Source organism: Rosa chinensis, chromosome 6 (genome assembly GCF_002994745.2).
Source record: "Rosa chinensis cultivar Old Blush chromosome 6, RchiOBHm-V2, whole genome shotgun sequence".
Lineage (NCBI taxonomy): Eukaryota > Viridiplantae > Streptophyta > Magnoliopsida > Rosales > Rosaceae > Rosa > Rosa chinensis.
Genome location: NC_037093.1, coordinates 66,047,804 through 66,114,731, shown reverse-complemented (window position 1 = coordinate 66,114,731; position 66,928 = coordinate 66,047,804). Strand labels below are relative to the sequence as shown.

The window sequence follows — 66,928 nt, the reverse complement described above, 5'->3', positions numbered from 1 at the left end:
TGTGTGTGTAGGGGGCCTCTATGAGGCATAAGATTTGTGGTCTCAAATCCTAGGTGTCATGCTATGTAAGCAAATACAAATTTTATTTTCAATTCAACATAATATACTTGCCACATCATACTATTACAACACCAACTTTACCCTTTTGTATTTCATTTTAGATGTTAGGAAGTGAATCAATTAATGACATTAATGAATTTAATTAGGTGATGAAAAAAAATATCAGTTATTGATTATGTATTAATTTAAGGGATATGTCCGCAAATTCTTTGACCAATATTTTTCTTCTTTTAATTAAATTTTTTTCTATAATTTTTCTTTCCAAATAACATTAATTTATTGAGTTAAGTGTTTTTTTTTTTTTTGACAACAAACTATATTAAATAAGAACTAAGCAATAAAACAGAGCAAGATGCACAAACGCATCTATAACATAGAAAAACAATAAAGGATAACAAGATGCACAAACGCATCTAGAATGAAAGGTAACAAGGATGTGACTTGATGACTAACATCATCTCTGCACTGCATATGCCACGAGAGCAGAGTAAATATTATAATAACCGTAACCGTAGCCGTAACTGTAACCAGTGATATGATCACCTAGGAGAGGTAATTCACTCACTGGGAGTTCGAAAGTAACTGAGGGTGTCAAAAACTCAAAAATTAGCAAACGAACTCCCAAGAACCAGAACCAATACCAGATCAATATGAGCAGCTGTCTCAGATCCAAGATCCGAACTTGAAAGTGACCAGGGTCCCAAATACGGATCCAAAACCGACGTGAGACTAAAATCAAATCTGCCAAAGCAGACTTGACAAAAACCCTGGCCCGTTTGAATCTGATTTGGGCACCCAAGCACATGAGCACTCTGGCATCAACCCATCTCTGGACACCCGTGCGTCTGGGCACCCATTATGACCCACGTTGCTGTCCCACCGAGCCTCCCCATCGTGCTGCTAAGAAAGTCAAGCCGACACCGGATCGAGCAACCTATAGGCAGAGCCCCCAACCGTCAGGCACCACCTATTGCAATCGGGCACCACAAAATTGCCGCTGGGGAGCCGGACGCAAAATTGCCATCCACCGCTGAAGCACTGCAGCGGCACCCCAAAGTCATATCGCCCAAATCGAAGAGGATCCGACCTCAAATCCTTTTTCCATGATAGAACCAGGATCCCATGTTTGGTTTGGATCCACCAAATCATGTCGCCGCCTTCCACCACCATCATTGAAGCAGAATGCAGCCGCATCAGCAAGAGCAAAGCCTGCAGGGGTGAATTCCATCTACAAAAAGATGAGATTAGAGAGCAGCAACCCAAAGGTTGAAGAGGAGAGATTCTCGAGTCCAAAGGACTCGACAGCCAATGGCCACGAACGCCGATGTCGCAAGCCAAAGATATCGAACGACCAAACCCTAGGGAGGAGAGAGCGAGAGCTTTCATGTGGTGATGATGCTAATTATTCATTGAGTTAGGTGTTAAGAAATAGACATTAAATTTTCTTTCCAAATATTGATTAATTTCATCCAAAAAAATTAAATAAATAAATTGAATTTGAAAAATATGTATGTCCAAATTAAGAGGTAATATTCCATGTTAGTAGCAGCCATTAATTATCATCTATAATCTAACGATAAGGGAAAAAGTTAAAAACAAAAAAATAATAAACTCAAATCTAATATTTAAACCCTACCTACATAAAGAGAAAAAAAAATTAGAGATATATATATATATATATATATATATATATTCATATGAATATGTAACTTTCACATTATATTTTTAAAATTTGCAGGAACCCAATAAAGTTCATATACATGTGTTATGCAAATCTATTGATTAAATGTATGTGACTATGTGCAAATTTATTGACTGAATTGCATGAATTTTTTTTATTCTTGATTCAAGAAAAAAAGTTGTACGTTGTTTAAATCTAAGCACGAGTGTGATGAAAAGAAAAAATATAAAAAAAATATATTTTATTTTTTTAGAATAAAGCCAAAATAATTTAGAGCCATTATATTTTATAATGATAAAATTGTCTTTTTCTTAATAATTATATTAGATGATAAAATTTGACAAATAAGTAATGTATGTATGTGACATGACACGACGCGTAAGAAATCTTAGGCCTGATTTATACGGTGGTGCATTCGAGAATCAGACACCTGCCCCTCTATCAATCCCAGGAGAGTGTACCCTTAGTATCTCCATCAAGATTTTCATCCCCCACAAACACCAATCGTTGTGAAACAGCAACGTCGTCCCAACTCTGAAAAAGGGCCGGAGAGAAGATGAAGATGACGCGTGTGATTATCAGTACATGTTATGTCCATCAGTACCATTTCAACTCAGGTTTTCCTCCCACATGCATTATAGCCACGTTGAAGTTGTCGCCAAACGTCCCCAAAATGACCAAACAGATTCATAAACGCTATCCAAGTATCCAACGCTGTGCATGGCTTGGTACCAGTATTGTTCAGCATGTGAACTCGAGTATGAAAGCGATGGAGACCAACAGACGATGATGGATCGAGTACTGATGAATATATCCAATTCACGGCCAGTTCGGCCGGTCAGTTCTAGTTCCACCCCCCCTTGTGATATATATCGACATTGTTTATAGTTCCTCATTTAAACTGTGTTCACAAATGCAATTCCTTGATAATAATAGAATAACCAAAACAATTTTCTATTCAACTAATTACTGCTTTTAATAAAAATTAAAAAAAAAAACTAATTATTGCTAACTGGTGCTCGAGAATGACCTAATCAAAGTATAAAGGGGAATTACTGATGATCATCAGATTTCATGTCTTTTAGAAAACGAATGCAACTTTTGTGCAGAATTAACATCGCTACCACCCTACAAAAAAAAAAAACATCGCTACCAATCCAAGAAGAAGGTGAGCTCAAATACAAACCATGAATTTTTTTTTTGGATACAAGAAAAGAAAAACTATAACGAAAAGCCACGACCACAGCCTAGCTGATCTAAATGGAACGTTGGGGACACCTAAATGGAACGTTGGGGACACAAAAACGGGGAGACAAGAAAACCACACTACATGATTAATTCTATCATGACCAAGGTCAGCTAACTTGTCTGCAACAAAATTAGTTTCTCGAAAAATATGCCTAAACTGGATGAACTGAAACTGATCAGCCAAGAGAGGAATGTTCTGCACAAGCAACTTAATTCTCCAAGGAGTTGACATCTTATTGAACACACAGTCAATGAGAACTTTTGAGTCGCCTTCAACCCAAACATGAGTAAAATGATTCAAAAGAGCATAACTTAAACCATCTCGAAGAGCAGTTGCTTCAGCAACAAGGACCCCTGATTGACCAATTTTCTTTGAAGCAACAATGAGTGGATTACCATCTTCATTCCTAATCACAAAGCCAGTAGAAGCCACACCATTTCTGACATAACTATCAAAATTTAATTTAATGTTATGAGAATCAGGAGGTTGCCATTTAATGTGAAATGACTTATAAACTTTCTCTTTAGGAACATGAAGATTAGCCGGACAGTAACTCATTCCAAAACAAGCAGCCCCGTAAAAGGTTAGAATTGGGGAAGGAACTAGCTGCTGAAAGACTAATATGTTCCTTGTGTTCCAGATAGACCAAGTAATGAATAAATTTTGAGATATAAGATCAGAGGAAATATCAGGATTATTAAACAGATACTATAATCAATCAATAAAACCAGCATGCCAGAATAAAGGAGTATGAGAGTGAGAAGAAAGATTCCAAACCAGTAACGCAAAAAAAAATTGTAGGATTTTTGAGACTATATACAATTCAGAATTCCAAATAGATCATTTAATCCTTTATATTTATTAGTGATGTTCATCTAATTAGTCCATGGGGCAATGACTGTGATTTCTGTGAAAGGGAAATGAGAAATTCTTAGGTGGGGGTTTCTCCACCACATGGTTTTAGGGCCAACCAACCAGAAAAAAGAATTTTTTTTTCTTTTCTGAAACTGCCCCTGCTTCCTAAAATGTAATACCCAAAACACCCCCCCTATGTACAGTAATTGATCCGCCCCACCAAGTGGCTTTAGGGTTGCCCCATGCAAGATTCTCTCAAGGGAAAGATGCCTGTGTTTCTCTTTGCTGAGGTCTTTTGTGTCCTTAAAAATGATTGAGATTGCATGTGTACACAGATATGGCCTACAGTTCAGATCGTGCCCAATTTTAATAGGTCGATAGCCCATTTGGCTAGTACCTGACTACTGGTGGTTGGTGCAATTCCGGCCGGCATCATTATTTGTGTCAGTGAGATTCAAAACTGTAATTAAGGATATAATGATATATACTGATGCGTGCATGCTATTGATTTTTTATACGACCTTAATCCATAGTCCCTGACCCCACGTTGAGTCGCAATGGTTATTTTGTTTTCCGATATAGGATTTAGGATTTATACCTAACAGTCGCATAATTATTACGTCAATCATTAAAGGATGCATTGTCATGTTCATTCTATGGAATTATGACCCCTAATCAATCGGAATGGATTAGGCTGCAAGTAAATGCCCTTCGAACCCCACAATTGTTACTCAGAGCCACCAAGACACAACTCACACAAGGGACAAGCAATACTCATACTCCTGATGTTAAGGATTTCACTTCGCAGTGAAAAACACATGCAAGTGGCATGAGTGGTTAATTATTAATAATAATAATAAGATTTTTTTGTGATAAAATCTCATGCGTATCATTGCTTAAGGTGGTTGGGTTTTTATTTTATTTTTTTTTATGCGAGCTTAAGATGGTTGGTCAAGTATTGACAATATCGGTGTCTTATAACTTACACTCATTCATGAGGATTTCGTGCACAACAATTGATATAAAAGCCGAACATATGTGTCTCAACCCAATAGTCAAGAGAATGATTTAAGAGAAAATGTCATTTTACCTTAATTTGAGCTACACTAACCCTTTACCCCAGCAAATTATAAGTTTTCCCACTTACATTTCGCTCCCTAATAAGTTTTCCCACTTACATTTCGCTCCCTAATAACCAATTATGTTTTTTTTTCCTGTTTTTTATTTATTTTGGAACCATTTTGCCCTCTCTCCCTTTGTAACATAGAGTGAGTGGAAGAGAGAGAAGTCACCGGTCACCGATCGAACTTCGCCGGCAACATTGCTGGAGGTCGCCAGATGTCCCCAAAGAGGTTGTCAGAGATCTCATAGGTCACCAGAGACTATTATTACCCGTTAATAAATCTCAATAAACTTGTATTGCCCCCTAATAGAATTACTGGGGGAATAAAAGTTTGTTAGGTTTTATTGGGGGGCAACAAAAATTTATTGGGGGAATGGAGGACTAATCTTTATGAAATTAGATCAATAAAACTTTGATCGAAGAAGAAAATGAGGAGATTACATTAATTCAAAACCTTTTATTGCAGTTAATGGGTTGTTATTAGGGGGCAATAAAACTAATAAAATTTGGGCATTGGGAAGGGGGAGTAATCTCCCTAAATTAGAAAAATAAAACTTTGATTGAGGAAGAAGATGAGGAGATTACATCAATTCAAAACTTTTTATTAGGAGGCAATACAAGTTTATAGGGTTTTATTGGGGGACTAATCTCCCTAAAATTAAATAAATAAAACTTTGATTGAGGAAGACGATGAGGAGATTACATCAATTCAAAACCTTTTATTGGGAGAAATAAAAGTTTATAGGACTTTATTGGGGGCAATAAAACCAATAAAATATGGGCATTGGTAAGGGAGACTAATCTCCCTAAAATTAGACAAATAAAACCTTGATTGAGGAAGGAGATGAAGAGATTACATCAATTCAAAACCTTTTATTGCGGGCAATAACACCAATAAAATTTGGGCATTGGGAAGGGGGACTAATTTTCCTAAAATCAGACAAATAAAACTTTGATTGAAGAAGAAGATGAGGTGGATATGTTTAGTGGCATTTTTGTGGAAACTTGAAAAATTCAGCTCCAAACCCAGATTTTTTTTCCAACGCCAGAACTTTGCGGCGTCCTCATCGTCTCGTTAGGCCATGAATTTTGTCCCATTCTCTTATTCTTTGAACCCTCTTTCCAATCATATATATCTTGCACCATGTTATTCACCAAACACAACGAATCGAAGAAAAGAAGGTCTGACCCTTTTCCGGCATCATTTTCAAATTCCGGCCAACTACGACTAAATTGGAAAGGGAGACTGACTAGGCTTTGCTCGTCTTGCAATTCTTTATAAACCTTTCAAGTATCACATCTCAATTCAACCCGAAGACGAAGATCGGCCACCGAAATTTTGTTGTAGTGTGAGAGAGGGAGAGAGTTTAGTGGCAGTGCATAATTTTTGACTTTTCAGAGCCTAAAATAAACATCTTGCTCTTAGATTGAGTGAGTGAGAGTTAAGATCTCTTGCTAAATTAAGTGAGAGCAATTTCACCTTAATTTCAACATTGGGTCACGGCTCCATGATTTAAATATTGATACAATAAGGTGCAGTGTTTTATCGTATTTTGAGGTTGTATAACTTGATCCAAACCAAAGATATTTATTAACACCATGCTAGATCACCTTATAAACTCAAAATAATAAATAGTTAATTAACTAACCGGATCATGCAGAGAGGGGTCCGGGGAATCAAGGAGGACCAGCAGAATGATCCGATCCGGAAGATTGGAGACGATGAGCTGGATGCCACTACACTATTACATACGCCCTAGCCATGTATCCCCACCAATATTATTGATATATTATTTCGGGGGAGGATTCAGTGCACTTGCATCAACATAAATGGATGATTAGATTATATTAAATACACTCTTAGATTATTAATAAAAATATTAATTATAAATATCATGAGTTGAGATCATCTTATCAGTGTTGGGTCATTTGCACCGTCGGTGCATAGAATAATTTATTATTCTGTGTCAAAACCTCGATATTTTCCAAGATGGACGATGCAAATGCGTATTCTCTGTGATCGTTTTGCTGTGCTTCGATCTCAAAACACCGATGATGAATGATGTCGGAATATGTCAGATTTTCGTGTATTCATTTAACAAGAAGCGGAGTTGACTTGACCACATGTAGATCCTTCGTGGATTCGGAGCCAGTACCTGGTTGGTATGCCGATGTTATTCTACCAATGGAGTTAGTACTTTGTCGGATTTAGAGTCTCTATGATCGACATAACTATTTTTCCAATCTCATGGTGTATTGGAGAGTTTGTAGCTCTCTTATTGTCCTTTTGAACATTAGAAGATAAATTTAGGCCCGACAATTGAGCGGCGACGCAAACCGTGTGTGGGTGTTGGAATTCTTTTTTCTAGTGTGACCATTGTTCATTTTACTTGTAACAATTTCTTTGTATAAATGAATTACCTTCATTGGATAAAAAAAAATGCAAAATCTGTAAGGTTTAATTAATAAAATGCAGTATTATAAATAGCTACAGCCTACAGTACTGTGTTGTTCATGAATCACCAGCAAACTCTTTTCTGGCTCCCTCGATTAAGGAAGTTAATAGATTAATTATGGCGAGGTCGAAGTCAACAGAAAATGCTAGTGATTCCTGGAAGTAAATTATTAAGAGGCCGGTGGAGGTAGCCTTGTCAATCTTCATTACCTTTCTTAACTACCAAGTACCAACAAGGAAAGGTTGAAATTTTACAAATAAACGTCCATTTTTCAAAGCTAAAACAGATTTGGAATGGACAGTCTTGATTAGCTAGAACATTTCCGAATACCCTTCTATTAATTGGATTAGACAAGATATAAGTTTTGTCTACGATAGCCTCCATTTCTAGTAATATCGAGAAACCTTACAGCAAGACACTCAGAGCTCGTGATTGGCTTTGTGAATGATGTAACAAAACCATATCGGAGGCTATTGTAGGTCGTTAGAGATATCACACACATTACTCGTTCATTTGACAATACCACCTTCAAATATAATTTTTAAGAAGCAAATTTTGTTGCTGATGTATTGAACAATCTGGAGTATATCATTCATGAAGACAAAATATGGGAGAATATTGTTCCTTGTCAAGCGTGTAAAGCCCTTTTATTTGACTGTTCAAGATCGGGCTGCCCTATAGGCTTTTGTATATAATTGTTGTAGTACTTTTCTTATGAAAAAAACAAAAAAAAACCTTACAGCTAATGCATCAATGTGCTAAGGTCAATTATCAATATACTAGAATAGGCAATTATCAATTTACTATTTATTTAAATGGAAATTATTCTATGCACCGACAGTGCAAATGACCCAATACTTATAAGATGATCTCAACTCTTGATATTTATAATTAATATCTTTATTAATAACCTAAGAGTGTATTTAATATAATCTAACCATCCATTTATGTCGGTGCGCTGAATCCTCCCCATTATCTAAAATTGACAATTATTTTTAGTCAATCAATACAATCATAGAAGTCAATTTAGAAACTAATACACTAACTAAAAATTCATGACCATTTATTTGGAATAATTATATTAGAGTCATTAAGCATACCATGTGACAATGAGTTAAACAAAATTGGTCATGCCAACGAATTGCCCAACTGCATGAGGCCCATTAATTGATCAACCGATTTTTCATTGCTGCATTTAATTTTTTCACCCTTTTTTTCAAAGATTAGCATGCAAATCACCCGGGGGTGTATCTTCTTACCATCTTACATACCAAGAATTGAAGTGAATGAGCAGCTGTGTACTTGTTATTGCCTCAACCTTCTTTGAACTGCTGGAAAGTCGGATTCATGCACACACAAGTTTGAATATAAATGGAAAACTATTGTCCAATATGCCTGCTTGAAGTCCACAGATTTTTGAGAGAGTACCTTAACTAAACAATTTGTTCAAAATTTACCAAAATTCTAGGTAATTTGGTTCCAAAAAAAAGTGTTACGGTTGACATTTATTATATGATGTGAAAAATTGAGTTATAACTAAGCTAAATCAAGACTTCAACTACTAATAGCTAGCATTTCTCCACACGTGCTCCGCATATGCAAGTTTTTTTTTTTTTTTTTTCAAAAACGGTTATTGCAGAGAAGAATTTTTTTTTTTAAGAGTAATTATTGCAGAGAAGATAGTAAGAGAGAAAAGTGGGTTGTGATTTGTGAGTTATTTTCTTGTTTATTTTTTAATAAAAATATATTTAGTAAATGTCATAATTGTCTTTGTGACTAACGAACCTCTTCTCTTAATAATAACTAGTTTTGGTCGCATATGTTATGCATATGTAAAACATATTTTTTGTTTTAAATTTTCTTTTTGTAATATTTATGTCTTGGTAATTATTGAAGTGGGAGAAATATGGGGAGTTATCTGCAAATGATGGTAGCGGGAAGTTATCTGCATAATAGGGTAGTGGGAAGTTATCCACGTACAAAATTGGTTGGTGGGAACATATTTTTTTCTTTTAACAATTTATCAATCTTGCCCACATATGCTATAATATGTAAAACATATTTTTTGTTTTAAATTTTCTTTTTGAATACCCTTCAAATATTAGAAATTATTTAAAAATAATATATGACATGGGGGTCTTCATATCTTTTCACGTCCATTTTGATTAACAAAGCGGGTTCTCTTAAGGTCTCGTTTGATTTACGGAAACAAAATAAATTCTTTAGGAAATCTCATGGGAAAGGAAAATAAAATTCCCACTAGCTTTCATTTCCGCTGTTTGGAAACATTGGGAAAGCAACCGGAAAAGATATGTCTGTTTCAATTTTAGTGTTTGGTTTGTGTAAGGAAATGAAACTAAATTATACTAATATTTCATTTATATCCTCATATATAAAAACACAAATCATAAAAAAAAAAAACACAAATCATAAACTTTTCTAATAAAATTGTCAATAACAATTTTCAACAAGGATAATAACGTATTTTTATCATGTAATTAATACACATTTAATGCTGGGAAAGTGGGAGGAAAAATGAATCGTTTGAGGATGAGAGGATTCACTTTCCCCCATATTTTCCCTTCTTAAAAGAAAGTTATTCCTTCCCTTGTGCACACCAAACATAGGAAATGGCACATTTCATTTCCAAAGCCCTCAATTTTGTGAATCAAATAAGGCCTAATAATAACTAGACCAAAACACACACTCTGTGTGTGTGGGTTTAAGTTTCAAAAATAAAAATAAAAACAAAAACAAAATAATCATTGAAGAAAACGTGGGGAGTTCTTGAAGTTTTTTTTTCCCCCTCCCTCTTTTGCCGTGGAAGTGGGAAGTTATAGAAAGAGATTTTAGGAGGAAATAAATTAAAATTTTATTAGGTTATTTTGTTTATTACGATTATGTCTATTTATTAAAAGTTACTTTTAGATAATCTATGGGCTAAGAGCATCTTTTACAATGGTAGCCATTTTTTAGTCAAATTTTAGCTAAAGTAGCTAAAAAGTTATTTTGGCTAACAACTTTAGAAATACGTCTGTATCAGTGCTCTCTATTTTAGCTAATTTTGAATTTACATTATTTTTTAAAGGAATATTAAATAGTTTAAATGTATTTATAAATTACATAAAGTAACTCAAAATGAATGTTTTAAATTATAGAGAGCCTCATCTAGTTCTCTATATTTAGGAGCGAGATAACTAAAAGTTATAATAAAGAGTCACTTAGGAGGAGTCTAGTGCAGCTGCTAAAATAGATAAAAAGCTAAATATGTTCTCTAAAATAGCTAAGGAGTCAAAATAGAGAGTTTGCTAAAGATGCTCTAAGAATTTAGTCGTTTTTTCAGGTCCACTTTGACTAATAAAGCATATTCTCTTAATAATATAGATAATAATAATAATAATAATAATAATAATAATAATAATAAATAAATAAATAAATAAATTACAGAAAATTTTCAAATTTCATTAAAATATTAACTTCTCATACTACATTAACAATAATAAACGTATGGCCTATTCTGATTGTACAATGATTAAGACTATATGTACGTACCACTTGTGGGTACTACCACTAGGTTCTTGTCTGTCTATAAATGATAGCAGAAGGGTATGTAACGGCCTATTCTGACTTGTGATGAATATACTTTTTCGCCCCCGCGACATTACTCAAAAAAAAAAACGTATGGCCTAATAGACTAAATCTCTCAAAGTCCATACAATTTTTTTTTTTATGGTAATAGGTCAGCCATTTCATTATAATTCAGCAAGCAATACAATATTCTTTTTAACACCGAATCTAGTCATTCCATTTTTTTTATCATGACCAAATAGTTTTCCTCTTCGATTACTTGGTATTTTAAGTACAATCCACAAGGCTACCACAAAAATTAATGCACAAGATTAGAAATGGATTTGATACACAATAATGATGTAATTGTTGTTGGAAATGTTTATACCGAGTAACTGCTGTAAATTATTTCCTCTTTTACCGATGAATATGACATCACTTGCTGGCCTAACCCTATGAAACCATATACGCACCTGTGTAAATTATTTCCTCTTTTACCGATGAATATGACATCACTTGCTGGCCCAACCCTGAGAAACCATATACGGACCTGAGACACAAATCTTAGAGTGACACTTGTCAGTTTCTGCTGCACTAAGCTCTATATAAGGGTACCTCCTCTCGGAGTGTCTCACCAAAACATAGAAATCATCTCATTGGTTTCTCACTACAAAACTCTCACTCACTATTTCAGTCACTAGTTCTCACCCAGAATCACAGAGATGGTCGCAATTTTCACATACGCTTTCGTTTCTCTCTTAACCATAATCTTCTCGTACATTTTCATGAAGAAGAACAAGGGAGGAGAAGAAGAGCTCCATGCTCATGGTAATGAAAATAGAGCTCAGCTCCCTCCAGGCTCACTGGGTTGGCCTTATATCGGAGAGACTCTCCAGCTCTATTCTCAGGACCCAAACATTTTCTTCTCTGCCAGACAGAGAAGGTATGTTTTTGCTGCTAGCTTTCTCTTTCTGGTTTTTATCAATTCTGTCTAGTACGTTTATTATTCTAATATATATATGGCTCCCTATGGATTCAAAGGTATGGGAAAATTTTCAAGACCCATATACTTGGGTGTCCATGTGTGATGCTGGCCAGCCCGGAGGCTGCAAAGTTTGTGTTGGTCACTCAAGCTCACTTGTTCAAGCCCACCTATCCCAAAAGCAAAGAGGGTCTGATTGGTCCCTCCGCACTATTTTTCCACCAAGGAGATTACCATAACAGACTGAGGAAGCTTGTTCAGGGATCTCTCAACCTTGATGCTATTCGGAATTTGGTGCCCCATATCGATGCCACGGCTGCCTTTATGACCTCGGAGTCATGGGGCACCGGGAAGGTCATTAACACCTTCCATGAGATGCAGAAGGTGGGTAAATTGATGCTATAGACACAAGTTTGGATCGGAACAATTCGAAAAGTCTGGACTGTTTCTTTCACAAAACGGTCTGTATATTAAATTGCCAGACTGTCAATTAGAATATCTCATTAGGTGTTTACTTGGTACTTAAAATGCCTGGTGTTAAATTGATGTTTTCTCACCATATTATTAATTTGGTCATGGGTGATTAGATAAATTCTTAGTATGCATAACACATGCGTGCAAGTTGATGGCCTCACAGGTATGCTGTCAATTTGGACATCTAAGATAAAGTTGTAGTTTCATGTGTGACACCAAATTAGAATATGCAACGAAAATATTATCCCCCTTTCAAAAAAAAAAAATATATATATATATATATATATATTATTCAATTTAGTATATGTAAGTTATCTTCAAAAAGTCTATAGTAACACGGCAAATAAAAAGTTATAGCCTAATTTTTTTTTGTATATATATTTTGCTCATAATCATGTAACATAAAGTTTGGTTTGTCATTTCAGTTTTCTTTCGAAGTTGGAACACTAGCAATTTTTGGCCATTTGGAGACCCGCTACAAAGAAGAACTCAAAAAGAACTATATGGTAGTGGACAAGGGCTACAATTCATTCCCCATAAATATTCCTGGATCACCATATAAAAAGGCTTTGTTGGTGAGTTAATTTGAATTTACATTCCGTACGTAATGTTTTCTTGCTAAATATATTTTGTATTCTATCGTGACAGTGTGACACTTTAAATCAAGAATATGTAACAAGATGTCAAATATTCAACTTAATAGTTTTACAATATAACATGACAAATTATGTAACAAAAAGTCGTACAATTTTTCATAAGTTTTTCTCTCTCTCTCTATTCTTGACTGTGTTTTAGGCGAGGGAGAGGCTGAGACATATTTTGGGTGACATTATCCACGAGAGAAAGGAGAAGAGATTACCTGAAAAGGATCTCTTGGGTTGTTTGCTGAGCTCAATAAACGGAGGGGAAGTTTTGAGTGATGACCAAATCGCAGACAACATAATAGGTGTGCTCTTTGCTGCTCAAGACACCACAGCCAGTGTCATGACCTGGATTATCAAGTACCTCCACGACGAGCCCAAACTTCTAGAAGCTGTCAAGGTATATGTTGTATATGGACGTTGGCTCCATCACATCATATTTTCCATTGCTGGATAAGTTGAAAGCTCAACCTTGTTGTCTATATCTTCAAATTAGAGACATGAAAACTAAATATATCAACTTCAATTATTTTGATAATAACTACTTGCTTAATTTGCAGGCCGAACAAAATGCAATTCGCATATCAAATGAACAAGGCAATCAACCATTGAGTTGGGCACAGACTAAAATCATGCCAATTAGTTATAAGGTACATACTTACACATGCACTTTCGACCATATACATTTACCTATACGAAGGCTTTTTCTGCAGTGTGTGTTGACTTGTTGTTATTATTATTCTCAGGTTGTGTTGGAGAGTTTGCGAATGGCAAGCATTATATCATTCCTCTTTAGGGAGGCTGTGGTTGATGTGAAATACAAAGGTAATTAGAGGAGTATATTGTGTTGATTTTTCTTATTACATGATACTGTTGACTGACAGAACAATTCAGTTAAAACATGATGTTTTACTTTAAAATAAATAAATTTTTAAGTCAATAACAATATTAATCGTGTCGTAGTTTCAATTGTCACATCACAGTGTTTCCGTGTATTTTTGTAGTGTGGGGTTTTAATGATCAGATTCCCGGCTTTAGAGCATCTTTTAAATACGCAAGAATGCATTAATTTTGTCCAACAAGAAAAAAATGAGGTGTATGATTGGCCTAGGAAATTGTGGCTGCAGGTTACTTGATTCCAAAAGGTTGGAAAGTGATGCCTTTGTTCAGGAACATTCATCATAATCCTGAATTCTTCACCGACCCTCAGAAATTCGATCTTTCCAGATTCCAGGTATGGCCGGTACAGTGTTATCGTTTCTCTATCTTTATGGAGTTGCTGTCACGGCCAATAAAAGAGAGTCTGATAATTGAAACTATCTCTGATCTATGACTAGGTTGCACCAAAGCCAAATACATTTATGCCATTTGGCATTGGAGTCCATGCTTGTCCAGGAAATGAGCTTGCTAAGCTGGAATTACTGATCATGATCCACCATTTAGTCACCAAGTTCAGGTATATTATATACAAGTCCTAAAAACTATGTTTAGTTTGAGCTTAGAGCAATTCAATAAGAGAAATTAACTTGGCTATGTTTCTGTTTTGCAGGTGGGAAATTGAGGGATCCCAAAGCGGGATTGAGTATAGTCCATTTCCTGTGCCTCTGAAGGGACTTCCGGTCAAATTTTGGAGATTAGAATAGGGCTAAGGGGAGCCGTACCCTCCCCAAATTAACCTCATCTAGCTTCTTCTCACAGTCCATATTCTAGACCAAGGACCTTTCATTTGTATTCTCTCTGTTTGCTCCCATCCTAATATTGCTGGGAGTAGTTCGGTGCCCTTCTTTTTTCTTTTAACAAATTTTGATGATGCAATTATTTTTTGTCATTCTAGTGAGTGTACTCTATCAGCTGTCTCATTCTCGGTTCTCCTGATTTAATGTTAATTGCTCAGACCACAGATTTTATGAACTACTCACAGTTCAAATCGTCTGCAACCTGCATTTGCACCAAACTGACCTCGACAAGAACATATATCAAACTTATAAGCAGAAAATGGGAAACTATATCTGTAAATGTACTGAAAAGGAAGCTTTCTTTGCTTATATGTGAGAACATAATGTCTGCAGTATTACAACCAGCCTCATCAATTATATCGTACAGATTGCACAAAGAACTATTACAAAATGGTCCAAAAGAACTCATCAATCATCATCACATATATGTCTAGGGATCACTATAAATTTACTGATTCACTTGTGTAGGCAAAACCTTATTAGCTCAAATCAATTCAGATGTTTCAGGAGATGTGTATTTACGAATTGCCGCAGTGATCCTCTCCTTGTCCCTGGTTGGGAATGCTTCCAAGAGAACACCGTCTTTATAGAAGTGGAAGAGGGGCACCGTCTGCATCATTTCATTTCATCTTAAATTTAGAGCAATTCAAGCAGTATGGAATAGAAAGACAGATACAGAGTTGATCAGTAAATCAACTGATGCAGAAAAACCATACATGTAGACCGTAAAGAAATGCTTGGTGTGCAAGTTATAATCAAGTGCCCTCAACAGAGGTCTTCGACAACATCATTGCTCTCCAGGATATAGGATTAAGGAGAGTTATTACCAGAGGAAGTTACCTTAATTCTAAGCCGATCTGCAACCTCGGATTGTTCATCATACTCATCAATTACCTGCATCATATACCCTTTTAGAATTATGTATTGAGCTGCTAAAAGAAAGTTCAACGACTTCGGATGGAAATAAAATAAGATATAACTATGTCCATGCCATACATTGTGCTTCAAGAAGATTACTTCAGCTTCTCCTTCACCAGCCCTCTTGCATAACTTTGAAAACCCTTGCTCTATGTACTTGCAGCTTCCACACGAAGTACGATAAAAATCTACAACAACTAAAGAATTGCTTTTTTTGGCCGTATCAAGAATTTTGAAGAACTCCTCATCAGTATAAAATTCTCTAACACATTCGACTGGACAGAGATCATCATCTTCATCAGACAATTCTCCTTGATTTTCATCAGCCACTCTGATCTTCTTTATAGCACGAAATCCATGGCTAAACATTGAAACTTCCCAACCTGCTATTCTGATGCTAGGGCATAATCTAACATGTGTTCTCTCAGGAAATGAGATGGGAATTTCATATCGACTTTTTATGATTGGTTTTGATCCAAAATTGAATGAGGCCTCGGCCTTGCTATAAAGAACATTCTGTCTATACATGAGAGCAAATGGCAAACCTCCAAAACAACGATCGATTATCACAGATAATCTCCTTTTAGATTCTGGACAATGCTTTGCAGAATGAGCTATTGATCTCCTGTTTCTTTACTTTCTGTCATCTACCACTGGTAGAGTGTGCAAAAACAAAACAGAAACATTAGGGCCTATTGTTACCAAATTAGACGAAATTCAAGCAGAATCCAAAGTTTGCCGCTTTCTGATTCTAAAAGGTTGTTCAATTAGTTTGGAAACATTTCTCACAGATAAATGCAACACTCTCATCTACAAATCAGGGACGATAATTCTGTAATCTCCAAGAAGCAACAACTAGCTAATGCAGCCAACTAAAAGTCCAATTAAAAGGATCATAATTTAGCTAATACTTAACTGGAATTCACATATACTTTGATACCAATGAGCAAGGAAAAGCAATTGCCTAGAAACCAAACTAAACGTACATAATGCCTCAAAGTCTCAAACTTTCTGGTGATTCAAAGTATTATTTCTTTTTCTGGGTTTGTTGGAATTATGTTACTCCATTATCATATATCAGCATGACTAACTCAACAAGGACTATTCTATTAGCAGCTGAGCTTCCAACTGAAGCCTCAATGTGATTAGTTTTGAAAGTAATGCCTAAAAAACTGATAATTAACGATGGCAAACTCCAAATTTAGAGAGAAACCTATTACATGAACTATACTCGGAAAAAACGCTGACAGAGATAAAAGGGGTGATTAGAACTTAGCTTACCTCCGGAAGTTGAGAACCCTCTATGCCATATCTCAATTCTGAAATTGCTACGAATGACAAGAGGACACGACACCACCCACCATATCAGCTAGAGTCAGTTGGAAACTCTTCGGTTGCTCAATCCTCATTGCATCCACCATGGGCCGAGCCCAATTAAGTTTCATGGACCGAGCCCAAATACTTTCTGTTAAATCCTATTGCCATTCATGACGTCAGACAAGAACCCAGAAATGGGCGTTGTTGGAAGGCGTGCCTGATCCGTCATCTCAAACTCTGGTAATCTACATTCTACACGGCGTGGTTAGTTCGCGCTTGATTTATAACGCAATTAAAGTTCTATTATTTATATCCCCCAACCAACAAACCAACCAACCAACCAACCTGATAAACCACTGTACGAATTGAAAGTTTGAAACGATAATAAAACGACGCAGTTCCCATCTTGCTGTCGTTGTCGGCCAAGAAAAACAGATCGAGCACACAAGGAAGAAGAATGGGGAGCAACGACGAGCTCAAGTCGGAGGCTTTGCTGGAGCTGATGAAGCAGCACCTCAACACCGACGCCGGAAAAGCCATCGTCGAGAAGATCGGTCTCGTTTATCAGATCAACATCGCACCCCAGGTAAGGCCTTTTCCACCGCACGTGATTTCCGTCCCTTGATTTAAAAAAAAAAAAAAAATCTGATTCTGATTCGGAATTTTTGATCGCAGAAAATTGGGTTCAATGAGGTGATTTATACCATTGATTTTAAGAAAGGGGAGGTCAAGAAAGGTTAGGAGGTTTCCAAATTTGCGGATTTTGTTTGTTTTGGTGTTGGGTTTGTAATGGAAATTAGAGACTGAAATTTGCAGGGGCGTATGAAGGAGGAAAGGCGGATGCGATATTTTCGTTCAAGGACGAGGATTTCGTGAAGATTGCGCTGGGGAAGATGAATCCGCAGATTGCTTTCATGAGGGGCGCCATGAAGATTAAGGGCAGCTTGAGCGCGGCCACCAAATTCACACCTGACATATTCCCCAAGCCTTCCAAGATGTGACTCACTACTTTGTATCCAGGGGCCTTAATTACTTGGCTCCAATAAGTTTCTGAAATACTAGGTACTTGAAGGAATTTTAGGTAGAAATCCATTGGAGGGTCTCAATAAGCTGCCTAATTAGATGGGCACTCTTGATGGCTTTAGAATCTGTATTTGCTTTTCAGTTGCATATTAAATCTGTCTCCTGCCTCTTGTTATGTTTATTCAGTTAGCTGTTTGTGTTGCTTATTGCTAATCAACATGTGAATGGAATAGGACCCAAATATAAGGTTCAATATTTTTGTTGGTGGTTTCGACTTTCGATTAGGATGACAAGTATCCACAGCCCTTTTCCCTCCTGTTTGATTTATTTTTGTGATCCAGGTTCTTCCCTTGATTAGTTTGATAGACCATTCATTTGATCAATAAGCCCGTCTAGCTCAGTTGGTAGAGCGCAAGGCTCTTAACCTTGTGGTCGTGGGTTCGAGCCCCACGGTGGGCGCTATCCTTTTTTCTTTCCTCTGTCTTTTTTTGGTTCTTTAATCAAGATTCATCCAATTTTAGGGCCCCAATCTTTATCAGTATTGCATCAGGCATTTGAAGCACCGAAAGTAACAAAATCTTTCATGGTGATAAAGATAAACAATATCTTTAGGAATGGCTGACCAATCTGTCATTGCTGCTATTGAAACACGTAAGTAAGATTGGAGTTAAAACAACGCATTATATATACATGATTACTACTACATTCTCTTTTTGCATTTTATGTAGGTGGATTGTTAAAAAACTGACTTAGTAGTCTACGGTATAAATCTTTTATTTCTTTTGTACTACAGAAAAATTATTGAAATTATGTGATTTTGTGTGAGACGGTGAATTTCACATTATTTTAAAACGGTAAATTTCACGGTTAAACCATACTTGCACTCTTAAAATTATTGATTTTTTATTTATTTTTCTTTTTGTACAAGTACCACACAGAGAAAAAGAATTGAATTTTCACAGGCACCAACGGTTGAGTCTCGCGCCAAACGGCAGAATATGAACTGGGCCTGTTCTATTGGTCTCTCTACAAAGCCTGGCCTTGTCTACTTCCACTCTCTTCTAAATTCTCACATTCAAACCAAAAATCCAAAACAAGCTTTACTCCTTTTTCGCCAGTTGTACGAGTTCAATGTGAAACCCAATGATCTCACTTCCTCTTTGCTCCTAAAAGCTTGCACATCTTCTTCCTCATATTTAAATTCAGCTAATGCTGAAATAGAAGCGAACCAGATTCATACCCACTTGATAAAATCCGGTGTTGACCGATTCGTATATGTGGGTACAGCTCTTCTTGATCTTTACATGAAATTGGGGCGTGTGAGAAATGCTCAGAAGCTGTTCGATGATATGCCTGAGAGAGATGATGTCTCTTGGAATGCACTGATTTGTGGGGTTTCGAGAAACGGTCGCCATTTCGAAGCGTTGGAACTCTTTGTGCAAATGTGCAGAGAGGGGTTTCGTCCTCGTCATACGACTTTGGTTAGTTTGGTACCGTCTTGTGGCAGGCATGAGTTGGCTTTTCAGGGGAAATCTGTTCATGGGTTTGGAATTAAGGCCGGCCTTGATTCGGATTCGCAAGTGAAGAATGCTCTTACTTCGATGTATGGTAAATGCGCAGATTTGGAAGCGGCAGAAGTCTTGTTTGAAGAGATTGGTGACAAGAGCGTGGTTTCTTGGAATACTATGATCGGTGCTTATGGCCAAAATGGTTTCTTTGACGAGGCAATGCTTGTGTTTAAACGTATGCGAGAGGAGGATGTGCAAGCCAATCTGGTGACCGTGGTAAGCCTTCTGTCAGCAAATGCCGATCCAGAGTCTGCTCATTGTCATGCCATCAAGACTGGTCTTGTAAATAATGCTTCTGTGATTACTTCGCTGATTTGCGAGTATGCAACGCGCGGCAACACAGAATCCGGAGAACTGCTTTACAAGTCATTGCCTCAGAAGACTTTGGTTTCCCTAACTGCACTAATTTCTAGTTATGCGGAGAGAGATAACATGGGTCAGGTGATGGAGTGTTTTGCTCACTTGCTGCAGTTAGACATGAAACTAGATGCAGTGGCTATGGTTAGCATTCTCCATGGGATAAAGCACCCTGCTGACTTTGGCCTTGGACTTGCTTTCCATGGTTACGGATTGAAGACGGGGTTGACCGCTGATTCTTTGGCCGTGAATGGGTTGATAAGCATGTACTCAAGGTTTGACAATATAGAGGATGCGTTTTCCTTATTCTCTGAGATGCGTGAAAAACCGTTGATTACTTGGAATTCTTTGGTATCGGGCTGTGTTCAAGCTGGAAGGTCAAGTGATGCGCTGGAGTTGTTTTCTCAGATGAAAATGTCTGGACATAGTCCAGATTCCATTTCTATCTCTAGTTTACTATCTGGGTGTTGCCAAATTGAGTACTTGAAATTTGGGGAGGGACTTCATACATATGTACTAAGAAACAACTTGGAAGGAGAAGATTTTGTTGGAACTGCTCTTATAGACATGTACACCAAGTGTGGAAGAATAGACCGTGCTGAAAGGGTGTTCAAGAGTATAAAAGAGCCATGCTTGGCAACATGGAACTCAATGATCTCAGGTTATAGCTTATACGGTTTAGAACATAAGGCTCTTGTTTGCTTCTCCGAAATGCAAGAACAAGGACTGAAGCCTGATAAAATAACTTTTTTGGCAGTTTTAGCCGCTTGTACTCATGGGGGTCTTGTTCATGGAGGAAGAACATATTTCCAAATGATGAAGGAAAGGTTCAACCTGATACCAAGTTTGCAACACTGTGCTTGCATGGTCAATCTCTATGGTCGTGCCGGTTTGTTGGACGACGCATTGATGTTTATCAGGGACATGGAAATAGAGCCTGATTTCGCGGTCTGGGGAGCTCTGCTGAATGCTTGTTGCATCCATCAAGAGGTGAAGCTTGGGGAATACATTGCCAAAAAATTGTTCTTCTTGGACAGTAAAAATGCCGGCTTCCTCGTGTTGATGTCAAATCTTTACGCAATCAAAAGAAGGTGGGAAGATGTAGCAAGAGTGAGGGAGATGATGAGAGAGACCGGAGGTGATGGATGTTCAGGAATTAGTGTCATTGAGATGACTTGAGCAAGTGAGCAGGCCATATGATGGGCTTACACATTAAAAGCCCATATATAAATGTACCGTTGAAGAAGTCAAACCAGTACTAGAGTCGGATCTTGTACCTAACCTCTAGGTCACTCTCATAAACCCAATAGCCATTTCAAAACCGAAAAAGCGCTCCCATTTCAAAATTTGAATCTTTGGTGTTCCCCAATAGCCATCTCTCTCAGATTCTCAAACCCTAGTTTTTCTTGATCGTGGAAGATGGGTGGGGCTCACAGCCGTGAAGATCTTGAGCTTATAGACTCAGACGAAGAAGAGCAACAAAGCGAAGGGGAAGAGAACTTCCAGGACGCCGAGGAAAGGATTCAGAGATCGGCGGAGCGCGGACCCAAAACGCCGGCGTCGGTGGATGACGTGGAGGCCAAGCTCAAGGCTTTGAAGCTCAAGTACGCGTCGACGTCGCAGACCCCAAATCTGAAAAATGCGGTGAAGCTGTATGTTCATGTTGGTGGGAACACCCCCAAAGCGAAATGGGTAACCTCTGAAAAACTCACCTCTTACTCTTTTTGTAAGACCTGTAGAATGGAAGTGGATGATGATGAGGAAGACGTTGAGGAGGAAGATGAGGATGAGGAGAGGGAAGATTCGTGGTGGATTTTGAGGGTGGGTTCGAAGATTAGGGTTAAAGTTTCGGCTGAGATGCAAATGAAGACTTTTGGGAGGGAGCGTCGGGTTGATTTTGTGGCCCGGGGAGTCTGGGCTATGAAGTTCTTTAGTGTGGAGGATTATAGGGTTTTCGTTGCTAAGTATACTGATTGTATGTTTGAGAACACTTACGGATATGAGGCAACGGAGCAGAACAGGGTTAAGGTGTATGGGAAGGATTTTATTGGGTGGGCAAAGCCAGAAGCGGCGGATGATTCTGTTTGGGAGGATGCTGAGGAGAGTTTACTGAGAAGCCCGGGCTCTGCAACCCCGGTGAGAGCGAATCAGGACTTGAGGGAGGAGTTTGAGGAAGCGGCACATGGAGGTATACAGAGCTTGGCATTGGGTGCATTGGACAATAGTTTCTTGGTGGGAGACTCTGGCATTCAGGTTGTTAAGAATTACAGTCATGGAATACAGGGGAAAGGTGTTTATGTCAATTTTGATGATGGGAGTTATAGAGGTGGCTCAAATTTGGCACGCTCCACGCCTAGGAAGGCTCTGCTGATGAAGGCTGAAACTAATATGCTGCTCATGAGTCCAATGAATGAGGGCAAGCCTCATACAACAGGGCTTCATCAGTTTGACATTGAAACTGGAAAGGTTGTGACTGAGTGGAAGTTCGAAAAGGATGGGACTGATATTACAATGAAGGATATCGCAAATGACAGCAAGGGAGCACAGTTGGATCCTTCAGGGTCCACATTCTTGGGACTGGATGATAACAGGCTTTGCCGTTGGGATATGCGTGATAGGAAAGGGATGGTTCAGGATCTTGCAAGTGCTAATACTCCTATTCTCAATTGGAACCAAGGGCATCAGTTCTCCAGAGGAACTAACTTTCAGTGCTTTGCTAGTACTGGTGATGGTTCAATTGTTGTGGGGTCTCTTGATGGGAAGATCCGGTTGTATTCAATCAATTCTATGAGGCAAGCCAAAACAGCTTTTCCTGGCCTTGGTTCTCCTATTACGCATGTGGATGTTACGTACGATGGAAAGTGGATCCTGGGAACAACTGACACCTATTTGATCCTCATCTGTACCATGTTTACTGATAAGGATGGGAAGACAAAGACAGGCTTTGCTGGGCGTATGGGGAATAGGATCTCCGCTCCAAGGTTGTTGAAGCTGAATCCTCTGGATTCTCACTTGGCAGGCACTAATAACAAGTTTCGTAATGCCCAGTTTTCATGGGTAAGTCTATGATCTTCAGCCTATTAGAGTTATTATTTTGGCATTACTTTGTGGAGTTTAATCATTGGTTGCTTCATTTTTTTTCTTTGTGGTGCTGAAACTTACTTAATTTCCATTGGTTTAATAGCTTAATGTGCATTATTTAGCAGCATTCTTTAGTATTAAGTAGCAGGAAGAGAAACTGCATGCATGTATCTAGAAGTCTAGGGTGTCAGAATATTTGGACTGTGTTTCCCCTTTCTTTTTCCCATAATTAGAATTTAGTGGTGTGCATATGCACTATCGAGTTGAGATGCGAACCTTGGCATAATTTTTGATATACCATATGCATTCAATAATGAATTACTTGAGGACAGTGGGACTGGTTTTACTTAACAGATTCTACAGGTAGTATGTGGTGTGGCAATTTTCCCTCTTCCTAGTTGTTTTTGGAACTTGAGCACTGATTACTCTTCTGGTAATTTAATAAATCTCCATACAGGAGGTTTCACATAAAAATGGTTTCAGATAAATTTCAAGAATATATATGCTTATTATGGCTTTTGGAACAATTGAGAACAGCAGCATCCAACATTTCTTATTTCATAGCTTTTAGTTTGATGGATTTCTGCACGTGTGTTTTGTTAAATATCAGGACTAGTTATTGGAGCACTATCCTTGCATAGTGTCTAGTTAAGTAGCTTGAGCATTTCTTTTACTTTTTGAAAAGTGCGCTTGAATCTTCTGAACATTGTTTATTTGTGTCTTTGTTATACAATCTATATACACAACACATCTTCTATGAACTCAGATAACATTTAGTTGTAGTTTTGTGAGTTGTTTGGTACAACATATAATTATCTTTGTTTTACGTATTGTTCAGGTCACAGAGAATGGGAAGCAGGAGCGCCATTTGGTTGCAACTGTTGGAAAGTTTAGTGTGATTTGGAATTTCCAACAGGTGAAGGACGGGTCACATGAGTGCTACGTAAATCAGGAGGGCTTGAAGAGCTGTTATTGCTATAAGATAGTCCTGAAGGATGATTCCATTGTTGATAGTCGCTTCATGCACGACAAATTTGCAGTCACCGACTCACCTGAAGCCCCACTTGTGATTGCAACCCCATTGAAAGTCAGCTCCTTCAGCATATCCAGTAGGCGATGACGTTCAGAGACATTATCCTTCATCTATTCTGAGCTTTCTTAGCTTGATTGATGAAGTTTCTAATGCTTTTGTTTTAGGACTTCTGAATTGTATTTTTCACATGTTCGATTAGGCAATATGTTGTTTGGGTAATTTCAGTATGGAATGATCGGTGTTCCATTAGGAGATCTGGGTAATATTAGTGTTGTCAAGTTTTTAATAGACATGATGTAGCAGCTAGGTAGGGGACTTGAGTGGAAACTATAATGTATTAATTTGCTTCTCTATGAAATCTCTAGCTTTCATAGTAGAATGGTACTCTTCCTTTGGAGCCGTCGGATTATTGCATCAAGATCAGGACATTTCTCTTCTTTTCGTTTTCCAAAGTGGACCCTGTTTTGTAAGTGATTATATATAGGTGAAATTTGTGGACCTGTTGTAATTTGAAAGGAGCTGTTGATAGAAAGATAAAGGGAGAGAAATGGCAGTTGCAGCAGGAAGGGCTTTCCTTGTGCAGCCATCTTCTTTATGCTTTGCTTCGCATAACAATTTACCGAAGCATTCATTTGGTAACACAAGCACATCCTTGCTTGTTAAACCAGGAAATGCTCGAGGTTTTGCCCGACACATGGTTCGAGCCCAGGTGCGCCCTACTTGGCTTCCTGGGCTCGACCCCCCAGCATATCTGGATGGAAGGTGAGTCCCTCGAGAAACTGGTCGTATCGGTATCAGTGTTCATACTCTCAAGTTTTGATAGGTTCATTCTCTGCCTGTGGAGGGGTTATCTCTTCTTTTCAATAGCTTGGCTGGGGATTTCGGGTTTGACCCACTTGGGCTTGGAGAGGATCCGGAAAGCTTGAGGTGGTATGTGCAGGCAGAGCTGGTTCATTGTCGCTTTGCAATGCTTGGAGTTGCAGGAATTCTCCTAACAGATGTCAGTAAATCCAAACCATTAATTTAGTTTGCATTCTTTTGGCCTTGTAAAATCCAAATGGCTTTCTGTTTATTTCTGACTTCAGGGCTTTCGTTAATACCAACCACATATTGTAGATAAAACTTTTGAGGCCTTATGCGGTATATGAATTTGATACATAGCACAAGTAGTTTAAAGCAAATATTAATAAAGGGTCCACGCATTGCATTTCACTCGGTAAAATAAAAATAAGCTGCGCACTCTTTTTCTTCATTTCGATCAATGAAGGCCATTTTCTTGCAATGCTGATGATCTTCTTAATACTTTGTTGCAGTTACTGCGTGTAACAGGAGTTCTCAGTATACCAGTATGGTACAATGCAGGGGCAGTTAAATTTGGGTTCGCCAATACAGAGACTTTGATCATTGTGCAGTTCCTTTTGATGGGGTAAATTCTTTCCCATTATTAACCATTGATCCCTTGATGATTTGCTGGTTATAATTGAAGAAAATAGTTTATTGAGTTTGCATATAGTTTGTTTAATTTTCGTGTTCACCTTTCCTGCTATGCTTAGATTTGTTGAAACTAAAAGATACATGGATTTCAAGACTCCTGGATCTCAAGCGAAAGATGGATCCTTCTTCGGACTGGAGGCTGCATTAGAAGGTTTAGAACCCGGGTAATCTACCTTGACTGAAAACAATGTTTCCATCTCCATTTTGAAGTTGGTAATATGTACATCTTTACAAGAACCTGTTGATGATTAACAGGTATCCTGGTGGTCCATTGCTAAATCCTCTTGGTCTAGCAAAAGATATCAAGAATGCTCATGAGTGGAAGCTTAAAGAGATTAAGAATGGTTAGATGTGCTGTATTTTCTGTATTCTGAAGACAAATAATATTTTTCATTTCATCACTTTTGTTCTAAATTGTTCTTGTTACAGGACGGCTTGCCATGGTGGCCATGCTCGGCATGTTTGTACAAGCTTCTGTTACTCATGCAGGACCCGTCGATAATCTTCTGTTACACCTCTCGGACCCATGGCACAGGACCATTGTTCAGACCCTAGCTAACTCTGGCTCTTAAATGTAAACTGAAGTTGGTCTTTGCATCACATGTAAACTGATGAAATGTAAACTTCTTCAATTTTATGCTTGTGAAATATCACGTGTGAAATAACGGTAAAAGATGTTCAATAAATAAAAATATAAGGAATTTTGATCACCGATCAGTCGTAAATAAAAACTGTTTAATAAATAAAATTTAGAGAATTATTTTTGGTTTTTGAAAATGAAGAGAACGTTGGTAAAACGTGCTTCACATTACTCTTGTGATTTTTTCTTTTTGGAAATCAAAAATTAATTGGTTTCCATTTATGGCATCTCACATATCCAAATCAAATTGGTTTCCATTAATGCCTAAACCATTAATGGAACCATAGAATATAGGGGGGGGGGGGTCCTAAACCCCATATGACAATAAATTATTTCTCAAAAAAAAAAAAAAAGACAATAAGTCTTAAGAGAGCATCCCGAAATAATATCAGGAGTCTCAACTAATCCCTTGTATTCTAACACGCACCAATTAGCAAATAGTGCACGATTGACTACTCCATTTGCTTTACAATTTTGACGACATACCGGAAAGATAATGATCACACAGAGCCATAATACACTAAAACCAACTTTCCCACTATCTTGCCTCCGAAAGAAAAATTTGGTGACACTTAGTTTCATCCTACCACTAGGAGGCTGTGACCATTTGATGAGGCAAGGAGCTCGCTACAGTCCTAGGCCAGACACGGCACTCAAGGTGCATAGACTGGGACAAAGCCTACCTCGTCCTACCAAATAATGGTAGCCACTTATTAACGGCATAAGGCCATTAACTACTCGAAAGCACAAATTAAACTCTGAAAATAAAAGACAAGCAAACAAGGGCCCAAAGATTTGGTCCAAGCCCAAACAATAGTCAAGATTGCAAGGAGAGATATGCAGCCCATGAGCCAGGCCCACAATTGCCTCTGCACACCTCCCACTGCCGCAATACTGCTCTTCCCGGCGTGCGACCATAGCCATACCCCCACCCCGTCAGTGCCGCCCCTCCCCAGACCACAATGATCCCAGATTCAATCCGCTCCGATCTGGATTCCTCGCACCTGTCGCCCAATGGTCTCGAGCATCACCAATCCTCTTCTCCCTTCCACAGTCCCACGACCGCATATCTAAAAAGGAGGTTGGGGACGGCACCGCTTGCTCCGCCCACTGCCAACTACCACCGCACGCCATTCTGATCCAGTCTTGACGGAAATCCCATCCCAATCGACCCTATCGTCCCGCTGCAGCGACCTAAAATCAACCCGAATTCCCGACCAGCCAAGCTGCAATATAATATCTAGCCCTCCACTGCCACACTCCTTGCCACCATCTTGAAAAAAGCCAGAATTTGAAACCTTAACCCGAAGCCAAGCAGCCAAAATAGGCCTCTGAAAACAAGCCCGTCTGACTACAGCGTCACCGAGATGCGCTGCCGGACAGAGGATGAAGGTTATGACAACCTACGGCTTCAAATTTGCTCACCACTTTTATTTTGTGGTGATATCACCATCATATTAAAACTTGTCACGTCATATAGAATTAATTGAATACTTAAAATATAATTTTTAATAACACATCATGAAAACTATAATTATATTTTATAACACGTGGCAGTTTTGTATTGAGTGGTGGTATCACCACCAATACTTTGGTAGTGAGCAAATTTGAATCCGACAACCTACAACGCGTTCATTTTTCTCTCTAGGATAAGAGTAACTCCAACAGCTTCCCTATAATTTTTGTATTATAGAGAAGCAAAAGTCAAACCTTTAGCCTATTTTTCTTCTCCAACTCCAACAGATTCCCTAGTTTACAGTAATCTATAAAATCTCCATATTCTTCTTTAAAATTTTGGAGTTTGCTGTAAATATAGGGAATTTGGTTTTCTCTTTCCTCACTTTCCCTAAAATAGAGATAGTTATAGGGAATCTGTTGGAGCAAAAGAGACTTATTTTTCCCTAAAGTAGAGAAAAATCAAAATATAGGGAATATATTGGAGTTGCTCTAAATTGATTGGTGATTTTAGGGTTTAAGGTAGGTAAAATTTTTTTGAGGGCGTTGTTTTTATTATGTTTGCTAAATTTTGAAGTGATTGGTTTATGTATGCCAAATCAAAAGTTTATTTGATACAAGTTTATCAAGACTTTGAACACTACAAAAATCAATTTCATAACTTCTTTTTTGAGTAATGTTAGGTAAACCACATTTTTAGATTCACCTACATCTTAACTTATGTAGCAATTGATGTGACATTGTCACGTAATAAGTTGGGCTTTGTGTCACATCAACTGTCACATAAGGTGGGATGCATGTGGAATTCCAAAAAGTGGTTCACCTAGTATTATTCTTTTTTTTGTCTTATAAATGCACATCTTTATTTACTTTCTCAAGTAAAAACAGAAATTAATATAATTGAATTATCTAGGACAATTTTATTTTTTTAGCAGAAAGTTTCCAAGTTAATTCCCACGGAGTTTGAAAAAGCGTATGATATCTTTCGGTGTGCTTATTGCTTAGCCTCGCTTGAGCATGTTAACTGTTAACCTTACCAGACATGTTCCCCTTGGTCTCAATTGTATAGGCATGAGCATGCCCATTGTTAGCCTTGTTGATATGCCCATTATTATAGTCATTTACCTTGCCTACCGTTAACCTCACTAGACATGGAACACCGAGAGCCTTGTACATCATGGGTACTGCCAGTGTTGCTTCTATGCCAACCCCATCATCGTTGGCCTCGCTTGCAACTCTCAACTTAACATGTCCAACATTGGCCTCAACTTGCATGGGGGTGGAAACTGTTAAAGTCTCACGGTTGTAAATGTGGCACTCCGTTGATACTCGAAGGAAAAACTCGGACCCATATAATTTTCATTACAGCAAACAACAAACTTACTTTTACAAGAGCTGACTTTACATTCCAAGCCTACACATCACAGAATCACTCTTATTATCTCTAGCTAAGCACCAACAACGACCTTATTGCCCCCAAAAACCAACCAGCCATACAATCCTTATAATGAGCAAAATTATCGTCCAATCAACTTATCATACAAAAAATAATATACCAATGTCGACATGTACAGTGAAGTAATAATCTGTCAGATCAAATCCCGCATTTACAGTCACTCTGGAAATCGCCCTGAGAAAAGATGTAAACTCACAACAACAAAGGTATGCATTGATTTCAACGTGCAGCTTGATTTTTCGCATGCTTTCTTCTGGCCAAAAACATAAAAATCCGTGGGAAAAATGACTTCTTCTTCTTCTTTCCACCCTTTACTTCTTGGGGGGATGGCTCACTTCCAGTGACATTTCCTGATGCATGGTTGGGGCTTGAACCATAAGGGTCACGTACTGCAGAGACAGGTGCCTGGTCAAAGCCTTTAGAATCTTTCACTCCCTCAAAACTACCCCTTGGGCTTTTAGTGGGGTTTACAGCTGCCTGACCAGGTTCACCAAGCTTTCGTCGTTGCTCGTGTTCGGCTCTCCACTTTCTCAGCTCCTGTTCAACACCCAATTTCCCTTCCTTGGCCTTCTCAGCCTTCTCCATTGCCATCCTGAGTGCTTCTTTTCTCGAAGCCATTTCCCTACTCACTTCTTCCAACTTCTCCAAGCTTCTCAGCTCAGACTCCTTGGCTGCCTCAATTTTGGAACTTGCAGCGGCAACTCTCGTGTTTGCCTGCTCCTCTGCCTCATGGGCACGTTTGCTGAGCTCATAATACTCCCCTATAGAGAGTGTTACTCCAGGCGGTGAATCAGCATCAGCGGGGGTGGATCGGGCTTGCTCACTCTCCTGCAATGCTTTGATTGCTGCTAACGCTAACCTTTCAGAAGCCCTTGCAGCCTCTATTTCCTTTTGTGCTGCTAATAATCTACTCTCCATAGTACTTGCTCCAGCCTTTGCTTGATCTGCTTCTTCTTTTGCCTTACGCAGATCTTCAGCAGCCATTTTGGCTAGTACCTTTGCCTGGTCAGCCTGTTGTGCTGCTTGCTGCAACTCTTTGGGTAGCTCCACCATCTTCTCTCTGGCATCTTTCTCCTTCATCTGAACTACAGCTATTTCTGACCTAGTCCTGTCCAGTTCAGCTTCTAGAGATGCCACAGCCACTGATGCCATTCCTTCTCTTTGCCTAATGGTGGCAAGAGCTGATTTCTCACTTTCAAGTTCAGACTTCAATGCCGAGGCAGCCACCTTTAAGCAATTTACTTCAGCAATTGCTTTCTCTATGTTGAGCTTCACTTCTTCCAGCTCCTTCTTTGCTGAAGCAACTGCTGCTTGTATATCAGTATGAGTTTTCCTCTCCGGTGTTTCTTGCTCATCTTTCGATTGTCCTCCATCACTGTCCTCCTTGAATCTTGATTCCATATAAGCAGCTAATTCAGCTTTTAAATCAAGAAGCAAGGCCGAGGCTGTGTCTAGTTTGGACTTAAGATCCTTAGCTGACAGAATTTGCTGGTTAAGTCTCTGAAGCTCCTCCTCTGCCTGCTTTATCTCCTTTTCCCAATGATGAGAATCTTGTTCCTTGGCCATGACTGCTCCAATCCTTTGTTCCTCTGCTTCCAAATGGGCAGCATGTGCAGACTCCAAAGACTCCTTTGTCGCAATCAGTTCAATAGTTAGGTCTTCAACTGTTTTCTCAACTTCCTTGGATGCAGCAATGGCCTCTTCGGCATTTTTGATAGCCATGTCTTTCTCAGTCACTAAAGAAGCATATTCCTTGTGCAGTGCTTCCAGCTCCTCTTTAACAGATTTTAGCTCTGTCACTGCAGCTGTATGCCTTGCCTTGGCAACCTCAAGCTGTGCCTTGGCTGCAACACTGGCCTCATCAGCAATACCTTGCTCCATCTCTTCCACCCTTAGTTTGGCAAGTTCTGAGTCTTGTTTTGCCTGACTCTCTTCTGTTTGTGCTCTCTCCAGGTTAAGCTTCAATTCTTCTACAAGTCTCTTCGTGCTGTCCAGCTCCTTCAATACTTTTGTTTTCTCATCTTCAGCAATCTCGGATCGTCTCTGATACTCCGGAATCTCCTCCTGTGCTTTCTCCAGTTCTTGCTCCACAAGTTTGCGTCTCTGTGCAGCCAACAGAGAATTTACATGTTACTTTGCCAAACATAGGTACACTTTCTGACAAGTAAAGTGTGACACTAAAAGTGAGTTTGGGGAAAAAAAAAACTCATATTACTACTCAGTTATGGATTCTGAAATTGGGGTCTCTCTCTCTCTCACACACCCCGGAAAAAAAAGGTCATAAATAGGAAAAACAAAAAGGACTCGAGAGATGTGTTATAGAGACTGGCTAACAAAAGAAAAGGCAAAGCAAATGTACCTCCACAGTTTGGATTCTATGGGCTTTCCAATCAACAATTCCTCCAAATTTGGAAACAGCTTCTTTAACTGATTCGAAAGGAGCAGTTGTATCAATAAGGCCTCTGCTCTTAGCACTATTAGGAGAATCACTGACTCCTGCTTTTCTCGCAGACAAGCTAGCATACTTTACATTGGGTGATAATACTGCATTGTTCACATAAGCCAGCTTAGCACTGTTAGGAGATGAGGTGGCTTCAGATTTAGTAATTGCAGTTCTGGAGGTCTTTATATTGGGCAGAGAACGCATGGTGGATGGCACTACAAGGTCAACATTCTTAGGAACAGAATCTGCAACAGTATTCAGTATATTTGTCTCCGTTTTGTCGGCTGCAATAGTTGAGGTTGAGGCTGGAGTATCTGTTGGAAGATGTTGATTTTGTTGTAATAACGGGTCAACATCTTTAGGACCAGAATCCTTCTTCAGAGTTTCCTGAGTAACTGTAACTGTCGACTGTGAGGTTGTGGTATCTGTTGGAAGAGGCTGGTTTTGTTGTAATAACGGGTCGACATCTTTAGGACCAGAATCTTTCTTCAGAGTTTCCTGAGTAACTGTAACTGTCGACTGTGAGGCTGTGGTATCTGTTGGAAGAGGCTGGTTTTGTTGTAATAACGGGTCGACATCTTTAGGACCAGAATCTTTCTTCAGATTTTCCTGAGTAACTGTAACTATCGACTGTGAGGCTGTGGTATCTGTTGGAAGAGGCTGGTTTTGTTGTAATAATGGGTCAACATCTTTAGGACCAGAATCTTTCTTCAGAGTATCCTGAGTAACTGTAACTGTCGACTGTGAGGCTGTGGTATCTGTTGGCAGAGGCTGGTTTTGCTCTAGAGATGGGATCTTTGAAGCCTGTTCTGCAGTTGGTAATTTACCATTTTCTATTGTTAACGAGGTAGAAGACGGATTATCTGTTGGATGTAGTTGATTTTGTGCCAGAGATGGAACATCAGAAGCACTTTGTGCAGCCTCTGGTTTAGAATTCTCGTTCTTTAACAAATGACTATCACTTTCAACTCTGTCATGCTTTTCTGGGTTTGTAGGAGCATCCCTACCAGAGTGATCATCATGGTGGTTGGATGGAGAGGATTCTGGGGGAATCATTTTTTCTGCAACTTTGACATCCTCCATTCCAAGAAAGTGGAAAGGAGTAACACGAGCGTATCTACAATCCAATAATGAAACTGGATCAGGAAAAAAAAAAAAAAAAGGAGATTAAAGTAAATGAAAGATCATATGAAACTCAACCGATCCTGAGATCTTCAGTTTCATTACTGCATAAAAGCAAACATAATCAGAGCTTTTGGCTATACAGGAACCTATACCATAATTTACTTCTATCATTAACAATACTAAGCGTCCAGGGTCTCCCAAACATGTTAACAGAGTTGACACTCACATGCTTGATCTACAAGCAATTTAATATAGAAATAAGGAAGAGGTAAATACGGATATATATTAGCAAGACTAAACTATAATTGTGTATCACAAGCTATAACTTCTATTCAAATTCTCAAATCCAAATATAGAAACATGCAGCCTAATCAACAAATGTGTGTATGAAATGAACCAAGCAGTTAAAAATCCCTAGTTACAGGTTTGCTGATATTGACCAACACAACAGTTCATAAACATCATGTTTATGATCCTATGTTAGCTCCTTTTTTAGAAACATCCACAAAACTATATCCTTTCAAAATCAAAGATGTCTACCCTGAGATCTGATCTCAGTTTGTAAATTTCAATGATCATTTCATTCTAAACTCAAAACTTAAGGACTCCGCAAAGAAAAGTCTTTTCTACCGCAAACAGACTCCCAAGTTTTTAACAATATTACCAAAACCAAACAATGACAATAATAAAACACTCAAGTACTCAAGATTAAAAGGAAACAAGAAGAAAGCAAAATGACATCAGAGTAATATTTGAATTATCCAGTTACATTCATCTTCATCTGAAGGTCTTAAGGCAATATGGTAATATAAATATGCGCATAAAATCATGTTCTACAAAAATTCAGTAATTATTACTTCCATATAAATTTACTGACATGTATTTTTTTTTTCCTTTTTCCCCAGTTTCGAATTTTAGCTGATGATCAAGTTGATGCTTACTCAAGAAATTCCCGCACTCAATCAAAAAAAGAAAAAAACAGTGCGTCAAAAATATAAGCAAGCAATAAAAATATGACACGCATGGTAAAATGAAACCATACGCCATATTCGAATTTATCATCATATTGGCTGAGAAATTTTTCTTACTGTGTTCATTGACTTTCAATTTCCGAAATTCTTAGTTCAATGATCAAACTCAAAACTTGAAAAAGGCATAAAGAGCTGCATGCCTTCATACAGAAACAACTTGCACAAACAACCCACAGATCAAACAAAAGCAATCCATAACTAGTAAGGAAAAAGCGCACACCTTTACTGAACTCAACCGATAAATTCTACACAGAACTCAAAATCCAATGCGAAACAGATTCAAATTCCAGGGTTGAGAAACTCAAAGCTCCAATCAGAAACTCAAACACAAGGAAAAATCGCAACTTTTAAGCCAAAACTGGTACCAGAATAAAGAGAAAGGAGCGGAGGAACATACCTGTATAGCTAGAAGCGAGTGGATTGGAATCCAAGATGATTAAAGATTGCTGAAAATAGCCATAAACAAAAAACGAAAATTAAAATTAGAAAACTCTGTATATGTAAGCAGCTAAGAAATCGCAGCTAAAAATAGGAGATGAGAGACAAACAGAAGTGGAGCCTACCTTCTCCTCCTCACACTGACTCGATCAATCTCTACGCTCTCTCTTCTTTTTCACCCTTTTTTTTTTTTGGCAATATTCTCGGCGAGCTCTAAAGGCTGTGGTTTTGGTGAAGTTGATTACTCTGTTCTCTGGCTTTTCGGGTTTTGACCAGAATCGGAGAGGGAGGGCTCGGCTCAGCTGCCCTTTTTGGTCCGGCTTGTCTTGAAAATTTAGAATGAAAAGAATTTAAAGCAATAGGAAAAAGGAAAATGATGAAAGAAAAGTGAGGAAACAAAAAAAAAGGAGAAACTTTTTCTTTGATGTGGAAAAAAACTATTGGGAGCTGTCCTGTCTAGGTTTATTTTAATGGAACTAAACAAGAGTAATAGGAGAAGATAAGATAGTCTAATATTTCTTTAGAAAAGGTGCTTATGATTGGGTTTGGAGGGTTTGCTTTATTATTATAGTTGTGGATGGCCACTAAGTGACATGTATCTTAATTAGTGTTTTGCAACAAAAGAAAAATGTATTCATTTTGGGTTGGTTATTTAAAAGGAGTATATATCAATCATGTAGGAATGTAGGATTACAAAAACATGAGTTTAATATTTAGTGTATTTTCAACAACTTCTCTAAGTTAATTTTTTCTTAGCGAAGATGAGTAAAACCAAGTTTTTTTATTTTAAGTTTCAAGTCTTGTCAGTGTTGTTCTTATTACTGAATCGGAATATATATATATATATATAATATATATAATATTAGACGGATGCATCAATGAGTTCCACATTACAAATTTTTTTTTTTTTTTACTTTAGTCACTTAGAAAGAAATTTATACGGAGTTTTTTGAAAACCTTAGAATTAGCGTTTGTGATGCATTTCTTATAAACCACCCCTAAATAACCGATGTCTCATTATTTTGTTTTATCTTTAATTTTTATCTATTTTCTATAGTATTACATTGAAATTTTAAAACTAAAAACAATTTTAAAAAATATTAGTTGTAGTATTTGAGTTGTTTATCTGATAAAAAAAAACAGTTAAATCAATAAATTATAAATCAATATAACAATTTTGAACTCCGGAATTTCGTATTATTGTCTGTAGAGAACCACTCCCCACAATTAAAACCTATGAAGATTGCAACGGTACATTTGGATTTCATTTCATTAAATGCAAAATGAATTGCCTAGATTGGTACAGCAGGTAATTAAACCATAAGATTCAGACAAAAACTAATAAAATCAGAAAATACAAAAATAAACACTGGCCACCGTTGATTACGTCTGTACTCTTGACTTGCCTGGTAGAGCGTGGAGCTAACTCGAAGTCAAAATGACTCTTTTGACCTCCATCGCGCCACTCCATAATGTAAACAGCGTGGGTACTTGTGTACAAGTCACGTGTTAATTACGCGGTTGACATAAATTGCATGTGTAGTATTCCTGAGGCCCAACGTTCCAAAACACCGAAGTCCAAACCAGAAAAGGATCCATCATCCAAGAATATGTATATATTTTTTTTGATAGTGATGTCAGAGAAATAAAATAAATAAAGTCGCAAGTTCCTAACTCCATTTAATCTAATCCAGCAAATGTTTTTTTTTTTTTTCTTTCTTTTCTTAATTCTAAATTTTTAATCTAGTGTTGGGCAAATTAGCACCATGGAAGTATTTGAATTGCTAGTGACTGCACAATTCCAAAGTCCAACGTTATCTGAGAGTGAGAGTGAGAATGAAAAGAGAAGAAGAATGTTCCTATTCGTAACTTGTATGCAGAAAAAGAAGAATAAGAAGGCAATGGTTTGGGATTTGTGGAGGGCAGACCCTTGTTTCCATATAGTGCTAAATCTTGCCATGAATTTTCGCTACATGTAGTTCTTTTTTGAGGTGTGGACGTGTGGTAACTAACACCTTGAAAGCCAGATGAGGAAGGCAAGGGGGGTGCAACGCCCAAGGTCAAGTGCTACTTGTTTTGTTTTATGGGATGAAGACACTAGTGGAAGTTTTGGTCTTGTGGAGAATGAATGGCATCATGGAGAAAGCCCAATCACATTTTGTTCTGCATTGCTATTCTACATTCATTCCTCCGGGCCTGGGCTAGCTATCAGCTTCTGTTGGCAGTTTGGCACCCACAATACCTGTCATCAACTATATTCAAAATTCTTCTAGGTCTTTCATAATCCTTCTGCCCTCTTGTTTTCCATGCATCCTCTCATTTTCCATGGTGTTTGAGTTCGGTCACGTTAAATTGACAGGTCAAAATGATAAGTTTGATGAATTAATGAAGAAAAGAGATTCAAAATTGAGAGGACTTTTTGTTAGAGATAAACACATTATTCACTAGATCAAATATTAGTTTGTGAATGATAACCAAGGGCTAAGACAATGAAATTGCATTTGCTCCCTCCTTGATGCATGGTTACAAACTCGAAACAGACAAGGAATTAGGTATGGAGATCAAGAAAGTTAACTTTTTAGATGAAATGGTTGCAACCATGTTGGTCTGAGCTTAGCTGATTATATCTGCTACGTTTGTCATGGAGTCTGTGTTGGGGTTGTTGCTCTAGAGAGGGAGAAAGAGCAAGAGACCCGTCAAGAAAGTACATTTCTAACTACTGCCATATACTAATTGATCTATGATCTTTGCTAATCATGAGGATGTTTAAGACTCAAGTCACCTAATGGTAGTTGTTAAACCATTAATTATCTATCCTAATCACGTTTTGTATTTGATAACATAGCATTGATTTTTCTGTGCTACCAAGGAGTTTTAATTTCTAATAAATATGTATATGAGACTTTAGTTGGTACACCTAAACCAGTGTTGCTCAGCCATATCTTTCACCATCGATCCGGTCAATCCTTGCCTTGCACCCAAATCAAATTGCTGAGTTATTTCCCTTAATAACATATATATAGTGATATAGTCTCATAGATTCATGAGCTTACTTGTTTCTAACATATATTCTAGAGCAACATGAAATATGTCTTTTTTTTTTAGGAGAGGAGATAGACAACATGAAATCTGTCACACTGATAAGTTAACAAGAAAACCATCCCACATATGATATGAACATAGGGGCATTATGTATATTAGTAAATGACATGATTCTATCAACAACAAAAAATTTAAAGTGGAACAATAATTAAAAAAAAAAAAAAAAAAACAGATCCTAATCATCTTCCACAGTATGTTTCCGTCTTGGATCTGTAATATTGATTTTCCAGTGTCCATTAGGAAACTTCAATATTCTTGCCTTTCTTCGCTCCCAGTTCACATTAGTCCTCCTCTCCTTCGTCAACAGACAAAACCTCTGCAACTTCTCGTCCAACTTATCATGAACCTCCCACCACGTCCGGTGTGCCACGTCACTCGCGTACACGAACTGGTCCACGATGTCCCAGTTACAGTCGTAATCCCTGTAACACAGCCATGGCTTCAACCCCAAGTAATGTATCGAGTACAGCTTCGGTGGGTCCGCCCCGAACAGCCCGTTTTTCGCTTTCTGCTCAAGCGTAGTGTTGGCCCAAAAATTCTTCAAGTAATTAACCCTCCTCGGCAGTCGGTGCCACCACACGAAGATCTCGTTGAGGAAGCCCTGGTCGCCGCCGTTGTAAGAAACGATGTCGTCTCGGTGATCCATTAGGTGCTGGAAGGTGCAGTTGGAGGGCTCGATGACCATGACGCCGGAGTTGAAGAGGTGGATGTCGTTGCCGGTGGCCGACATCTGAGGGAAGTGAAAGAGGAGGTCGAGGTTTCGGAGGACGATGATGTCGGCGTCGATGAAGATGACCTTGTCGTAGTCGGTGAGCTGCCAGAGGCGGAACTTGCTGTAGTTGTACTCGTTGTACGTGCCATTTTCGGCTTTCGGATTCCGGATACGTTTTATGAACCGGAGCTTCCAACCGGCGGCGGATAGGGCGGCGCGTTTTGGGGCGGGGATGGTGTCGTCGAGGAGGAGGACGAGGTCGCGCTTTGTGCCGGTTTGGATGAGGCTCTGGGCTAAGGTTAGGGCGCCGCAGACGTAGGAGCTACTTGTGTGGAGGACGGTGACGTAGGCTTCTTTGGCTGCATTCTTTGTGGACCCTTGGATCTTGGACAGGTCATACACTTCGTCGATTCCTGCAACAGTGCAACCATAGGATTTCCTTGTAAATTCTCAATTCCAACGGCGCTAATGTTTAAAATTAGCTTAATTTTTGGAGTTATTGAAAGATATTTTAATCAATTTGCTTGAGCAAAGATTCACAGCCTCATACGTATGTATGTATGTATGTATATGTCGGTGTTGGAGTCACTCAATCCTATTTCTAATTCTAACAACAAATAATATTTCAGACAAAAATTGATGCGATGATAAAAACGATAGCATGAAGCAAGCTATAAACTCATTCTTGCTTGTGGTTTGTGAGTGATGAAATGCACTTGAACTTGAAATGTTTGCATCCATTAAAAGAATTGGTGGATTACCAAGTAGTGTAATCAAAGACGAGGGTAGGGAGAGCTAGCATACCTTGTCCCCAGAGAGGCAAAGCTAGATTGCAAGAGCCAACAGGCAATGATACCTTTTGCTTCAACTTCGCCATATCTGACTCAAACAACCACCAATCTCCTTCTTGTTTCAGCAAGTCACTGCACCTAAAAATCTCAAGCATTGGCCTACACTTACTCCAAAACACCACCTTTGTCTTCAAATTCCTGTCCCTGACTCCTCTCTTCACAGCCAGATTCGCCGCTATGAGATGGACTTGGAGCCTAAACACCTCCCTATTCCACCCTTCTTCCGGATACTTGCAAGGCAATTTAGCCACGACGAGGTTCATCCTGTCGTAGATTTGGTACTCCGGCATTGGTATCTCCGGGCAAAACGGTACATCAGTCTCTTCCTCTTCATCAATCCATTCAGGAAATAAATCCTCCCATTTGAATAACTCTGATACCCGGTCGAAATGAACCGGTATGACCTGTCCAAATCTCTTCCACTCGCTAACATCATCGTCTTCCATATTCACCATCCCAATCTTAATCCCCTTCAATATTATTCCCTCCAAAAAGCTCGGTACCTCCATTTTAGTACTCGTATTCAACCCTTCATGCTGTGTGGCTATGTACTCTTCTTTTGTCTCCTTCACTACCTGCTTCATCATCTTAACGCCATCAATTACCTGTACAGATACAATGTCAACAAAATCATCGAATCATCGAATCATCGACGAAAATTAGGAAACATACAAGTACATTGTTAGCATCGATTGACGTATAATCGAAGTGGAGAATACATAAAAGAGAGGGATCGTCTCACCTTACCGTTCTGATGGCAGTCGCGAAATGAGCACCTAATCAGAGATACTGCTGCGTTCTGGTAATAGATAGTGGCAGCCGGCTGGAGAAGAAGAGCAGCGTAAACAACAAAAAAGAGAGCAAGGAAAACCAGGTTGACTCGGATGACCAAAGCCTTCGAAGAAGCGATCTTCGACATCTTCTGGAAACCAAGTCCTTCAATCATCTTAACCTTCTGAGGTTATGATCTACTACGACTGATCGAATATATATCTAAGTTTCTGTTTACGGCAAAACTCAATAAGCACTAGCCGATCATGGAGACTAGAACATTTGAGAAAGGATTAATTAATCTTAAGCTAGAACTCTGGTGGTACTTAATTAGAGAACTCAGACAGCGAAAGATTGGAGTAAACCTCAAACAAAGCAAAACCATAGATAGAAAGCTCCAAGTGTAGTTTCCTTGCAAAAACTTCCTTTCCTTCGCAGAAAACAAGCTGCGAGCTGACAAGCTTTGCTTCTTCCGCATAGCAAGCTGGTAATACTTGTGGTTATAGACAATTTGTGTTTTTTTGAATTCCATTTCTATCCTTGGTTTGTCTCCACTCTACTCCTTTTGTGAGTCTGTCCTTGTAGAAAATTATTTTAAATTTTTTAAATTTACTCCAACAACTCTTTCCTGCAATTTTATTTATTTATTTATTTATTTTATTTTTTTGAGAATGCTTTCTTTCTTGCAAAATAGATGAAAACGAAATGTGAGGAGCAATTCATACTATTTGTACTTTTTTTCTTCATAAATTTTCTTTTTCCATTAAACAAAAGGAGGGAGAGAAATGGTATTATAAGTAGTCTAAAGTAAACATTAAGGTAGAGAATTTAGAAATCTTGAAAGAGAGGCAGCCGTCCCTCCAACTCCAACCACTATTTAGTTGGCTAGTCTACTTCTGCTACATGCACTGCAATGTCGATTTTGCCCCATTTCTAATTCTTTCCCTATGACATGACCAAGTATAATCATCATTCATTTAAAGTATGATTTAGGTTAGATATCAGTACATCACGGAACAATTAATGATTAGAGAACATGTTTAGCACGATAAGGCCTTTGTATGGTAAACTATCCCAACGTCAATATCTTGATTGGAACCAACTGACAGACTTAGATAATGTGGTCTCAAGTGAATTTTATTCCTAGTGCATGAACTTTCAATTTTGTTAGCTCCTTCAATCAACAATTAAAACCACATTTTGTACCAATCTTGACATTGTTGAATCACTCGCAAAAATAGGTTGTGGCAACAATAAATTGCCATGAAGTTTCCCCCTTTTACTCACAACTAGGAAAAACTCTGCCAACAAACAAAGCGCGCGCACCAAAAGTTAAAAAAGTATCTTCATAAAACCTTCATCCATATCCGCAGAAACCCTTGGAAGTTCAAATAGTATTTGTGCCTGAACGCTGTCGTTAAACCACACTTTCAAAAGATGTACAACCACCGGTTACCACCTTTTGTGGATCTATCAAGTCAAAGAGTGCCGTAAGGATAATCTAATCCCATTCCATTCTAGATTTTCAACATTTGAGTTTTTTTTTTTTGAGAGTTGATTTTCAACATTTGAGTTACACGGGGGTTGAAGTGCAAATTGATATTAAACTAGTTGAAGACTAACCCCTTTATGAGATGAGAAACTTTAGTACAATATCTTGAGAACAATGATAGCATTACAACCAACTTCCTCAAGTGGAAATCCACTAATCTCCGCCAAAATATATTCTGCTTGTTTCAATCGCTATATTCACTTCCAAGCTCAGCTTCCCTCTGCATATCATTAACCAATTGCACACCTCTCCCTAGGAATTCACATTACTACACGGGAAAAAAGGAGGAGGAGCGCGAAAGTTAGCTGACCTGCTTTATTACGAACAACTGGAAAACATATAATGACCTGACTGCTAAACTTAGTTCTTGTATGGTTAGTTGAAGTTGGCTATAGGCTTCATTTTTTAACCACATCTTGAATATGTTGGGAGTAGCTTTTGCCAGGTGGAATAAAAATCAGATCTTCCCAGCCCGAATTCTTCTCACTTGACTGCATTCACATTAAACTTCTTTTAACAAAAGTACTAGAAGACACAGAATATATAAATACATATAATTCATGCAGTAAACAGAATGAGTACCTCCATTTTTCTCAAAACATCTTCCAGACTACCAACCTGTAAAAACAATTTATAATGAAATAATGAGAATGTTGAGAATGCAATAATAAAACAAAGAGACATACAAGTAACATTTACGCTGTACATTCATATTTTCCTCATGAATTCAGTTTATTATTTAGCATTTCTTTCTTCAGGAACCAAATATAAAAAAATTTCCACTCTTCTAACTGTTTTCTGATATCAACTATCTAAAACATTAAAACAGTTATTTCTTTGCATGATAAATGAGGCAAAACTGATGGAAGCTTATCTAATACCATAATATTTTGAGAAACCCCTGGTCCTCGGGATGATCTGGAAACCTTTGACAATTCCTTTTCTATATCTTCCTGCATGGTACAGCAATATTTTACTACTGTTAAATCAATCTGATAAATGCAAGCCACTAAACATTAAACAATCTAACACATCCACAAGAGCTCAAGGCATCAAAACTTACCTTAGTGAAATATATTGGGCAGTAACGCTTGTTTTTCTTCTTCACAACCAGAAGGTCGGACTGTAAAAAAGAAATTAGTCATAAGCTACATTGCATATCTAAGCAACACAATAATCAATTCGATCACTTGAAATATATTGGGCAGTTACACTTGTAGATTATGCAGTAGAACAGGGAACAGCAGTGTGACAACTCTACAGCATGGGCACTTGCACGAGCCCATACTGTCAGGAAATCTCCAAAATACTGAACTTGTACTTTCTTCAATACAAATGTAAGCTTACTACTTATTGATGCATAACACTACTGCCATACATATGATGCAGTACATACTCATTTCCTCTATTGACCCAACTCAAGAGCTATCATCTTTGTAGAATTTGAAAGAACACCATTGCAATGAAAGAAGTAGATTATCCTACCTGAAAAACAGGAACTCCATCAAATGCACTCCTGTCCGCAGCTTTGAGCTATAAAACAGAAACAGAAAATATACCGTGAGCCAATCTTGATTGTTACAGTAAATGAAATCACAAAATCATGAGATAGTAACCCTGTTTAAAGTATTTAAGGAGATGCAAGTGATTTTTACAGGAAACTCAATGTTTAGCTTTTTACAAGCAGTAGCATAGCAGTCACATAATAGTTCAAAAAGTTGTATGACTGTCTCTGCTAGATCCATTACATCAATGCTCCACATTCCCACACTATGCACTCAGAAAACCCAATATCCAAAACTTATACGTAGAACCTATTACTGTATTACATGCGTGGGTGCTTGTGTGTGTATATCAGTTATATCAAGGTTCTTTTAACCGTGATTTCCAACAAAGACGGAAGTCTTATACACAGCCAAAGAAAACAAACATTAAAAATAGAGAATTAGAAACCTACCTCAAGTGCATTCTTTATTTGAACTGGATCAGGCAAAAACCTAAATGCAATTCCTTCTACCTTCAGCATGTACACCTACAACGCATACAAGTAAAAATGAATTCCAAATAGAATGATCAGCTTAGCACTCTACCAAAAATTATAATCTACAACTGTAATACCAAATATCAACAGTCAGTATCACTACTACCCCTACGACTAGCATTATCACTACAACGACTACATTACTTATATTTAAGTCAGCTGAGCTCAGAATAGTCACCTGGTCAAGAGTGATTGGGACGACCTTCGCTGGACTTCTCAACTCTCGCGTCCTAGTCCGAACCTGAATCACCAACATACACACATATACTTCGATCAGTGAATCGTTAATCAAGCAATCAATTTACACTGAAATCAATCTAAATGCAACCAATTCTTCCAACTACTAATTGACCTGGAAATGCAACTAATTTCAATATCATCAAGCTCACATTTCTGATATCTTCATTTCAAAAATAGTAGTTTACCTGAGCGAGGAAGGCTTCGGCGTCTTCTTTGCGGAAGCAAAGGAGGCCAATGGACTTGGCTTCACTGGGGTCAGAGATAAGCACGAACTCATTGTTCGCATTGCTAACCGTATACACCGCCGTGCCGACTAGGCTCTTCGCCACGTGGTCGGAGCTCAGAGTCGCGGTGGTGGCGGCCAAGGCATGGTTCGGTTGGCCCACCCAAGCCAGAGGCGGAGTGCCCGGGGCGGAAAGCAGGCGCCTGGTCGCCGGCGGCAGGAAGTTTCCGGCGAGGCGTTTGGTGTCTTCGAGGCGGCTGGAGAGGTCGGCGGCGAGGCGGAGGCAGTGGTGGTGTATGAAGGTGGAGAGGGAGAGCAGAGGGCCCAAGGGCTTTGGGGACTCCATCAGTGAGTGTGTGAGAGAGAGAGAGAGAGAGTAGAAGCGAGCTAAACGGTGGTTTTCGTTTTTGATAATTTTGCCGAGGGATTCTTGGTGTGTTATTTTCACTTGTGTTTGCATCGCGTGGATGGCACCACTAGAGGATAGTTTATATGGTGGTGCACAACTTGTTAGTGAGCGCGTGTGGATGGCTAGAGTGGCCCAATCATACTCAAGGCCCAGACTATAGGCTATACACAAGTGGCCCGTTCCAGTGGCCCTTTCCAGCCCAAGGCTATAGCCCACAGTATATTTTCTGGGTCAACTTGTGAGAACAACCTGCTTCTGATTTAAGTGAAGTCTTTGATAGACAAAGGGTCCAGGTGACAGAAATCCTAAGCAGAAAACCAATACGCTGTATATATAATATAGTTTCTAATTTCCAAAAAGTTCATTTAATTTACAAGAAAATATAAATACTCTTGTGAATGGGATACTGAGATATTACGACAAATAAAAGTACATATATAGAAGCTCGGTATCATTTAATATAGTGGCATAAGTTTTCTTTTCATAAACAAATACTAGATGTTTTTTTTTTTGTATTAGGTAGTTAGCTGTTAGTAACTCACACACTCATGCAGTGGTATCCCAGCACTAGGACACATGCACCGACATTGCGGCGAAAACCAAGCAAAGTCAGACTAATCCACTGCACCGCAAACGCACGAACCCAAAGGTTCTCTCAAATCTGCAGGCCACGGGATTGAGCTAAGATTAGAACGCTAGAACTGGGGGTTCCACACTAGGCTGTTCGACCAACACACCAGACCACGTGGTTGCAAATATTAGATGTTATATATATATATATATTTAACGATTGCATTAACAATTGAGAAATATAACAAATACTAGATGTTATATATATATATATATATATAGGCTTGCTCTGCTAAGGAGGTCCGTTTCTTAGCTTAGGAACGGATTTCCATATTTTGATCACTTTCCGATCACATATTCACATTTTAACCGTTCAGTTTTTAGGTCCTAATATATAGATCACTTCTGCAAATTTTCAGTCAAATTGATTATCGTGAAGGTATCAAACTCAATTAAATCAATGAACAAACCGAATCTATCCAACCTGAACCGTTTGTGTTCATAATTGTAAATTGCAGTTTTGGATGCCTTAACGATCATCAATTTGACTGAAAATTTGCAGAGATGATCTATACATTATGACCTAAAAACTGAACAGTTAAGATGTGAATATGTGATCGAAAAGTGGTCAAAATATAAAAATCCGTTTCTTAACTAAGGAACAGACCTCCTTAGCAGAGCAAGCCTTATATATATATATATATATATATATATAGAGAGAGAGAGAGAGAGAGAGAGAGAGAGCGAGAGAGAGAGAGAGAGAGAGAGAGAGAGAGAGAGAGAGGATTTCCTATACATGTTACTTAGATTAGTGGGAATGTTGTCATTTGTGGAAGAAGATTTGACTTTGGCCTTATTTGTATTGTACCCATAGGATTTCGCCTGGATGAACACATTTTTGTTTTTGGCTGAGAGATGACTACACTCTATCTCCATGGTGTCGCTAGAATATTGACCACGTTGTGAGATCTCATTTTCTTATAGTACTAGTCAGAGGCGTAGCTAGGATTCGACAATGGGGTGGGCTAAATTTATTGTACCAATTTTTTTGGGCGAAGGCCACAATTTTTTGTTGTGTACCTGCATAATATCAATGAATCTCATCAACCGATTCAACCCATTCCCAATTATCAACGAATCTTAGGCGGACTGAAACTCTGAAAAGGGGGGTGGCTCAGTGGCTGGAGCCTAGAACTCTGGAAGGTGGAATCAAAATTGATCTGAAGTTCTGAACGGGGAGACGAGGAGAGTGAGAGTAGGAGGTGGCTCAGTGGACTGAAACTCTGAGATTGGAGGTGGCTCTGTGGCTCGCAGTGATTGGAGCCTTGGAGGTGGCTCCGTGGTTGGAAGCTGGAACTCTAAAAGAGTGGAAGGCAGAACCGATCTGAAGTTCTGAACGGGGAGACGGGGTTGGTGTTTGAGAGTCGGGACCGACTGACCGACAGCAGCAACCCAACAACTCTTCGAAGCATTAGTATTTTTTTTTATTTTTTTTATTTAGGCTATACCCATACTTGACACATTTTGGGGGAAATTCTCCCTTAGGCTATAGCCCAAGTAGCCCTGTGAGTGGCTACGCCCCTGGTACTAGTAGTCTAGCACACACCCTTATATATGTCTACAAAATGGATGCTTGAGATATCAAATAAGGACCTTAGCCTCTATCAGATGGTCCATTCCAAAGGAGTGACCCTAAGAACACAAGGTGGTGTTCGCCACTTTCGCATTTACAATTAATGCACTTTGTGTTTTAAGGACACCTTTTTGGAACACATTGTTTACCTATACAATTTTGGTTATGGATGATGATTCGAGTATGAGCCCAAACCACCAAATGCAACCACCATGCGGGTGTCGCCCATTTATGCAAGGGCGGAACTAGGATTTGTAAGTTGGGGGGGGGGTTGAGAAGTAAAAGTAAATTTAACTATATAGATAGTAACAATTTGGTACCCTATTATTATTTCTAATTTTGGTGCAAGGTGCTATTATTAATGAAAAATTCTACGGTACATTAATGTACTAATACATCAAGTAGACTAGATTTGATATAAATGTAGACTGACTCCATGAATAAGTAGACTAGCTTGAATTGGTCTACCTCTATATCGAGATAGTCTATCTCTGTATTGAACAAGTCTACTTGATGTATAGGTACATTAATGTACTGTAGACAATCACATTATTAATTGGCAAAACTAAGAAGTTTTTATATATAATTAAAATTTTTCATCTACAAAATTATTTTTTTATTGAAGACGAGAAATGCACAAAGAAAGTATCAGTTACATTTTAATCATAAAATAATTGAAGAAAATAATATGCATGATCATGTGATTAATTTCTCTGTGAACTGGCCTGAGAACTTAGAGAGGAGGGGGTCCAATCAATTGAGTTTGGTCTGTTTACCATTTTAAAGGTCAATTACATGGTACTTAAGAAGAGAAGTCCTGGAACCATGGGGGGTCTGGACCCTCCTAGACCTTCAGATAGTTCCGCCACTGCATTTATGTAACTAAGAAAGCAATCCTACAACACATATTCCGTTGGTTTTGAAAGTGTCTACTTGGAGCTAGGGAGAAACTTTAGTTTTCGGTGTTTCATGACTTAGAGAGATAAATTAGTGTTGTCAACGTTATAATTTGTTGATATCACTTGCACTACATTGCAAAAACGCTACTTTCACTCGCTCCTATCTTGTCGTCCTAGCTATATTTCTATAACTTCTTGTAGATATATTGAAATAATAAAATTCAATTTAAAAGTGTAGGATGACATAAATTTTTTTTTTAAAAGGAGTTTGGAACCCAGCCTAGCTGAGAGACTCAGCCCCACGCTCGGTACCATTTATTGAAATAGAAGTAAAATTTTGCATCGGGGAGGGGGGGCATTAAACTTGAACACCGAGCTACATTTGAATCATAACAAACATTCTCATAGAGAACATCCTGAATAATAGTAGGTGTAAGATGACATAATTGAATACTAAGAAAGACGTAGCTAGAAAAAATAACCTTATAGGAGTAACATTTAGTCTTCGACAGTTGGACGTTGGCAGTGCTAGGATTTAGGATTTTTCGACGGACAAAAAGTTCTGGTCATTAAGTAACTTGATGAACACTAGTAATCTACCCGTAGTACATATGATTAGACTCATTAGAGGGAGATTCTATTGAATTTGAAATGGTGATTGATCCCCACCCACTGGGGGCATGCCCAGCTTTTAAGAACTTTCTGTTTCTATATATATATATCCAAATCTATCCATATGGCATATATACCAAATTAATTACCAATAGTGGCGATGGTTGTCCCAGTATCTAGGCTCCATAGCCTCAATCTCATGCACAGTTGCATATTTATTTGATCCAAAAAGAAGAACAAAGCATACACGTCTGCCAGGATGTTGCGTGAATAACATGAAAGAATAATTATCTATTGATTGGCCTTTATTCTATTCCGATATTTTTTTTAATAAAGAATTAATACAGGATCATGCAATGTTAGTTATTCTATAACGGTCAATTTGGGGCCCTCACAATCCCAAAAGAAATGGGGTCAATAATTCTACTCCGATCTCCAACACAACAATTCATTTTTAACCTAAACTTGCAACTGATGATGGCTAAGCTAGATACCCTAAACACAGTGCTTGTAAGCTTGTTCACTTTATATTTGATGTGATATATGTACATAAGTTTGAGGACTAGATCGATCGATCCTTGTCGATCTTTTGTTCTTAGCTAGGGAAGACCGAAGACCCAACACGTGCCCTGTTGGTTCTACCATATCTGAATTAGTACTGTCAAATTCTCATTACAAGAGTATTACGGTGTTTTCTCTAAAATAAAAAAAAAGAGTATTACGGTGATAATCATCATCTGCCACCTGCAGCTCATTTACTTCGACTTAGAGAGTTGGAGATATATTTAAGAATCTGGCTATTAAGGAAAAATGATCATTTACCCAATTTTAATTTAAAAATTACTCACTTACTCAGACACTCTAAGAGATTACCCACTCACCCAAACACTCTAAGAGATTATTTCTCTAATACCCAATTAAGTATTTTTTTATTCTTTTTTATTTATTTTAAGGACAATTTTGCCCTCTCCTTCTTTGTCACTTAGTGAGAGAAGTCATCAGAGACCTCGCCGGACTCCGGGACCAGTGGCCGGCCGGGGATTCCCGTGATAGACTCCAGTGACCGGTGACGGGAATTCCGAATCCGGCTACCGGAAAGATGACCGGATACCGGCGTCTGATTTAATTTATTACCCCCCCCCCCAATAATACCCAGTAATCATATTATTGACCCCCAATAATCATATTATTGCCCCCCAATAATCATATTATTGCCCTCCAATAAACATATTATTGCTCCCCAATAACAAGTTTATTGGGGATCAATAATTAGTGAAAAATGAAGATGTTTTGAATTTTGAAAGCTTTCGGAGGTTTATCCAAATAAATAATTTTATTATTGCCCCAATAAACATTTTATTGCCCCTCAATAATCTTATTATTGCCTTCCAATAATTTTATTATTGCCCTCCAATAATTATGTTATTGCCCTCAAATGAATTGCATAAACTCCCAAAACCAAAATGAATACACTACAATTATGTTCAATTGTACACGTTCACTTTTTTTTCTTTCTTTTTTTCCCTTCCCCATTCCGGAAGCTCATAGTATACCAAAAAAAAAAAAAAAGGTGCTCTGGGCACCCACCGAAGTGTGAGGCCGCCTCAGCAACCAGCTCGGCGATACCTGCTGCTCAGATCTGGCGCTGGGCACCTGAGGTGGGGGTGCCGCTGGGAGGGAAGCGAGGGGAGGAGGTCGCCGAGCCGGAGTGCCGACGCTCTGGTTCTGAAGATGATGATGGGCTCTTTTTGGAGAAGCCCTGGGTTTGAGAGAGAGAGAGAGAGAGAGAGAAGAGAGAGAGAGAGGTCGGAGAATGGGGATGAGAGAGAAAGAGCATATCGGGGAGAGAGAGAGAGAGGTCGGAGATGCACATGTAATTAATTAATTGAGTTAAGGGCAAAACTGTCATCAAATATTAAATTGGGTAAATAGAGTTAAAAAACTCTTAGTGGAGTAAGTGGACAATTTTTAGGCTAAAATTAGGTAAGTGGTCACGGCTCCTATAATTAATTAAGATCGATGCTTTTTTAAAGAGCACAGGAATCCCATGGTGGATTCTTATTCGCACCAATCCAATATAGTATTAGTTAACTGACACTCTAGTCTACTGAAGATACATATATAGAAACCTAGTTTGAACTTTGAACCTCTCCAGCATAGAAGGATGCCACAGTACCATATTAGCTGCTTCCTTTAGTTTGGTAAGTACGCATGAAACTATATATATATATATATATGCGCTAATTAATAAATGTTTGATGTTTCTTTAAGTTTTTCTAAGAGGCTTCGCACTCGCAAAAGTTGAATTCAGATTCCTTTCAAATCAATATCTGGCAGATGAAGCATTTTTATTGTTGTTACCAGCTTACTTTGACCATATAATGTAGAAAAGCTCCCGATTCCTTTTGACCAAGTCTAAGCATCTATTATCCTCTCGTTCCTCTGTGAATATTATGTTCCATGCTTCCCTGGCACGTTGTCCATATATGATAGCAGGCTTTGTTTATTAAACTTAAAATGGGGGTTGAGAAGGAATCCGAAAGAAGAGGAATGGATGAAAAGTTAGAAAGAGTGAACACGAATCACTCCTCCTAGGTGTTTTTAGTATTCATAATTGAGTGTAAATGCCCAAATAATTTTAGACTATAAAAAAACACCGAGAGTCTGTTTTGTATAACAGAACGGGGCCAACACAAACTAACAGAAAACAAAAAACTGAACAAGACAAACAACCCAAATAAAACCCATCCATGTAGCAAAGTAGCAAACCCTCCAAAGGGGAAAGGGCAGCAAGTGTCACCTACACGTCAAAACTGTAGGTGACACAGAGACTTCACACAATTGGTAATCGGAAACCTGGAGAACGCCCAAATCAACCGAACATAGGAACACCACAACAGATCCAGCTCAATTGCAATTCTAACGGAGGAGGAAAAAGCTTGTGCCAACCCGGCCACAAACTAAACCACTGCATGACACAGACGTCACAGAAGCTGCAATCAAGAGCTGGGAAGCCAGATCCCATCCAGAAGACTCCATCATCCAAATCTCAAAACCATATAAAACAATAATTAACACCATCAGCAGATCGCCAGGCAAAGAATTGTCAGGCAGAACTGTAGCCAAAGAAAAAAGAAAGAGGAATGAGAACTTTGAATGAAAAGTTGATTCATCCATGAATGGGAGTCACCATCAACACAACACTGAAATGAAAATGAATGAGTTATTTTCTCGATAAACCCACAAAAATTTGATTCCTGTAGTATACACAAGATTGAAGAAAAATGAGAGTAAATTCTCTTATTTTCATTCCCATTATGGTTTAGTAAACACAGTAATGAACTATAATTTATCAAGAGAAGCACTTAAATTACCTATAAATAATTTAATTATGTTTGTACTTTCTAAACGACCATCAAATACTTATCGGTAGTTTATCAAGTATATTGATCCGGTCCTAAACATAATTTGCATGTTTACATAGAGGGGCGAAACCAGGACTAAGAGTTTGGGGGGTCGAAATGTAAAAGCATTTTTGTTTGTGTCATCTTAACTATAAAATTGAAGTATATATTAAAATAAACAAAAAATTAACGATAGTGAATGTCCTTTTATAATCATATTAAAGGTGTTGCCAGGTAAAAATTGGACTAACTAATATTTAGTCCTAAAAAAAGATGAAATTAGCATTAGCTTAACTTTGAAAAGTAACTCTTCTCCAATAGCGACATATATACCTAGCATTATGCTAGGGTTGATAAACCTCTCCCTCCAGACAGGAGCTTCTTGCAAATTCCTCGGTTGCTTATCAATGATGGTTATGGCAGATCTCTGCAGTTTGCTCTTTCTCTTGTAATGGGTTCCGTAAACGATGGCAGTGCTACTGTGGGTGTTGGTGGCGTTGTCCCTAAGCTGGACGGTGCTGATTGGGTCGGGTGCCCGGTGTTGAATCAGTTTGGATCTGCTTGAGTACGTGGAGGCTCTGTTCGTGGTGATTGAGCTATGGTGGTGGAGGAGAGGGTTCTTGGATTTGGGTGGGTTAAGATCAGGTCTGATTGATCGACTCTAATCGAACATACATACTGGATTCTCTATTTGCCGGCGACAACGACGGGGTGTGCTCATTGGAGGCAGATGACTTGGGTGGCTGGCTTAGCCATGCAGGATTGCAGGATTGCGGATTCTGTCGCGGATTTGATAGAGGTGGTCGACTGCAAATGGGGTCTGGTTCGCTGACGTGGTTCAGAAGTGGCGACGCGTTGACAGATAGCGGAGCTGCATGTGGTACCTGGGCTACTTTTATTAGTTTTTACTTTTGCCTTTATTTTGTCGGCATTTCTCCTCCTTTAGGCGAGAAATTTGGAGGTCCTTAGCTTTGGGAAATGTCACCAAGAGATGTGCTTTAATGTTTATTAAAAACTTTTTTTGACAACTCGATCTACTTGATGAGTCATTATATGTAATTTCACTTATCTATAAAATAGTTGACAGTATTATAAAAAAAAAAAAAACAATAAAAAACTTTTGATTTGATTGGATATCACGTACGTGACTCACAGAAAATATATTAAAATAAGGAGAGTGAAATTCACAGTTCCCATTTTAGAATTCACACTTCATGTTTCTTTTTTTAGTATGTTAGTAGTGTAGATTGTAAAAATGTGATATTGAAATACTAAAAAAAAAAATATGGAGTGTGAAACTGTGAATTGTAAAATAAAGAGTGTGAATTTCATTATCGTAAAATAATATATACAATCCAATCCAAAGTGCAGATGCACAGGAAAAAGCTAGCTAGCTCTTGCAGGCACACTATAAATTGATCTCGCGCTCTAAACTAGTTTCTCACTATACCCAGATAACAGAACAAGCCTTTCTTCCAGAGCTAGCTAGAACTTGAACCATATATATGGTTAGGGATGTCGATCTTCCCTTTTCTGAACAAGAAATCGAACGATGTGCTTCTTTTTTTGTACCGGGCATGACCTACTGCCCCGAGCAGAAGGCCATTAAGAAGGTCCCAATTCACTGTATCAGCAAGGAGCAAGTCTGCGATTTTTTCAAAAGATTTGATGGGAACGGTGACGGCAAACTCTGCAAGGAAGAGATCAAGGCAGCCTTTCGGAAACTCGGATCGCGTTGGAGCTCTTACAGAGCCCGGAGAGCATTAGACCATGCAGATTCCAATGGCGATGGCATCATCTCTAATGAGGAGCTCGACGACCTTATCAACTATGCCCTAGATTGTGGTTATAAGCTATTAGCGCCACATATATGTGTGTGTCATAAGCTATTAGCGCCACATATATAGCTCGACGACCTAATCAACTGTGCCTTAGATTGTGGTTAATTATAAGCAATAATTAGCGCCACATATAGATGTTCTAGTTAATTATTGTCTTCCGATCCATCTATGTTGAATAGTATATGGAAGAATCTTGGGCTATATAGTGTACGTCTGTGTTTATCGAATGTCATGTTATGGTAGCGGAAGGACGGAGGTGACCCCTTGTTGCCCCTCTTTGCCCGGGTGGATGAACAGATTAAAACTAAATAAGTGAAGCACTCTAGAACCCGATTGCAACAGCGTCTTCAACTATAAGTTACATACACAATTAGAAAACTCTCCAATGACTCCTAATTTACGAACAACTTACCTCCATAACTTAGTGTACAAATCGAATAGATGATAGTAAAACTCTTTCAAAGCTTTTATCATATATTGAACTTGGTGGCATGATACATCGTACATTATATTGTGAGCCCCCGAAAATTTTGTTTAATTTATAGAAGGTAATTTTTCGAAAATAAGATTTTTGCACAAGGTGATTTTAGTAAAGGAATCGATTCTGGACATTTTAGGTATCGAGACTACCAAATGGGCTATTTGAATTAAGTTTGGACCAATGTCCTTCCAATTGGGCCTAAGGAATTACTAAGGTTTGTTGAAGCAAAAGATTGTCGGGATTATTATGGAAGGATACAAATTGAGTTTTTAGTAATTCAAGTTTTGGGCCTAGCACGAGGTCAAGAATTAACCTAGGAAGTTTCCGACGAAAAACGAATAAAAGAAAAGTTACGTGCTCAAAACCGAAAGCAATTAGTTAGAGGAGTTTTGTAACTCGTCGAAAGGGCAAAATCGACTTTTCTCACACACTAGTATAAATAGGAGTGGAAATCCCTAAAAGGAGATAATACTTTCTCCTCTCCCAGCCGCGTCCTCTTCTCTCTCTCTCCCCGACACTCTCTCCTCTTCCCTCTGCAACCACCGGAAAACACCGGTTCCAGCCACCACCTCCTAACACCGTCATCAGAAATCGAACCAGCACCATATTCCGATCCAAACCTAGCAAGAATCACCGACATGCATTGACTCCGGCCTCCACCTGCGATCCTCCAAACCGCGACACCACTGCCTTCCTTAATCCTCCGATTTCCAGTCGCCGATTCACACCACCACTACCAGAAATTGAAGCACCAAGCCCTAGAGAGCAAAACCCGAACCATAGCCTCAAGCTCCGACCACCGAAAAACGCCATGCAAGCTCGCCGGAACCCGAGGTTCTGCCTATCTTCATTCTCCGATCTCCAGTTTGAATCGAACTTCAACACTCCAAAGCCTCGTCTCCGACCCTACGCCGGAGAACTCCGTATGCACCTTCGCCGGCGAGCTGGCTTCTGCAAAGTTAGGGTTATCACCTCCGGCCACGATTGAGCGAAGCCATCACCTTGAAGAAGCTTAGGACTGCACGAACCACCTTAATCCCTAAATCCCGACTTCAGACTCCGATCAGAACTACCGCACGCGCTACACGCGCCGTCGCTGGCGCGTGAGCACCCCAACGCTATCGTGTATTACAGCCGACGACCTCTCCTTGCTTCGGTAAGACGAGCTAAAAGCCCTCTTGGTTAATTGATTAAGTTTTAAATCCAAATTGGAATGGGTTATTAATCTTGAGTTCCTTGGTTGGCGTTCTGGAGCCCGAAACATGGAAGCAACGATGAGATTCTGAAGAAAAAGGGGAGTTTTCTGGTAGTGTCATCCGATGGGTTAAGGAGGATGATAAAGAAACAAGAAGAACTGCAGGAGGCAGTATGTCATAGAGACTGGTCTCGATAGGGTTGAGTTAGGGTAAGAAATCCTAGCCTTGAACTTATGATTTCAGTTTTGTTGGGATATTGAAATTGATTGATTGAGCAGGTTGTTTTGTGGTGGAGAAAAACACCTGAATTGTTGGGTCGAGGACATTAAGCCGAGGCTACCAAAGAAAGGATTTGGAAAGGTTATAACTTATGAGAAAGGTAATGACATGATGAAGGAAATGGATTTCAGTTTACTGTGCTTGTATTGTATCGCTTGAAATCGAAAGAAATAAGTGGAAATGGATAATTGCTTACTTTTATAGTACTCGGCTGATTGTGAATGAGTTGGTGTGAATGAGGTTATGTGTGTGTGAATGGCTATGTTTGGCATAGAAGGAAATTGATTAATGAGAAGGGACCATTTTTGAAAATGAGTTAATGTTGTGAACAATGTCAAGGAAAGTGAGTAATCATCAATTTTGAGTGGAGATGGGTAATGAAAATGGTGGATTTTATTTGATTGAACTAATTTAGGATATCGGATTAGTGTTCATGAAATAAGGTTAAAGATTAGAGTACTCTAGTGTTACCGTATCCCAAAGTTATCGTAAGAATGTGATCATTTGGGAATGGTAATTACTATTTATTTGCTATTATCTAATGATTAAGTAAAAAGGGGTCAAACCGGTTGACTGAAATTTTAACATGGAAAGAAGTGTGATCACCATCTCCCGAATGAGCTTATTCCGTTAAGTGAATTGTTCGGGAATGGTTACCATTAAATATTGATTTAGAATAAATTGGTGACTCAAAGAAATTGAGCAAATGAGTTATGAATTGAATACTTATCGGATTTAGTGCTTGTTAAAGGATTTGAGCGTGTGCACTTGGATTTGGACAAATGATCGAAAGTCGGGAACGAACACGAACGTGGACGAGCACTCCAATTCCAGGTAGGGTGAGCCGTTCCTATCTTGTTAGTGGTTTTCATGTGCGTGTATAAGCTTATACATATATTAAGCCGCTTGCAAATGTTCATTTGTCGATGCCTCGTGATACATGTGTTTTCAGAACTGATAATTGCTAATTGCGAAAACCGAGGCTAGACTTGCATGTTGAGATACTGTACCCTTGTATGTTTATACTTGTGACCTGAAAGTGAATGGGACCTAGACGCTTAGATTCCTAGGGATCCCACGGTGTCGATAACCGTGAACCTCCGGAGGGGGCCGTGCTCCTATGTTTGTCGAGGAAAGGTAAGTACAGACAGTGAACCAGTCATAGGAGACTCAGGGTCAGGAAATGGACACTTTCGCTACTTGTAGTCACGGGGACTACAGAGTAGTTGGCCGGTTCTCGAAGGATGACGAACCGAGTCGGTCACCGTTGTGTTTGAGTTTAGCCGGCAGGTAAGTATCTCGGAGCTCCAAATTGTGTGAAGCATACTGCATATGCTTTATAAAAGAAATAAATGTTTGTGGTTGCCTATTTTTAAAAGTATTTTCGATAAACGTGCACAATATTATGTAGTAAATATTTTCAAGTATATTATTATTTTCAAACCTAGCATGGTTGGGTCGGCCCCTACTGGGCATGCGAGGACAAAAGCTCACCCCTACAACAGTGTGCAGGTTTCGAGGATGTGGTCGGGGAGCATATAGAGGAGGCACATGCCTGGCTTGGCGTATTCTTCTTTGACTTTATCAAGAAATGGTTTTGGTCCTTTATCGGATCTTGAAGTAACCAGCTTATTTACTTTCTTACTAATTTATTTATTTATTTATTTCCTACTCGTTTACAAAAATTTCGAGAGACCCGTAACCCTGGGGCGCGTCTCTCATACTTGTTTTCACTTCGTGATTCGTTATTTCCCAAATTAGGCTCCTAGTGTAAGCCCAAATCTTTTAGCTCACTTTAAATTCCGCTTGCGAAAATATGATGTTCAGTTGCTAGAATGTTTTGTGACATTTGTCCAAGAAAGTGTTTTGTAAACCAACAACCTGAACCTAAAAGGCCTTGTGATTTCTGGTTGATGAGTTATCGAGATGTCGTTAGTGACATGTCGGTTTCTCATTGGCTCGGGGTCGCGGCGCTGTGGGACCCCTCTCTCGGGTCACTACATATATTGTCACGTCCAACTTTCAAAACTAGATATAATTGTGATATATGAACGTGCATAATATAAGTTTCTACATCACAAATGCATATACATATATATATATATATATATATGTATATAGATCCTATCCAGAGCGAGGCATCGCTTTGAAATTTCAGAGCGAGGTTAGGGTTTAGGGTCACTTTTTGGTTGCATATCCACATCTCAACCATTCAGTTTCTAGGTACTAATGTATAGATCATCTCTACAAAATTTCAGCCAAATTGATGGTCGTTAAGGCATTGATAACTGCCTTAAAGCTAGTATGGTTCAGGTTGGACAGATTCAGTTCGTCCATTGGTTTAAGTGAGTTAGATACCTTAAAGACCATCAATTTGGTTGAAATTTTGCAGAGATGATCTATACATTAGTACCTAAAAACTGAACGGTTGAGATGTGGATATGTGACTGAAAAGTGACCCTAAACCCTAACCTCGCTCTGAAATTTCAAAGCGATGCCTCGCTCTATATATATATATATATATATATATATATATATATATATATATATATATACATGCCCGATCATAGGCGGACGTCCACACTTTCGCTAAAGTGAGGACGTCGACGCAGCAGGTGGTTCCAGGCGGCGCTGGCGGCGAGGGGCAGGCCGGTGGGAGGCCGGAGGCTTTCCAGACCTCTTCTGGGCAGCGATCTAGGTCGGAGGAGGTCAGGGTTGCCGGTTTCTGGGCAGCCACCTCACCTGCAACTGCAGGTTCTGTGCAGCGTTGCAGAACGGTCGCCAGCGACTCCACCCGACCACAGACCGGCTTCGCAGACCCCCGGAGTCCATTCGGCAAGCTGCGGCGCGCCGTCGACACTCGATCGAGGCCGGAGGAGCGACGTCCGCACTTTTTCTGGGTTGCGGACGTCCGCTCTCGAACGGCTCCGTGTGTGTGTGTGTGTGTGTGTGTGTATGCATGAGGGATAACACCACTTTCAATAGACGTGAATCAATATCATTGGCAGGTGAAGCATTTTTACTGTTGTTACCAGCTTAATTTGACCATATAATCTAGAAAAGCTCCCGATTTCTTTTGACCAAGTCAACCAATTAAGCATATATTATCCTCTATAAATATTTTGTTCCATGCTTCCCTTGCACGCTGTCCATATATGATAATCATCTCCGCTTTGTTTATTAAATTTAAAAGGGGGTTGAGAAGAAATCGGAAAGAAGAGGAATGGATAAAAAGATAGAAAGAGAGTGAACACGAAGCATTCCTCGTAATTAAGGTGTTTACTAGTTTTTTTTTTTTTTTTTTTTTTTTTTTTATCAAAAGAGGTCAGCTAATGATATAGTTTCAGTAAGCAGTACAAAAACGAAATACCCCTAAGGGGTCAACAGAAAAAATCGTTCCTTAGAAAACCCTAAAACCTATTCTGAAGACAAGAATAAGACCCAGGATATCCTCAGTACACCCACATTTTAGAAAGTCCACGCACCATTATTTTAAACAAAGACCTAGAAACTCCGAAGCAGAATAAAAAACCCTCAAAGAAACTGATTTTTGCGACCAAGATAAATAATTAAACAACATTTGGTGTAGATGATGATGTATCACCATCCACTCCGTCTTCATTCATCAAAGCCGCCCAAATTGACAAGTTCCAATCAACCTCAGTCCAACAAGAAACCCATGCAGCCCAATATCCAGCCCACAGGAAGCCCAACATCTAAGTACGAGCCCAACAGCCCCACCCATGAAAAAGAACCCATCTCAGGCCCAACAACTCTGGAACCCAAATACTAGTCGAGCAGCCCATAACCCAGAATAAAATCCAAAGCATGGAGACCGCTGTGGGCACCCCAACACCACCACCCAACAATTTTTGGCCACCAGAACCATGAGCCCGCGTCGTCGCTGCACAGTATCCGCCACCGAACGCTCGCACCGCCGCCGAGAAGCCTCTACCACAGTGTCCCAGTGAGACGCCGTCCCAGCCGCCAACAAAAGCAAACCGGGTCAGATCTCCATACCAAGTCGCAACCTCATAATCAACCCAATCAGATCGCAGCAGAGTTAACCCCAGACCTCCGTTGTCCTTGATCGACCCCCTTTGAAAGCCAACGAACCCTTCCAGCAAATCCCTAACTAGCCAATTCCCAGTTGGATCCTTCATTGAGCTACGTCCCAAGGTCTAATCCAGCCATAGCGGATGCTCTTCGGAGAGTTCGAGAAACAAGCCGTCCGCCATATCACTCTCCCCCAGTCGAAACACTGAGACTAAATCGACGACAGAGGAGGAAAGAAAAGCCCCAGACCAAGGCGGCTCTCCATAACCCAAACCAAACACAGCAAGCATGACGACACAATTAACCACAAGACTAGTGATGACGTGGCCATCAAGGTTTGGAAAATTTGGAAGTTTTGTCGAAGGTTGGAAGCCGTCGAGTCCTAGCAGAGCGCCACTAGGTCTTATATTATCTTACCTGACATCTTTTATGTGTTTACTGGTATTCATAATTGAGTGTAATACATGAATAATTTTAGACTATTAAAATACAACGAGAGTTTGTTTTGTATAAAAGTTCAGGGGTGGGAACTTTGAGTGTGTTTGGATAAAGGAAAAATGATGTAATTTAATTGAAAGTGAGAATTTCATAATTCCTAAAAGCCAATTCTCTCGTTTGACATTATCAGATTGGAAATTTTAAATTTCCCTGTGAAAAAAAAAAAAACGAAGGAATTCATTATGGGAGCTTCTATTCATACCTCCAAAATTGGTATTTGAGGTCCATTTTTCAAGTTATAGTTGACTTTGTCAACTCATGCCAAATTACCAATAAGGACACAAAAGAGGAAGAAAAAAAAATTATAATTTTTTTTTAACCCCACCCCTCCCATGATGTCAGTGAGGTCTAAAACTATGACATCCATGATATCGGTTATCCTAGATAACTAATAGGTCATAGCTCACCGACAAAAAAAAGAGAGTGACTTCTTACCTTTACAAACAGTCTGTTTCGATGAGACAATTTGCAAAATTCTAAGCTGTGCATTAATTGCCTATTATATTGCTGCTTGCGCTTTTTTTCCAACTCAAAGCAATTAGTAAATATGCGTCTCTCTCCAATCTAAGGAGCATTATGTTGGACCGGCTTTGGAACACTATGACCACTTTCAGTACAGGCATCTGTACGTAAATCATAATTAAGTGATGAAAACTTTGTATCCAAAAACTCAGTTTAATTAAAAAATTTGAGAATTGGGAGTAATATCTAAACATCTCAGATAGCAGTATACCAACGTGCTTCTATATTCAATTGATTTAATGAAAAATACTGTATTGACTACCAACTGGAGATTTTTTTTTTTTTTGTGCAGCTTAATTGTATGAAGGGTGAAATAGGATTGTGAAATCTTCAAAAATTGAAAGAGGTTTGACTACTGATTTTCGAGGTATGAATAGAACGTAAAAGAAGAAGTTTTTATTGATTTTATTGGATAATGGGCGTTATGGGAAAATTAGGGAGGTCTAGATAGCAAATTGGTTATCTATAAAAGTAAGTTGGAGGAATAGTTGGGAGGTCCAAATGCCAAATTTAGAGGTATGAATAGAAGCTCCCATTCATTATTTAAATTTCCCATTTCCACAAAAATATGTGTCATTTACGAATTCCTTTGCAGTAGCAAACAATAGAAATTGCAATTAATTACTAGAAGGTTCGCCCAGGCAATGCTGCGGGTTTGTATTTTTTTTTTTTTTGCCTTGAATTTTAACAAATGTTTGCCAAATATTTTGTCATTTTACATGTTATAAAATCTAGTATTTTAACCAAACTGGAATATATACATATTTCAAAAATGGAAGTATTGGAGCTGGCATTATATTACACTCCCTTTTCAAGTATCACATCATACCGGTCATAGCCTTTTTGATACTCAGTCACATTGAAGAGCTTCTGCGTCAGTTTGGTGTAGGTAGAAGCAGTAGGCAAATATCCAGATTCTTTCATACTATAAAAACAGATCAACTCTAGAAACATCATTCTTTCTCAAGTAATAATCCCGTAAACATTCTTATCAACAAAATCTCTTTTCTTCATAATATCCAAAATCTCCAAAGCATCTGCAAATCTATTAGCCCTGCACAGTCCTTTCACCAAAGTCTCAAAATACCCGGAAAGAAGCATAACCTCTTTATTCTTGAGCTCGCGAATATGTTCCAAAACTTCTCTGATTCTACCAAAGATTCAGAAATAATTCAGGACACAACCATAACCCAATGGAGCTAATTGCATTTCAAACTTCCCACTACTCCCTCTGATCCCTAACCAAACCAAAACAATCATGACTAAGCTCCGGAGAAGTACAAATTAATGCCATCTTTTCCCAAAAAAAAAAAAAAAGCTTTATTTGTTTGCTGCCAGAGGCAAAGAAGAAAAAGCATCTCAAGGTTAAAAGTTTTCCAACTTTAAGACATTAGGAAGCTAATTAACCCAATCTTAAAGTGAGCCAAGTACTGGATGGAGATTAGTGTATACTAAAACCATACGGCAATGACATGTATTTGGATCATACCTAAGAAGATTTCTTTGAAGACGAATGTACGACATAACCTTCTGCTCCCCTTCACCTGGAACATTTGCATCATCAAGAATAACCTGTAAATATTAAAACATTTGGTGACAAACAGTAAACTTTTGAATCCCATAAACAAATTTAGACAAATATATTGGTGAACGATGAGCTACCTCTGGTCCAAGGGAATCAATTATCTCATAACTTTCAAACACCTTACTGACTTTGAGCATTTATAAGTATAAGTAGCAATTAACTTCCTTGTCTTCAAACACCTAATATCACTACTACCTTCTTTAGCTTTTCAGGACTCAAATCCACCAGTTCTTCCACTATGCTCAAATAGTTAAGATCAATAACAGTCAGCTGATCTTGAACATTTTCACTGTCTTGAATTGTATCTTCCCATTCTTCCACCTTACCACCTGCTGGTTGTTCATCATATTCAGTTTCAACCTGCCACAAAAGCATCATAATTTAAATATTTCAAATCCATGTCTAGGCTAAGCTGATAGTTAACATTATATTGTGTCATAGTCAATTTGCAGTAGCCCATCTGAGACTCCAGACATGAAGTGGAGAAATATAAAACATGTTGATACACTGTATATTACTCCAATTCCCTTCATATGTTAACGAAATAAAAACAGATTAATACTTGATCAAATTACATAACATGCAAATCAAATCAAGAATTGAGTGACTCAACAGACACCCAACCTATGGTTTCAGGGTTTCCATTCAAAACCACGAACTTGAGCATTTAGTAACCAACAACAAAGGTAAATTCATGTTTGCTGAAAAGAGAAAGAAAAAAATCAATTTGAAGAGGTATTTGCATACAGCCTGGAATATCAAATAAGATCGCATATAACTGAAAAATAAAAAAGCATACATCAAATCAAAAATATTCTCAGCAAGGTCTTCATCACCAACAAAAGCAATCGTAGAGCCCAACCCCCAAGTCAGTAAGATAAGAAGATTTACGCTGATTTAAATAATTTTTTTTGAAGAAACCAAGCAAATACCTCTCAAAATAAAGACCCCTCTGCTGTCAGCCCACCTCCATTTTGATTTGTCATACCTGCAAAATTTGAAAGATGATCTTCATAAATTTGGGGCTGTAATCAAAACCTACCAATTAGAAATTTGAGGCGAAGAAGAGAGAATTTCTCTGCGAAGAAACACCCTGTGACCCTGACTCTCTCAATCCTTCGATACATCACTATGGCATTGACGTAATAAAACAAAAAATAGGGGTAAATGAGTAAATCAATATGGCCGGTACTGTTCACCGGGAGATAGCGCTTTAGTATAGGTAATGTTTCCACTTTCTAAACAACCATCGAATACTTATTAGTAGCGATCAAGTATGTTGATCCGGTCCTGAACATAATTTGCATTTTTACATAATTACATTACAGTCTTATAATAACTTGCATGAAATACTCAACGGACTTTAGTTACCTAGCTACAAGACATCATAACTTTAAGCATACATAATCATAATCATTATTGTAACACCCCGATTTGCACCACATCAAATTGAGCACATTATAGGCTGCATTTTTTTAGAGACTAAGCTAAGTACTTAACTCAAGTCCTAAGAACCTGCAAAGCAAACAAGAAATTAAAATTTATTAGTAACGTAAATTACATAATTTAAATGCAAAAGCGTTTAATTTGAAATGAGGTGAAAACGATAAAACTAATAGAAATTCTTTAAAAACCAATACAAGTCCTTCTAAAACAAAAATCAAATTTTAGTCCGGTTCAAGTCTAAAGTCCGAAGAGTTTATGAGTAAAGTACTTTACTAACAATCATAACTCATTAAATAAGTTATGTGGGAGTGTAAAAAAAAAATAAAGAAACATGTCGTGCGGATATAATTAATATGTGTGAACTAAGCACAATTTGAAGTGTAGGGTAACTAAGCCACACCCAGCATCGTCCATCTGTTTCGTCTTCTTACACAGTACCAGCAACCACAAATTGTTGTAGGGGTGAGATTAATTTCGTCCTCACTACTCAGTAAGACTCTATCATAGTTATATGTAAAAACAATTTAAAACATTGGTGCTGGCAAAGTAAGTGAAAAATAATGCATATGATAAAAACATTTACAACCACAAACCATTGTTGTTCGTTTGTAAAATATAACTATATAAGTAGGACCTAGAAGAATAAATCAAACATGATGACCGACGGCTATGATAACTACACCCTTACCAAAATAATAGCGTCCAATGTGGGAATGTGTAGTGAGAGTGTCCACTTATGTCACATCACCTAGAAGTAGTGCCACACCTCAATTGATGTAAGACATTATTCCGTCCATATGGCTCCTCTGAAGGTTTAGGAGATTGAAGCCCAAGGAAGTTGCTAAGCTCCTCTCACTCTCGGCTCATCAATTATAACTCATAGAAAATTGAAAACAGATTTTCATGCATCAATATTTACAATAATGGTACATGCATAAAAATCAATAAGTGAGGCGAGTCTAGAGTCCCCTATTCCCAAAACCAGAGTTCTTAATCAACATCAAATAGTAACACTAGGTCTTTAGTAGGACAAAATCACCGTTCCCTCATATACTCAAGTCTCTTATACGTACCAACCGAGTTGTAAGTCAACGAGATATAAAATATATCATAATCACCTTAATACCATCTTCAGACTTCATTAACTAGAGAAGGGAGATTTATCCCTCAAGGACTATGCCCGGTCTTGCATATTGGCTTATCCAACTTGCAATCCTTCTTGAACCTCAAACAAATAACATCATCAAGGTTACACCCTTCACATTGTACGCAACAATTCAATTCAGGAAGGATAGGACACAATACCTACAAGCCGCCACGTTGAGCAATTAGTTTGGTATGTTTGACTTGATTCCTGAGATTGCTTGATCAACACAAACAACAGTCAACAGGTATACGACCCTATTGACATGCACAGTATCCATCGGCTTCACCCACTAACCCCACTTCATGGATTCTACAAATTGAACATTCCAATTAGCAAGTGTATACGTTTGATGAAGGCGTGAACTTAAAACTAAGCCAATTAACAGAGCTCAAACTACCGCCAGGCACAGTGAAACAACCGGTGGCCGACAAACCCAAACTTACTAACTTTTTCAAATCTTAATCGAAATCAAAAACCGTATATACCAACATGTAGAGCTTGAAAGAGGATCGAGTTTCATGCCTCATGCATCGTCAGCGGTAACCGGAGTTGCTGGAAAACATCAAAAATCCACCGAAACTTTTGGCCGTCGATTCTCTTTCCTTGTTCAACTAAATGACAAACCAATGCAAAAGGCAAAACCGAAGCAAGGTGAGGAATCGAATGGGACCCGTGCGCCGCCATTTCATCCCCGAATGGAGAGGTTCCGGTCGGGTCGCTGCGCGGGTCGTCCACGGCCCGGATCATCTGGGGAATCATTTGGACTTGGGCACTTGGCTTCACTGGGGTCAGAGATAAGCGCGAACTCATTGTTCCCATTGCTAACCGTATACACCGCCGTCCCGACTAGGCTCTTCGCCACGTGGTCGGAGCTCAGAGTCCCGGTGGTGGCGGCCAAGGTGTGGTTTTTCTGGCCCACCCAAGCCAGCGGCGGAGTGCCCGAGGCGGAAAGCAGGCGCCTGGTCGCCGGCGGCAGGAAGTTTCCAGCGAGGCGGAGGCAGTGGTGGTGTATGAAGGTGGAGAAGGAGAGCAGAGGGCCCAACGGTGGTTTTGGTTTTTGAAAATTTTGCCGAGGGATTCGAGGTGTGTTATTTTCACTTGCGGTTGCGTCGCGTGGATGGCACGATTAGAGGATAGTTTATATGGTGTTGCACACCTTGTTGGTGAGCGAGTGTGGATGGCTACAGTTGGCGATTTTCGTATGTTGGTGGCCCAATAAAACTCAAGGCCCAGACTATAGGCCATACAGCAGAGTGGCTCGTTCCAGTCGCCCTTTCCAGCCCAAGGTTATAGCCCACAGTATAATTTCTGGGTCAAATTGTGAGAACAAACCCGCTTCTGATTCACAAAAAAAAAAAAAAAAAAAAAAAAAAAAAAAAAAAAAAAAGGGGAGCGGATCCTCTCCTAAGCAAGTTTTTTAGCTAAGCTTCCTAAAGGTTTCATTTCGATTAAGACACGTGGCTTTATTGAGATCCAATGGCCTACAACAAACTTAGCTTTTCTTTATATATCTTTTGCACCAATTTAGATAACCACAAATTGGGTAACTACAAATTGGATAATTATATCAAATTAATGAAACATTCTTCCTCTCTTTTGCTTACTGGATGGAACAAGGATCTATACTTCTATGGATCTAAGTGATCAAGAATACTAGAACAGAGCCACGCGAGCAGTAGAAGGTCTCAGTTCAAAATTTGGATCTCTGATTCGCAACCCACCCAAGGACCACCGAGGCTAATGGGAGAGAACAACACCACAATCCACACTTCCACTACCTGAGCTCGAACGTCAACGTGGTCGCCGGAAAGCTTGACTTGGCAGCGGTTAAACGAGAGGGCCTCGACTATGGTGTTCAAAATGCTCAGAAATTGCATTTATTTACGGAAGCTTAAAGAACCTGTCCAGTCTTGGATTTAAACGAAATGCAGCAGTATAGGAAGGAGAGAGAAAGAGGTAAAGAGAATATATGTCATCTCATCTAATTGTGCAAGCTTCCTAAGACAATATAAGACTATAAGAGATAAAGATGAAACAAAAAGAGAGCATACTCGATCAAAGAAATATACTTTATCTCATCTACAAGGCCAGTTCTTCAAATCCATAACACCCAATTCAACCCTCTTAAATTGATCCAATTCTCCACCACATCTCAAACAGACACGAACTCAGAAAATGATTCTAATTCTTGAAGATCGGAAATCAAAGAGCTAGACCGAAAAAGAGAGATTGATCCTGTTCATTGACTGAAGCAGTCAAGCAGATCGACAATGCCAATCCCTCTCTCGAAGTAGAAGAAGAAGGGGAGACAGAAAAAAGAGAAGGATAAACTGACATTGTCGACCATTGGATCCATTAAAGCCACGTGTCATTATCTAGAGAAAAGCTTAGGAAACTCATGTAAAAAATGAGCTTAGGAGAGGATCCTACTCCCCAAAAAAAACCTGTGTCTGATTTAAGTGAATTCTTTGATAGATGAAGGGTCCAAGTGACAGAAATCCTCAGCAGAAAACCATATGCAGCGCATATAGAATATAGTTTCTATTTTCCAAAAAGTTAATTTAATTTATAAGAAAGTATAAATACTCTTGTGAACGAGGATAATACATATTACATATTATTAAATAATTGAGATATTACAACAAATATAAGTAC

The 66,928-nt window shown here is 38.7% G+C and overlaps 10 protein-coding genes and 1 non-coding gene across 21 annotated transcripts; 6 read left to right on the top strand and 5 right to left on the bottom strand.

The window, feature by feature from the left end:
• The first annotated feature begins 11,632 nt into the window (after window positions 1-11,632).
• On the top strand, window positions 11,633-14,977 carry LOC112172477 (abscisic acid 8'-hydroxylase CYP707A1). Of its 2 annotated transcripts, XM_024309835.2 has the most exons (9): window positions 11,633-11,934; window positions 12,033-12,357; window positions 12,873-13,022; window positions 13,243-13,488; window positions 13,649-13,738; window positions 13,835-13,913; window positions 14,216-14,322; window positions 14,426-14,544; window positions 14,638-14,977. In XM_024309835.2, the coding sequence occupies exons 1-9, from the start codon at window positions 11,714-11,716 to the stop codon at window positions 14,729-14,731; spliced, it is 1,431 nt and encodes a 476-aa protein (XP_024165603.1). In that variant the 5' UTR covers window positions 11,633-11,713; the 3' UTR covers window positions 14,732-14,977. The 2 variants fall into 2 exon arrangements, with proteins under 2 accessions (XP_024165603.1, XP_040364754.1); XM_040508820.1 differs by lacking the exon at window positions 14,638-14,977 and having other exon boundaries at window positions 14,200-14,322.
• A 129-nt stretch (window positions 14,978-15,106) lies between these two features.
• LOC112172478 (thioredoxin-like 4, chloroplastic) lies at window positions 15,107-17,261 on the bottom strand. Its single transcript, XM_024309837.2, has 4 exons — window positions 17,024-17,261; window positions 15,821-16,395; window positions 15,665-15,718; window positions 15,107-15,434 (listed from the first exon to the last, which is right to left on the bottom strand). The coding sequence occupies exons 2-4, from the start codon at window positions 16,268-16,270 to the stop codon at window positions 15,309-15,311; spliced, it is 630 nt and encodes a 209-aa protein (XP_024165605.1). The 5' UTR covers window positions 16,271-16,395; window positions 17,024-17,261; the 3' UTR covers window positions 15,107-15,308.
• A 109-nt stretch (window positions 17,262-17,370) lies between these two features.
• On the top strand, window positions 17,371-18,267 carry LOC112172479 (sterol carrier protein 2). The gene is made up of 3 exons (XM_024309838.2): window positions 17,371-17,645; window positions 17,735-17,795; window positions 17,876-18,267. The coding sequence occupies exons 1-3, from the start codon at window positions 17,517-17,519 to the stop codon at window positions 18,058-18,060; spliced, it is 375 nt and encodes a 124-aa protein (XP_024165606.1). The 5' UTR covers window positions 17,371-17,516; the 3' UTR covers window positions 18,061-18,267.
• A 201-nt stretch (window positions 18,268-18,468) lies between these two features.
• Window positions 18,469-18,541, top strand: TRNAK-CUU. The gene has a single exon. It is a non-coding gene; the product is annotated as a tRNA-Lys (tRNA).
• Window positions 18,542-18,718: 177 nt separating this feature from the next.
• Window positions 18,719-21,217, top strand: LOC112173373 (pentatricopeptide repeat-containing protein At2g04860). 2 transcript variants are annotated; one of them, XM_040509044.1, is made up of 2 exons: window positions 18,719-18,733; window positions 19,021-21,217. In XM_040509044.1, the coding sequence occupies exon 2, from the start codon at window positions 19,081-19,083 to the stop codon at window positions 21,184-21,186; it is 2,106 nt and encodes a 701-aa protein (XP_040364978.1). In that variant the 5' UTR covers window positions 18,719-18,733; window positions 19,021-19,080; the 3' UTR covers window positions 21,187-21,217. The 2 variants fall into 2 exon arrangements, with proteins under 2 accessions (XP_040364978.1, XP_040364979.1); XM_040509045.1 differs by lacking the exon at window positions 18,719-18,733 and having other exon boundaries at window positions 18,902-20,668; window positions 20,765-21,217.
• A 62-nt stretch (window positions 21,218-21,279) lies between these two features.
• LOC112173374 (protein CYPRO4) lies at window positions 21,280-24,518 on the top strand. Its single transcript, XM_024310985.2, has 2 exons — window positions 21,280-23,064; window positions 23,927-24,518. Exons 1-2 carry the CDS (start codon window positions 21,427-21,429, stop codon window positions 24,206-24,208), a joined length of 1,920 nt encoding a protein of 639 aa, XP_024166753.1. The 5' UTR covers window positions 21,280-21,426; the 3' UTR covers window positions 24,209-24,518.
• Window positions 24,519-24,613: 95 nt separating this feature from the next.
• LOC112173375 (photosystem I chlorophyll a/b-binding protein 5, chloroplastic) lies at window positions 24,614-26,340 on the top strand. The gene is made up of 6 exons (XM_024310986.2): window positions 24,614-24,883; window positions 24,989-25,121; window positions 25,435-25,547; window positions 25,675-25,779; window positions 25,871-25,959; window positions 26,045-26,340. The coding sequence occupies exons 1-6, from the start codon at window positions 24,669-24,671 to the stop codon at window positions 26,185-26,187; spliced, it is 798 nt and encodes a 265-aa protein (XP_024166754.1). The 5' UTR covers window positions 24,614-24,668; the 3' UTR covers window positions 26,188-26,340.
• Window positions 26,341-29,036: 2,696 nt separating this feature from the next.
• Window positions 29,037-34,554, bottom strand: LOC112169544 (protein WEAK CHLOROPLAST MOVEMENT UNDER BLUE LIGHT 1). 3 transcript variants are annotated; one of them, XM_024306583.2, is made up of 4 exons: window positions 34,329-34,554; window positions 34,163-34,211; window positions 31,526-32,745; window positions 29,037-31,269 (listed from the first exon to the last, which is right to left on the bottom strand). In XM_024306583.2, the coding sequence occupies exons 3-4, from the start codon at window positions 32,690-32,692 to the stop codon at window positions 29,386-29,388; spliced, it is 3,051 nt and encodes a 1,016-aa protein (XP_024162351.1). In that variant the 5' UTR covers window positions 32,693-32,745; window positions 34,163-34,211; window positions 34,329-34,554; the 3' UTR covers window positions 29,037-29,385. The 3 variants fall into 3 exon arrangements, with proteins under 3 accessions (XP_024162351.1, XP_024162349.1, XP_040363978.1); XM_024306581.2 differs by having other exon boundaries at window positions 31,526-32,726; window positions 34,329-34,553; XM_040508044.1 differs by lacking the exons at window positions 34,163-34,211; window positions 34,329-34,554 and adding an exon at window positions 33,986-34,136 and having other exon boundaries at window positions 31,526-32,726.
• A 2,739-nt stretch (window positions 34,555-37,293) lies between these two features.
• On the bottom strand, window positions 37,294-40,107 carry LOC112174671 (UDP-glucuronate:xylan alpha-glucuronosyltransferase 2). Of its 2 annotated transcripts, none has more exons than XM_024312470.2 (3): window positions 39,611-40,107; window positions 38,822-39,473; window positions 37,294-38,430 (listed from the first exon to the last, which is right to left on the bottom strand). In XM_024312470.2, exons 1-3 carry the CDS (start codon window positions 39,812-39,814, stop codon window positions 37,481-37,483), a joined length of 1,806 nt encoding a protein of 601 aa, XP_024168238.1. In that variant the 5' UTR covers window positions 39,815-40,107; the 3' UTR covers window positions 37,294-37,480. The 2 variants fall into 2 exon arrangements, with proteins under 2 accessions (XP_024168238.1, XP_024168239.1); XM_024312471.2 differs by having other exon boundaries at window positions 39,616-40,107.
• Window positions 40,108-41,217: 1,110 nt separating this feature from the next.
• On the bottom strand, window positions 41,218-44,152 carry LOC112172452 (protein TIC 22, chloroplastic). Its single transcript, XM_024309799.2, has 8 exons — window positions 43,658-44,152; window positions 43,411-43,473; window positions 43,149-43,223; window positions 42,677-42,724; window positions 42,255-42,314; window positions 42,073-42,144; window positions 41,774-41,809; window positions 41,218-41,682 (listed from the first exon to the last, which is right to left on the bottom strand). Exons 1-8 carry the CDS (start codon window positions 44,039-44,041, stop codon window positions 41,590-41,592), a joined length of 831 nt encoding a protein of 276 aa, XP_024165567.1. The 5' UTR covers window positions 44,042-44,152; the 3' UTR covers window positions 41,218-41,589.
• A 16,631-nt stretch (window positions 44,153-60,783) lies between these two features.
• On the bottom strand, window positions 60,784-62,887 carry LOC121050213 (putative pentatricopeptide repeat-containing protein At5g06400, mitochondrial). Of its 6 annotated transcripts, none has more exons than XR_005802375.1 (4): window positions 62,613-62,878; window positions 61,758-62,040; window positions 61,585-61,667; window positions 60,784-61,333 (listed from the first exon to the last, which is right to left on the bottom strand). XR_005802375.1 is itself a non-coding variant. In XM_040509679.1 (4 exons), the coding sequence occupies exons 2-4, from the start codon at window positions 61,815-61,817 to the stop codon at window positions 61,059-61,061; spliced, it is 330 nt and encodes a 109-aa protein (XP_040365613.1). In that variant the 5' UTR covers window positions 61,818-62,040; window positions 62,613-62,880; the 3' UTR covers window positions 60,784-61,058. The 6 variants fall into 6 exon arrangements, 2 of the variants coding, with proteins under 2 accessions (XP_040365613.1, XP_040365614.1); XR_005802376.1 differs by having other exon boundaries at window positions 61,876-62,040; window positions 62,613-62,869; XR_005802377.1 differs by having other exon boundaries at window positions 60,784-61,245; window positions 61,876-62,040; window positions 62,613-62,868.
• Between the last annotated feature and the right edge of the window lie 4,041 nt (window positions 62,888-66,928).

Coding starts and splice junctions, on each gene's coding strand:
- LOC112172477 (XM_024309835.2), top strand. CDS start 11,714: ATGGTCGCAATTTTCACATACGCTTTCGTTTCTCTCTTAACCATAATC. Junction 12,358..12,872: donor CCTTCCATGAGATGCAGAAG/GTGGGTAAATTG, acceptor TTGTCATTTCAG/TTTTCTTTCGAAGTTGGAAC. Junction 13,023..13,242: donor CATATAAAAAGGCTTTGTTG/GTGAGTTAATTT, acceptor ACTGTGTTTTAG/GCGAGGGAGAGGCTGAGACA.
- LOC112172478 (XM_024309837.2), bottom strand. CDS start 16,270: ATGTATAGACAGAATGTTCTTTATAGCAAGGCCGAGGCCTCATTCAAT. Junction 15,719..15,820: donor TAATCTTCTTGAAGCACAAT/GTATGGCATGGA, acceptor TATATGATGCAG/GTAATTGATGAGTATGATGA. Junction 15,435..15,664: donor CAGATCGGCTTAGAATTAAG/GTAACTTCCTCT, acceptor GAAATGATGCAG/ACGGTGCCCCTCTTCCACTT.
- LOC112172479 (XM_024309838.2), top strand. CDS start 17,517: ATGGGGAGCAACGACGAGCTCAAGTCGGAGGCTTTGCTGGAGCTGATG. Junction 17,646..17,734: donor AGATCAACATCGCACCCCAG/GTAAGGCCTTTT, acceptor TTTTGATCGCAG/AAAATTGGGTTCAATGAGGT. Junction 17,796..17,875: donor GAAAGGGGAGGTCAAGAAAG/GTTAGGAGGTTT, acceptor TGAAATTTGCAG/GGGCGTATGAAGGAGGAAAG.
- LOC112173373 (XM_040509044.1), top strand. CDS start 19,081: ATGAACTGGGCCTGTTCTATTGGTCTCTCTACAAAGCCTGGCCTTGTC.
- LOC112173374 (XM_024310985.2), top strand. CDS start 21,427: ATGGGTGGGGCTCACAGCCGTGAAGATCTTGAGCTTATAGACTCAGAC. Junction 23,065..23,926: donor GTAATGCCCAGTTTTCATGG/GTAAGTCTATGA, acceptor CGTATTGTTCAG/GTCACAGAGAATGGGAAGCA.
- LOC112173375 (XM_024310986.2), top strand. CDS start 24,669: ATGGCAGTTGCAGCAGGAAGGGCTTTCCTTGTGCAGCCATCTTCTTTA. Junction 24,884..24,988: donor CCAGCATATCTGGATGGAAG/GTGAGTCCCTCG, acceptor TCTTTTCAATAG/CTTGGCTGGGGATTTCGGGT. Junction 25,122..25,434: donor CAGGAATTCTCCTAACAGAT/GTCAGTAAATCC, acceptor ACTTTGTTGCAG/TTACTGCGTGTAACAGGAGT.
- LOC112169544 (XM_024306583.2), bottom strand. CDS start 32,692: ATGGAGGATGTCAAAGTTGCAGAAAAAATGATTCCCCCAGAATCCTCT. Junction 31,270..31,525: donor ATAGAATCCAAACTGTGGAG/GTACATTTGCTT, acceptor TTGGCTGCACAG/AGACGCAAACTTGTGGAGCA.
- LOC112174671 (XM_024312470.2), bottom strand. CDS start 39,814: ATGATTGAAGGACTTGGTTTCCAGAAGATGTCGAAGATCGCTTCTTCG. Junction 39,474..39,610: donor ACTGCCATCAGAACGGTAAG/GTGAGACGATCC, acceptor GTATCTGTACAG/GTAATTGATGGCGTTAAGAT. Junction 38,431..38,821: donor TTTGCCTCTCTGGGGACAAG/GTATGCTAGCTC, acceptor GCACTGTTGCAG/GAATCGACGAAGTGTATGAC.
- LOC112172452 (XM_024309799.2), bottom strand. CDS start 44,041: ATGGAGTCCCCAAAGCCCTTGGGCCCTCTGCTCTCCCTCTCCACCTTC. Junction 43,224..43,410: donor TCCCAATCACTCTTGACCAG/GTGACTATTCTG, acceptor TATGCGTTGTAG/GTGTACATGCTGAAGGTAGA. Junction 42,315..42,676: donor ATGGAGTTCCTGTTTTTCAG/GTAGGATAATCT, acceptor TCTTTTTTACAG/TCCGACCTTCTGGTTGTGAA.
- LOC121050213 (XM_040509679.1), bottom strand. CDS start 61,817: ATGCTCAAAGTCAGTAAGGTGTTTGAAAGTTATGAGATAATTGATTCC. Junction 61,668..61,757: donor TTGATTCCCTTGGACCAGAG/GTAGCTCATCGT, acceptor TAATATTTACAG/GTTATTCTTGATGATGCAAA. Junction 61,246..61,584: donor CTTCAAAGAAATCTTCTTAG/GTATGATCCAAA, acceptor AATCTTTGGTAG/AATCAGAGAAGTTTTGGAAC.